Consider the following 65435-nt stretch of genomic DNA (forward strand, 5'->3'; position numbering starts at 1 on the left):
GCATTTGGCCAAGTAGCATTCAAATGCTGAACCAAATACCCTTAAATTTTTCCCAATGAGCTTTGGGGGCTCAAAGCCCTTTTGTAGGTTAGCCCAAAAAAAAAAAACAACTTCTTCTTTTGTTTTCTTGGTCTTGAACGAAACTTGAAGAAACTAAACGCTGAAAACGCCCCATATGTTGCCTTGTGAGTTGACTAGGAGAAGCATGAGGATGGCTGCCGCCAACCACGGTGGGCGGTGGAGGCGTGACCGGCCATCGTTGGTGACATAGCCCACGACGGAGGGGTACTATCTGGGGCGGCTCCCTCTCTTATTCGACATCATAGTTTTCTCTTTCTTTATTATTTTTTATTTATTATTTATTTTTTATTTTTTAATATTTCTTTAGCTAATAACCTTTTTAAGCTTAACTGGGTTAGAAGTGAGTTTGTCTTTAGACCCACTAAGATTCATATCTAGTTGGGTTTTGCCTCTCATATTGGAAACCCACTTTAATGCGTTTTGAAATTTTCAGACAACCCATATTTGACGTAGCTCATTGAATTTGAGTTAAAAAAAAATTGATATTGAACCCAATTTGTCAGCACTATATATATTTAAAAACAATACATGACGCTAGCCCACATTAGTACTATAAGACAACATTTATGCCCCTAAACTCTTAAGGACAATCTGACATTACAATTTTTCTTCTCCTCTTTCTCACCTCACTCTCACATACATTTGAGAAATTATTGAGTAAACTTTAAACGTGTACTAAATCAAATTGGAACTGATGATTCACCATTTTTAATGGTCCAAATTTAGTTTAGTAAAATATATCAAGCTCATGGATAATTGCTCCACACTTTAACATCCCAAAGATAACTAAACATAATTTCTCAACCTCGCTGGCCTGTACGCTCTTCTGCCTGTTGCACGCACATATGCTCATTTAACAGAGAGCCGAACTTATTATGGAGGACAGGACCACAAATTTTAGGAGCAAAACGTGTTCCCCATGGGACAACTTTTTTGTTGTTGTTTTGTCCAGTTACGTGGAAGCCCTAAAATTTTCAATGTTTTGTTAAGGATGAAAATGGACAAGAATATAAGCTGATTTTTTTAAATATTTTGCTGATTTAAGAATTGGCAATGTTTAATTGTGATGAACTCTCCAATGGATATCCATCAATGCATGTTACATCGTGGACTTATGCCAGATATTAAGCAATCCATTAGGGTTCTGGAGTTTTGTTGAAAATGGAAAGTAAGAACTAATTATTCATATTACAAAAACCGAATTGAAAAAACCTAGATATATGCCCATTTCCTTCATTTGTTCTCTTTTTGGTTTCTTTACATTAAAAAATTAAAAATTTACATGAGATGAAATAGTTTTAACCAATTTAGGATTTTTTTTTTTCGAAACCGAAGTATGCACATCATAATTCCGAATGAGTGAAGCGACTTATAAATTAGATATCTGACTATGCTTTTTGATGTATTAGAGTTCTTGTGCTTTTTATGCAGATGTGTTCGCATACTTCAATGATAAGGGAAAAGGTTTTGTTATGAAACTAGAGGGAAACATCAAGGGTATGATGGAATTATACGAAGCGTCACAAGTGAGCACGGAAGGAGAGGATATACTCGACGAAGCCGAATGCTTAAGTAGCAAGTGTCTCAATGCATTGTTGGCATGTGATCTTGATCATGAACAAGTGAGAATGATAGAAAGTACATTACAATATCCATATCGCAAGAGCTTCGCAAGATTGCTAGCTCCTCAAAGTTTTGTAAATGATATGCCAAGCACGAACTCATGGATGGAAGACTTGCTGGAAGTGGCCAACAGAAAGCGAAGAATTGATCAATTTGTACACCAGAAGGAGATTCACCAAATTAATAAGTAACTAATTAACTACTTACGCAAAGTTATGCTCAATTGAAGGACTATAAATGACCAACATATGATAATAGGCAAAATCTTAATAAGTGGCCCTAATACAAGTAAATCAATGCATAAATAAGATGCTATATTTAAACTTATATATTTAAGGAGTTGGTATTTAGGTTCAGATTAATATCAAACTCACAAATCACAGTTTGAGGCATGACTTAAACCAGTTTCACCAAAAACCATAAGGAAAATGAAGGACTCTATATCTCCATTTTCTCAAATCTCTATGTCATGAGATCAATAGAATTTTCAAAAGTAAAATTTGTTTCATTTAAATGAGTATACTATTATGTAATGTTGCTTTAGTTTTTCCTCATGCGTATCCTATATTCCAGGTGGTGGAAAGAGTTGGGATTGGGAGAGGAGATGAAGTTTGCTAGAGACCAGCCACTAAAATGGTACATGTAGTCCATGGCAATTCTCACAGATCCAAGCTTGGCTAAGCTTAGGGTTGAGCTCATTAAGCCCATCTCTCTCGTGTACATTATTGATGACATATTTGATGTCCATGGCGCAGTTGACGAACTAATTCTCTTTACAGAAGTCATTAATAGGTATACAGTTGAAGATATCCCTTTTTACCTATTATGTGCAACTATTACATCCCAAAAAAAAAAAAAAAAACTACATTCCACAATTATGTTATGTTGACAATTTAAATATTTCTTGCAATTTTTTCCTTTAGATGGGATAATGCGTGTGCTAAGCAGCTTCCAGAGTACATGAAAAAATGCTTCAAGGTTCTCAATGATATTGCCAATGATTTTGGCAAAATCATCTTCGAGAAGCATGGATGGAACCCCACAAGATTCTTGAAACAGATGGTATAAATATAAAATTATTATTAATAAGAACCTCTATTCGCAACAATGTTGCTATCTCCCATCTCAACTCTAAATGAACGCGACTTAATTGGAGATTCACAGCACTGAACCAAAACTCAACCTTGATCATATCCTCGTCCCCTTTTCCACTCTTTGTCTCAGCACCCTCCAATATTTTGGTCATCATTTTGAAGTTTGTGTTCACTTCTTCATATTAAAGCCACAAAAACCAATTGCCGGCTTATCATCGTCGAGTTTCATTCAATCTTTTATAGAATTCCTTATAATGCCATACACGGAAATATCACCAATTGGATTAAGCTGCAACCGTCCGTCCGTCCCTCCCGCCCTCTCCCATACACACTCACACACAAATCTTTTCTTTTTTTTTGGCATTATAACATTGACCTCACTTGTAATTCTGGATTTCCATGATGCAGGATAATTCTGGGATCAAACATGAAGAAAAAGTAAAGAGCATTATAGGTTTTCTGAATAATGTGGTGAGTGAGCCCGTAAAAAGTTTGATCATTGTCGACATGATTCAGCAGTTAGGAATCAAATCCCTATTCCAAGAACAGATCAAAGCCATTCTACAGTGGCAATACACATATTTTACCTCTTTGAATCATGGCAAAGATGATGTCTATGAGATTGCTCTCTGATTTCGACTTCTTCGGCAAGAAGGTTATTATGTGCCTGCAGGTTTGTTACCCATGAGTTTCAAGTCGATTGCGATAGCAAAATAAAATGTTGCTGTTGAACCGTAACAACAGAAGACATATATTTGTTTTTGTTTTGACTAGTCAAGTGGAAGCCCCAAATATATATATATATATATATATATATATATATTGTGAAGGATGAAAATGGAAAAGAATATAAGCTGATCTTTTGAATTTTTTGTTGACTTAAGAATTGGAAATGTTTAATTGAGATGACCTTTCCAATGGGTATCTATCAATGCATATTACATGCGAGAACTTATGCCAAATATTAAGCAAGTCATTAATTTTCTAAAGTTATTTTTAAAATGGAAAGTAAGAACTTGGAGGGAATCTTGTCTAATCTAATCATTCATATTACAGAAACCAAAATGATAAAACCTAGATTTTTCAGTTGATTTGTCCATTTCTTCCATTTTTTCTCCTTTTAATTTTCTTTACATTAAAAAATTAAAAATTTAACATATGATGAAATATTTTGACCAATTTAGTACTCTTTTTTCTCATATCATAATTTTGAATGATGCAACTTATAAATTATATAGCAGACTATACTTTTCGATGTACTACTATCCCTATGCTTTTTATGCAGATGTGTTCGAATACTTCAAGGATAAGGGAAAAGGTTTTATTATGAAGCTGGAAGGAAACGTTAAGGGAATGATGGAATTATATGAAGCATCACAAATGAGCATAGAAGGAGAGGATATACTCGACAAAGCCGAATGCTTTAGCAGCAGGTGTCTCAACGAATTGTTGACATGTGATCTTGTGGCATCCTAAAATCTCGTGACAACATCTAGCGTACCATGAACCATGATTAGGTAATGGAAGTGCCGTTTGATTTTGTATTAGCCATTGAGTTAATGAATTTCAATTAATTTAAGGCCGAGCATTGTAAATGATGATTGTTGGGTGGAGATGTGTCTACAAGTGACCCAAGAATTTTGTGAAGATGCAAATTGATATAGAAATCTTATTCTTGGTGGTGCACTTTATAAGTAGAATTTTATTGATTTGAATTATAAAGTTTTGTGGGCTTATAAGTTGAAATTAGGTGTTTATTTAAATAAGGGTTAAATAAGAATAGGACTAGGAGAGGGTGGGCTGATTTTTAGGCCCAAAGACCATCCAACCAGCGCACGCCAGCCCCCTATTTGACCAGCCCATGAAGGCCCAAGACCGGCCTAGCATTGAAGCCTATAAGCCTTGCATGTAAATTGCCAAATGGCATGGAGGAGAAGCCAAGTGTGACTGGTGTGACTGCCTCCATTGGCTTCCTTGGCTAGCTTCATGCAATCAAATGATTGCAAATGATTGTAGGGGAAGAAAACTAAAGAGAGGGAGGCGGATTGATGAAGGGGAATCGACCGAGAGAGAGAGAGAGAGAGAGAGAGAGAGAGAGAGAGAGAGAGAGAGAGAGAGTGTGTGTGTGTGTGTGCGCGCGCGCGCGCGCGCGCGTGTGTGTGTGTGTGTCGTCTGAGAGAGAGGAAGAGGGAAAGAGAGGAAGCGAGCGTGCGAGAGGAAGGAGGAGGATCGTCCGCCTAGCTTGCCGCCGTCTGTTCGCCGCTTTGCCCGCCATCTTTGTTGCTGTTTGTGCTTGAGTTTAAGGCAAGTAGAGTCCTAAAACCTACCATTTGTATTGCTGTGATGTGTGTGTAGAAGATGGTGAATGTTGGTTGCGGTAGATGTCATGAAAAGTTGAAGTTACGGGGAGAAATTCGTTGGTCTAGCATGCTGTTTCTGGAAAGACCAGTCCGACCATCCATGCGATTGTGTGCTGCATGCGACTTTTTAGTTGGAATCTTGTTTCGATTTCTTCATAAAAGTTGTAGAGAACACCTTCAGAAACAATATACTGAAATTTGAGGCAAAACTAACAAGTATTGGTTAGTGAAATGATTTTTCTTTGGAGAAATTAGATCTGGAATTTGTTGATCTGGAATTTGTTGTGCTGACCTTTGGACATTTCGTGGTCTGTAAAGTAACTTTCTTGTAAAAATATCACTTTGATCTCTTAATGAAAGTTGTAATGTACTTCCTGAGGTAGAACATGTCGAAAATTTAGAGGAAATGAACAAAAATAGGTCAGTGAAATCGTTGTTCTTTGCAGACACTGGATCTGGGGAAAAACGCTACCTTGACCTAGTATGATTTCGTGATTTTTATAAAATCATACAGTTAAAATTTGTATCGTGTTTCCTTAATGAAAGTTGTAGGTAATATCTAAGGAATAACATACTGAACATTTAGAAGAAATGAACATATGTAGGTCAGTGAAATGAGTTTCGTTTGGAAGATGGATAATCTGGGAAAAGATGACACTGAGAACAGGGAGAGAGAATTGTCTATATCTATTAACCTAGAACGATTTGGGTTTTCATTTCTTCATGACATATTTACCTCTAGGACTTATCTATAATATATCAAAATTTCATAATTTTTGGAGTTCATTTGGATATTTAATTTAAATTTCTTCCGAAACTGTGCAAGTTGAAATATTGAAGTTTTGAAAATTGTGATGCATGGACCGTGCAGTTTTGTGTGAGGTTCTTTTGGTATGATGTTATTCATGAGATATCTGCCTTTAGGTCTCGTCTATAATGTGTCAAGTTTCAGAATTTATTAATGTCATTTACTAATTTTTCTGGAGTTTTAATTAGAGGAATGCATCTGATTTATTCGAAAAATTGATGTGTTTTGAAAAATAAATGAAATTATCCATGTGACGAAATACTTTGAGTGGTTGATTTTGCTGCATATGTGATGGCATATGGCACGTTATATGGCATGAAAAGTTGATTGAGACCCTTGATATTGTTGCATCAAATGCCATGTTGAAATTGAGATACATGTATAAATGTAAATTGAGATAGTAACAAGACCGTCGGAGGTGTGGCCAACGATGCCTCGGGAGTTTTGAGATGCCTGGAATGTGGGGGTGCTGGAAGCCTCGGAGGTGTGTGCCGGGGGGATACCTCGTGATGCCAGTTGGGGTATGAGATGCCCGAAATGTGGGGGTGTCAGATGCCGGGAGTGTGTGTGCCAGATGTCCTTGGGAGTTTCGAGATGCCTAGCATGTGGAGGTGCGGAAGCCTCGGAGGTGTGTGCCGGGGGGATACCTCGTGATGCCAGTTGAGGTACGAGATGCCTAGAATGTGGGGGTGCCGGATGCCCGGAGGTGTGTGCTGGAGGTTCCTTGTGATGCCAGATTGGACACGAGCGATAATTGTGGGATGCAAACATTGGTCCCTTGGAAGAAATTGATGTGATCTAATTTAAATATAAAGATTGGAAATTGAATCATGCGCATGGATGTGAACATATGGCATGGTGATATATGCATAAATGCTTGATGATAAGTGCGTGGTGTGATCGGCACATATGGCATAGTGGTATATGCATGAATGCTTGATGATAAATGCATGATGGATGTGTACATATGGCAAGGTGGTATATGCATGAATGCTTGATGATAAGTGCATGGTGGTATATGCACATATGGCATTGTGATATATGCATTGCTACAAGGTAAGTTATGCTTGGATGCATGAATGATATGTGCTTTGTTTATGATGCCTTGATTGTTTTGTTTGATGCATTGAGTAGTTTGGTGGATCTTTACTACTAAGTGGTTGTACTCACCCCTTTTGGGAATTAACATTTCAGATTAGAAAGATGCCTTTGTTGCCGGTTGCACGCGGTACCTACTATTGTTTACCTACTGATGTGGATGTGGAGTGTATTGAGCATGTCTGTGTTGATGCTCCCGGTTTAGTTTTTGTTCAAGTCCGTGTCCTGGTGACGTATGATGTGGGTCGAGCTGATGGCCCGGTTATCCAAGAGTTTTTATCTGTTCATGTTCGACATGATGGAGCGATGTTAGGGATGTTACCACCACCGCCACCCGATGCACCAAATTGGGTATGATGGCGTGTATAGCTGTTGGGAGCTGACACTTTTAGAGACAGCCAACGTTTGTTTGATGGAAGGTTGTACATGTTCGATGTAGGGTCGAGTCCTCTTTTGGGTGGTAGCCAAGTATAGTTAAGAATCTTGGCCTTTTTGTTGTATCGACCTTGATGTCCATCATGAAAATATAAATAAGAGTGAATCGGCTTTATCTTTTCTTATGGTGCGTAGTTGGTGTGCATTGCATTATGGTTATTGGAGGGAGAAATTGTGAGACTTGTTTATGCTTCCGCTAATAAGCTGCGTTGGGATCGTTTTCAAAAAAAAAAAAAAATCTCTAGTCATAGTTATATGAGATCAAGTAATTAAGAGAGAGTACCTGTGGCAACCTCAGGCGAGTCGGGGGTGCCACAAATCTTGATCCCGAACAAGTGAGAATGATAGAAAGTACATTGTGATATCCATATCACAAGAGCTTCACAAGATTGCTAGCTCCTCTAAGTTTTGTAAACGATATGCCTAGCTTGAACTCATGGATCAAAGACTTATTAGAAGTGGCAAATAGAGAGAGAAGAATTGTTCAATCTATGCACCAAAAGGAGAATCACAAATTAATACGTGAGTAACTAATCAATTATTTATGCAAATTTATGCTCAATTGAAGGACGATAGATGATTAACATATAACAAATATGGTCTTTTGACAGTTGGCCCTATTCAAGTCTATCGATGCAGAAATAAGATGCTATATTTATATTTATACACCTATGAAGTTGGCATTTAGGTTTGGACTAATACCAAACTCACAAATCACAGTTTGAGGCATGACTTAAACCAATTTCACTAAAAACTATTTGGAAAATGATAGACCCTAGATCTCCATTTTCTCTAATCTCTATATATGTGAGATCTATGGAATCTTTAAATGAAGAATTTGTTTCATATATATGAGTATACTATTATGTACTCTAGATATAGTATTTCCTCATACGTTTCCTGTATTTCAGGTGGTGGAAAGAGTCTGGATTGGAGAGGAGATGAAGTTTGCTAGAGACCAGCCACTAAAATGGTACTTGTGGTCCATAGCAATTCTCATAGATCCAAGCTTGTCTGAGCTTAGGGTTGAGCTTGTTAAGCCCGTCTCTCTCGTGTACATTATTGATGACATATTTGATGTCCATGGCAAGGTTGATGAGCTAGTTCTCTTTACAAGAGTCATTAAAAGGTATACATATATAGATATCTCATTTTACCTATTATTCGCAACTATTACATAGAAAAGAAAATTGTACATTAGACATTTATATTATGCTGCCAATTTAAATTTTTCTTGCATTCTTTTCCCTTCAGATGCAATGATGCATGTGCTAAGCAGCTTCCAGAGTACATGAAAAAATGCGTCAAGGTTCTCGGTGATATTACAAATGATTTGGCAACATCATTTTTGAGAAGCATGGATGGAACCCCACAGGATTCTTGAAATAGATGGTATTGATATAAAATTATTATTGATAAGAACCTCTGTCCCTAGCCATGTTGCTAACTCCTATTTCAACTCTAAATGAGCATCACCTAATTTGAGATTCACAGCACTGAACTAAAACTCAACCTTCATCATATCCTCATCCCTTTGTCAACTCTTTCTCTCACCACCCTCCAATATTTGGTCATCACTTTGATGACCCAGACCCTAAGGGTGGGTAGCATGGTTGGGATGGAAAGGGAGGTGGTGCTGGCTGGTGACTAGGACCTAAAAGCGGCGAGGTTAAGTGCATGTCTTTTGTCTCACATTGCCAAGGAGAGGAGTACTGGGCTGGTTGATAAGGCTTGAGTTTTTCACTCAGTGTAATATGTTTTAAAGCCATGAGAGCCATCAACCCAAAGTGGACAATGTAATATAGTGTAGCCCTTGGATCCTTACAATCATCGTTGAGTTTCATTCAATCTTTTCTAGAATTCCTTATAATGCCATGCACGGAGATCTTACCTCTGATAGGAATAAGCTGCAACGCTCTCTCTACCCCAACCCCCCAACCCCCCAACCCACCCCCCCCCCTCCCCCCTCCTTCCCCACAAATCTTGGCGAGATCGAGGGGTTTCTGTCAGGATCTTGTAGCCGTGGCCTGGCTTCTTAGAAAGGTCAGTGCAGCATTAAGCTCCCTAACTGGCAGAGAGGGACAGAGAGAACTCCTAGTGATTCGTCATTTACGACTACTAGGAAAGCTCAATAAGCACACGATTTTGATTTATGATTTCTTGTAGATATATCCTTTATCAGTCGGATAACATTTGAAGTTGCAGTGGGCGAATTTGTGCAATGCATTCCTGGTGGAGTTTCAGTGGAACGCTTCTGGGAAAATGCCGAAGGCAGATGATTACTTGAAGAATGGGATTATCACTTCGGGTGTGCCCTTGGTTCTAGCTCACCTGTTCTTTCTAATGGGCCAAAACATTGCCAACCAAAAGTATGGAATCAAAGAAAGAAGAGGTGCCGCTGCCAAATACAATATTCTTAGTCGCTGAAATTCTTCGCCTTTGGGATGACCTCGGATGTGCCCAGGTAAACTACTTATGTTTCGTGCCGGGCAACATTTGGGTTTTAATCAATTTTTGATCATTTCTGTCGTTATTTTATTGATTTAATTGTTTTACTTGGGGGGATTCGATTCCTTGAAGGATGAGAATCAAAATGGCTACGACGGGTCATATGTGGAGTGTTATTTGAGAGAAAATCAAGGCTCTTCGTACCAAAGCGCGAGGGAGCATGTGATGGAGTTGATATCGAAATCGTGGAAGCTGCTCAACAAAGAGTGCCTCTCTCCATGTCCGTTCTCCTGCGCCTTTCCTTGAAGCTTGCGTGAATGCTGCTAAAATGGTTTCATTGATGTACAACTATGAAGACAAGCATGGTCTTGGACTCCTACAAGACCATATGAAGTCGTTGACCTGTGATCACGAGACACTTTAGCATCATTTTTCATGTTTTCTTCTTTCATGCTTGTTGAAACACTTCCATCTACTGTACTGCAGTTCACCTTCGTTTGCATCAAAGTTGCCTTCCTTTTTCTAAGTTGTCTTGTGTTCTGGATAGACATTATTTTTAGTGTTTTCCCCCGATAAGTGGCAACGATATTTGTTTGCATAACCAAATGAAAAAAAAAAAAATGTGAATTTAACGTGTAGGAAAATTTATGCGTGCAAAACATCATAAAATGTAAGAAGATCCTAAAATTTGAAAAGTAGTATGGCATATGTTCATTAAACTATTTAAAATGATAACATCAAAATATTTGGGGGTAAGTGCAATGAAATTCCCAAAACTTGTTATGAATGTGTAATTGAGTTATCAAGCTTTTAATAAGTACAATTAAATCCCAAAAATTATTAAGAAACTGTAATTGGGTCTTAAAACTTTCAAAAGTGTAGAAGTTTTAAGAAATTTTTAGGACTATATTACACTTTTTATTAGTTTTAGGATTCGATCGTATTTTCGTGACAAGTGTTAGAATTTGTTTGAATTTTTTAAAAGTTTTAAGATTCAATTGCATTTTCATGATAAATTTTAGAATTTAATTGTACCTTTTGAAAAATTTTGAACTCAATTGTATATTCGTGACAAGTTTAAGATTTCCAATATACTAATCACAAGAATCTATGACACCTTGTGAACTGAATACTAAAAAATAATCTTTCTTTTTTTGCTAATGCTATTTTCATTCTCTTATTAGCTCTTGACACTCTCACCACATTGAATTTTTCCTTTTTTGGTAAAACCACATTGAATTGACTATACTATCTATTACAAATTTCACTCTTGCTTTAAGGCTATTTCTTACAATTTTTTCCTTCTTTGGCCTTTGTTTCAATTATTACGAGACAAAACTACTCATATCCTTTTCAAAACGCTATCTAGATGGTTTTGAGTTCAAATGGCTTTTTTGGCTCACCCCTAATTAAAACTATGCTTTTTTAAAAACGAATGGTATATGAGACCGCCACTGCTTGCGTAATTTTTTTTTAACACTAAATGTGTATGCTTTATTTATTCTTTAACAATTTATGACATTATTGATTCATGACCGCCTGTGTAAAACCTTTTTTTTTTTTTAACGCTGCCTATGTATGCTATATTTATTCTTTAACAATTTTTGACATTATTGATTCATGACAAAATCTCATAAGCATTGTAAGAACTTCTTAGATATTACATTTTATATACTTACGGTGATTTGAACTCCGTAAGCCTTTGAAGAACATAACTCTTTTAAAAAAATTAGAATAATTTAATATCTATTACGTTTTTCATTGAATGATGATGAAAAAACATTGTAAACCATAGAGATTTAAGATACTTAATATTTTCGACCTCTATCAAATACATTATTATAATGAAAAAGGAAAAAAATTCCCTCGCTGTTGCGAGCTCTCTTTACCTCATGGTAGCGTCTTCCTTCCCATAAACCCTAGATCTACTTTTTAGCATTCCTTTCCTCGTCTTCTTTTACACTTTTGTTTTATCAAAATAGAAAAAACCCAAAAAGTTCCTTCGATCTTGATTCCGCTGAGTATGGCGAGTCTTGGTCACTCTTATAGATCAGGAGACTGGAGTTCCGTTTTGGAGAAGGCAGTGTCTTCCATGATCGATCCAGAGGGTGGAGGGCTTTGTTCACTCGTCTAGAAAAGTAGCTCGGAGTTCTGATTTGGCGAAGGTAGCGGGTTCCATAACCGATTAAGGTAGAGTCCCGTCTTTATCTTTCAATATGGGGCTTGGACTCAAGGATGTCAGAAATACGGTGATGAGTGTAAGTGATTTGTGCGGCTGGGGTACATAGGGCTGCATCAGGCTGTCTGGACTACTGTTTGTCGTAGCGGAAGATGATGTTGGAACATGATCGAGGAGAATCTCTGAATCCAGAAGGGGGCAGTCAATATCGCTAACTTATTTGTCTGGCAACCAATATTTTGAGTAGTAATCGTAAAAGAGGAGAGGTGGAAGTAAGATCTTACCCAGTTTTGTTGAAGTCAAACATGCCCTGCATTGCACACCTATGTAGTCTCGAGTATCTTTTTTCTTAATTTTGGCCGTACAGGTTAGAAATCATGGATAGTAAGGAGGAAAACAAGAAGCGGGTAGCAACTTTATGTAAAAAACTAGGCCATCTGTGGTCAGAAGTAGACGTGGTTGAAGTGTGTTCAGAAATACCTTTACAGAAAAGAGATGAATGCAATAGAACTGTTCTGAGTAAACTTTACTCTAAACCTAATGTAAATTATCTAGCATTTCTCTCTATTATGAAGAAGGCATGGAAAACAGATGCTATCTCATGTGTACAAAAAGAACCAGGGCTCTTTACCTTTGTTTTTCAATCAAAGGAGGAGAAGGAGAAGGTTTTGAAGTCTGCTCCATGGTCTTACTCTAGCAATCTGCTTGTCCTTAAACAATGTGATCCTGTAATTCCAGAACATTGTTATGACTTTTCTAGAGCAACCTTCTTGGTAAGAATAGGGGGCATCCCCCCGAGATGGAGAGTCGAACCTGTATATCATGATCTGGGCAGAAAGATAGGCCAGGTCCAGGAAATTCAGTTGGAATCTATGGGAAATGTTCAAAAAAAAGAAGGAAGAGTCAGAGTGGAAATTGATTTATTTAATCATTTAAAATCAGGGGCTATTCTGGATATTGGTACTAAATGGTTGTTGGTTGAATTTAAATATGAGAGATTGCCTCATTACTGCTATTCATGTGGCAGAATTGGTCACTATGCATCAGATTGTCCTGAAATCCCTTATGTAGAATCACCATGGGCAGCAAACAAAATCGGGCCCTACGGACCCTGGTTGAAAACAGAAGCAAGTGAACATAGCCCTTATTTGGAAGTTTTTTATGGAAACATTGACGAAGAACTCATAATCGAGGAAACTATACCTGTGGAACCTTCTATAGCTAATGAGGCAATCCCAACAGCAAGAGAGAAGGATCAAGACATGCAAATAATAGCCTATAGTAAAAAGAGAGCAGCAGTTTCAATGGAACCTGTGACCATGGATGCAATTATAACTACTCAGAAGGCCTCCAAGGAGTCTGGAAAGCAGATTATAGGCACAGAAGACCCTATCCAAACTTCTTTGAAGATAGGCAAAAGCAGCAAGAAAAGTATGAAGGTACAGAAAGCAAAAAAACAAAAGTGTATACCTGACCAAACTCCTCTCCTCATAGATGACTCGGATCTGATGAACACTCCAGTAAAGTTGCTCCAAGATGGTGCAGAATGGGCTCTGGTGGCTAACCCTAATAAGCCACCCAAGACGAAATGAAGTTAATAAGCTAGAATTGTCAAGGGTTGGGCAATCCCCTGACAATTCAGGAACTTAGAGCTCTAAATGCTCTTGAACAGCCCAGTTTAATTTTCCTTATGGAGACAAAAAAAAATAAAGCAACGATGGTGGAAGGTATATGCAAAAGATTACAGTTCCAGCATTTATTTCTAGAAAATCCCACAGGCATAGCAGGGGGATTGGCTTTGATGTGGAATGACTCCGTAACATTGCAGGTGAAAGATAGTTCTAAACAGTATATAAATGTGGAATGTACTGAAGTAAGTAGAAATATGATGATGCAAATTACCTTTGTTCATGCTTCCACGAATTTTGGAGAAAGGCAACAGCTATGGCAACTCTTAAAGGCACTTAAACCCAAGAATTCAACTCCATGGATATGCATGGGGGATTTCAATGAGATCTTATATATATGGGAAAAAGGTGGGGAAGAGAGAAGCAGATAATACCAGAATTGCAACTTTTCGACACATGTTGAATGAGACATCCTTGATGGATATGGATAGTCATGGCTGCGCATTCACCTGGGCAAATAAAAGAGAAGGGGAGGAGTTAGCAAAAAAAAAAGGCTTGGCAGGATGCTTTGTACATTGGAATGGCACATAACTTCTCCTGAAGCAGAAATCCATGTGTTACCAGCAATAGGATCAGATCACAGTCCTCTTGTCCTTCGATTATATCAGGAACCTAGGAAAAAGAAAGAGAGATTTTAAGATGGAGGCTTACTGGATTGAAAATGAGGAATATCATGACCTTATTTTTCAAATATGGAATCAGCCCTCTATTACTACGCTTACCTTTTCGGAGAAACTCAGGGAGACTACTATAGAATTAATTAGGCGGAGTCAAGAGAAGTATGCCCATGCACCCAGAAGCCTAAAGAACTAAATCAGACTCTTATTGAGATTACAAAACAACCAGATCAGCACAGTACTCAGAAGCAAGTTCAAAGCATAATACACCAAATTGATACACTAAGGAAGGAAGAAGAACAATACTGGGGATTGAGATCTCGAGTGAAATGGCTACAATGGGGAGATAAAAACACTCGCTTCTTTCATGCGACTACAGTCCAAAGGAGACACAGAAATAATATAACAATGCTGCAACTAGAAGACAACAGATGGTGCCATGATCCAGAAGTACTCAAAACTCACATTCAAGCTTTCTACAGCAATCTATACAAAATAGAAGGGCACAGACATTACCAGCCATTCCTGAACCAATGTCATTCTCCTATTAATGAAAGAATTAATGCAGAGCTGGAGGCAAACCCCATGGTGGAGGAAGTGCAAGCAACAGTGTTTCAGCTGGGTGCTTTGAAAGCCCCAGGCCCAGACGGGTTCAATGGCCTGTTTTACCAGAATTCATGAGAAGTATTAAAATCTGATATGTTCCGGCTACTGCAGAATTTCTTCAGCACAGGTATAATGGACCCGCTACTTAATCGAACTCATATAGCATTGATCCCTAAAGTGAAAAATCCAAAATCCATCAGTCAGTTCAGACCAATCAGTTTATGTAACTTCAGCTATAAAATTATTTCCAAAATACTAGCAAACAGATCAAAGAAGTGGCTGCCAGAGATAATAGAACCAGGGCAAAGTGCATTTGTACAGGATAGACAGATCCAAGATAAAATCCTAATCGTGCAAGAAGTGATGCAAAAAGCAATAGAAGATGGTAGCCTTCAAGGAATACAGCTGACTAGAACATGTCCCAGACTATCTCACCTGTTATTCTCAGATGATGCTATCTTCTTCCTAGAAGGTACTCTAATGGAGTGCCAGAACCTAACACTTACACTGAATCAATATTGTCATGCAACAGGGCAAGCTATAAACTTAAATAAGTAAGGGGTGTCTTTCAGCAAGCATTGTCCTGTAACCTTACGGAGGAACTTGGCTCAGGAACTGCAAATACTTGTTATCGAAAAGACATGTAAATATTTGGGGATTCCTACAGAATGGGGGCAATCGAAAAAGGATATATTTGCATGGATATTAACTCAAGTAAATTTAAAATTGGAGGGATGGAAGGAAAAACTACTTACTAAAGTAGGAAAGGAAGTGTTGATCAAGAGTGTAGTGCAGGCCATCCCATCCTATGCAATGGCGATTTTTAAATTGCCAGTGTCCATATGCAGAGCAATTGAAAGGAGAATAGCGTCATTCTGGTGGCAGAAATGAGATAGTAAACGAGGGGTGCACTGGAAAAATTGGGATGCTCTAAAAAGAAGGAAGGATGAAGGAGGTTGGTTTTAAAGACCTAATTACTTACAATGATGCGATGCTTGGTTAACAGGCATGCCGCTTACACCATCTGGCGATATCTGGACTGCTCAGAATGGCCAGAGAGCGTTATGGGGTTGGCGGAGCCTCTGAAGGGTCGAGACATAATCAAAGACGATATAAGATGGGCAATTGGGGATGGGAAATCCATTAAAATCAAACAAGATAAATGGTTACAGGGGATCATTGAGGGCCAACCAAAACAACAAGAACCTACCATGGTAGCTGATTTTATCAAGGATACTACACGAGAATGGAATCAGCCTCTGATAGAACAGCTGTTTGAGGAAAATATAGCCAACAAAATTTTAGCCATCCCCTTGAGCACGAACCCTAAACCTGATCACATACTGTGGACAAGAAATAGAGCAGTATCATTCTCTGTAAAAAGCAGATATAATAGGGCGTATTTATCAGCTACAAGGAGAAATCAATACCAGGCCTCTTGTTCATATCTGCCTCCACACAACCTATGGACATAGATCTAGAGTCTCACAATACTGCCGAAGATCAGAACCTTCCTTTGGAGTATCTGTCAAAACGCAATTCTGACAAGGGAGAATCTATACAAAAGAAAAGTCATCCCAGATCCTTTATCCAGATTTGTCACACACAGGTCGAAACCACATAACATATTTTCTTATTTTGTCGATGGACAAAACAAATCTGGGAGGATCAGAGGTTGCATGGCATAAATCTCTAGAGAAACATAAAGCGAATAGATCAATGGCTGGTGGAGGTTTTTCAAGAAAAAAGGGAAGTACCTGTACGAGTGTTCATCGGGCTGGTTCTTTAGCAGTTCTGGAAGGCTAGGAACTCATGAATCTTTAGGGGAAAACACCCACAGCCTCCAGAAATCATCGAGCTCGCACAGAACCAGAGTATTACTATGACGCGGGAGATGAAAAACCAAAAGAACAAAAGTCAAGATGAGATCTTACCAGTGTGTTGGAACCCCTCAAAAAATCGAGAGATGAAAATGAATGTAGATGCGTCATGGATGTCAGGAGAGTTCCTTGGATCTATAGCAGGAATCGCACGGGATGAATCTGGATCTATAGTCGAAGGGTTCGTGGCTGAAGTTAGGGTTTCCTCGGCCTCTCAAGCGGAAGCCGAAGCACTTCTCCACGGGATACGCTACCTGAAGGAGATAAGTTCGAAGCGTGTGGGGGAGACGAAAAGTCAGATGGTTCGGTGGATATGTAAGAGCGACAGCTCATCGATAGTAGATTTTGTGCTGGGCCGGGCCAAGACTCCTTGGAACTTGCGTGAAGTAATCAAACGCTGCCAACAAGAATTATCCCAGTGCAATTATATCATTGTCGGATCCTGCCCCGAGATGCAAACCACGCAGCCGTCTAGTTGGCACATCAACATCGAGAAAGGAAATTGCCCGTGAATTGGATGTACTCTCTCCCTCTATCTCTTGTGGATATTTTATATTTGGACTGTAAGCTGTCGTTGCTTTCTAAGACTAAGTAATATAATGCATATATATGCTTTTCGACCAAAAAAAAAAATACATTATAATGAAAACTGCTGAGGCTATGTAAAACATCGTGAAATATTGAAATTAAAATATCAAAGTGTTGGCAACATTTTGCAACGCATCGGCAACCTTTTGGAAAACATTGCTTCTAGTGATATTAAATGTGTCGTGCATGCGGACTTAAGCCGCATTAGTTTTGCTTTGAGTGGATGTCAAGCCCTTTCGCCAAAGACTGCCGTTAGCTAAGTGACTGTCATCGCCACAAATGTTGTTAGCAGAAGCTGAGCGGAGTTTTGGCGAGTTATGCCTAGTTTGTGCCACTCCAGGAGTCGCCTTGTCTAGGGTTGCGTGACCCAAGCGCAGCGATGCTGCGGTCGTACGACCTCGGCAAGGGGATGCCGTGAAGCTAAAAGTGCCGAGGTGTTCAAACTGGAGTTTCCAGATATGCAATTTGGGGTGATTTAGATCTACAACGTTAGACCTTTGCAGTGGAGCTTCATTAGCGACCGTCTCATAGACCATCCGGTGGAGATTCATCGTCAACCTACATCTGCGACTTGGAGAAGATGAATGAGGGCAAAATCAGAAATGAAAATATTGATGAGGGCAATTTTGGAACAAATTTTTTTTATTAACCTTAGGAGAGTGGCCTCTTGTAAATGCTGAAAGCCCTACTTTGCCTTGGGCTTTCAATTTTACCAAGGCAAGTGTTTTCGCAAAGCCTATTTGCAAAGTTGAACCTCTATGTATGCTTCATTGCGGTCAACGTCCGAAACATCATGTCAAAACGCTCTTAATTTCAGATGTACAATTATTGCAGCCCATAAGATGCTGTTCATGATAGCTAGGTAGTAAACTTTTATTTCTCTTTTCATGTGCACAACATTTAGGTACAGAATAATTCAACATGACTAGTAAATGCAAAACTTGTAAAACGCACTTAGGTCTAATCAATTGTCACCTTCCGAAAACGAGTTCGGAAATTTTTATTGGGGGACTTGATATCATTTGTTAAACAGTAAATGAAGTTTCTAAGTTTCAATTCTACTTTGTAAAATACCTGCAAAGCGCACATTTACATTTCAAAATACCTTTATGTCGTCATGACATATTCTTCCTAAAAGTCGGGTTACGTTAAATGTTGAAGCCCTAATCTTAAACCCGGCAATTGAAAAAGCCAAAGCTTTACAACATAGAAGAAAAGGCACTTTTCAAGTATAGGAATGCAGAATCACTGGGATTCGCCCAGTGGCCACCCTTCTAACATGGAAGGGGAAGGTGAGGGATTCAAATCTCCATCTTCTCAGGGAGGGATGGGGTGGGGATGTGTAAGTTTCAGGAATGGGTTTCGACTCCCACGCCCTGCAAGAGGCAGGGTAAAAGTCTGAGAGTAAGTGTAGAGTAGGAATAAAGTAGGACTGACCAAAAAAAAAAAAGTATAGGAATGCAGAAACATTCGAAATACACAACCTGCCCATTCTTTTTCTAAACAACCTATATCCGAATCAATGGAAATGAAAGGCGGTTGGGAAAGACAGTAAAAACTTGTGTCCCATATAAGATTAAAATAAAAATATTGATCATTTGTGGCAAGTAACATTAACATTCATGAGATAGTACGGATTTTTTTTTTTTTTAGATATCTCCTTTGAATTTGGCAATGTTTTTGGCTTGTAATTAAAGCGGGATCAATGCGAACTAATTTTCTGAATTGATGTTCAATGTTCCCCGCATGAACTTAATGGATGCTTCCCTATGGGGTGACGTCCACAACATTACATTCAGAAAGCTCGTACTGTAATAATTTATGGTGCCCTTCAAGAAAATAAACGTTCATGGTAGTTCAAATAATTGCCGGCCATCAGATGTTGTAAATCAAAGTAAGGTGTCAAATTATTTTCCTTCTAACAATATGCACAATTATTTACATAGCAGGCCACATTTTCGTCCATATGTGATGCGAGGACAGTTTTTCCAAGTAATTTTTTGATTATGGATCAAAAACCATGGACGGAAATTGTCAGTTTCACATCCTAAATTCACATCTAGAAAATACACATCCAAAATTTAGGAAGTGATTGGTCCTCTATTTTAACATAAAGAATAAAACCTTTAGCCAAAGCTAGTCATTTAACGAAAACATATTGACTGAATAAAACCTTTATTGAATAAAAGTTATAATAAAATATTGTCTATCATGAATTAACCAAAACTATACAATCATAAACCTGGATCTAATAAACTTATTCAATTAGTCTAATATAAAGTCCCACACTAACTCCTAATCACTTTTCACGTGCATGCAATTAAACTCCTCACGTTCAAAATCTCAAATGGTAGATAAATAAGTAGGCAAAGTCACGGCTCAATAAACGACAATCACCATTCCCATGGAATTAAGCCATGGACAAAGAAATTAATAAAAAAAAATGTATGCGATAGCATGCATCATGAAAGTGACTCCAACCCATATTTTCAAATTCACGAGTCATGTAATATGCATCATCACATAAATCATGTATTATAGCCAGCCATATGTCAAATTTAACTGCTTATGCTGAATGCTCTACAACCACACTTTGCCAGGTGACACGACTTGAAAACTATATGGCTATGACTGGACCCTAAAAATCACATCCGCCGTGGTTAAGCTCTGTAACAGAACTAAACTATGCACATGTATCTTGTGTCTTCTCTAAATCACGGCCGAATTATGCACAGAAGTGATAGGGAAGGCAAAAACTTTGGTACTTCGGCCCTTGCGACAATTCCAAGAATCACTCAGCAGTTTTTGTTGAATAACCTCAACCTCGTAAGTGCAATGGGACCAGGATGTATCTTGTGTCTTCTCTAAATCACGGCCGAATTATGCACAGAAGTGATAGGGAAGGCAAAAACTTTGGTACTTCGGCCCTTGCGACAATTCCAAGAATCACTCAGCAGTTTTTGTTGAATAACCTTAACCTCGTACGTGCAATGGGACCAGGGAACCTTTCACTTTCAGGTCTGACGTATACTGGTACTCTATAATTGTAAAAGATATGCCTTCTGAGTCTTTCATGGAAGAAAGAATTTGGCACAGCAGATTCCATACACAAAGCTCGATAAGGCTTTATTTGGTAACCATCCAAATAATATTTGATTATGATTTTTTGTTCTCGAGAACAGTTTGGGAACATAATTGCTTTTGGTAAAAAATTTGTTCCCAAAAAAAAATTTCTAATTTTTTTTCCCAGAAGTAGATTTAAAACAGAATCAAGAATAAAAAAATAAAATAAAACAAAATAAAGAAAAAATATTTTAAAATTAAAATAAATTGATTTGAAATAGAATAAATGAGCACGGTACCAAACACAATTTTATTCCAGAATAAAAAAAATTGGACAGTTACCAAATAGCTTAAAATGCTTAGATATTGTTATTGGGAACAGAATAAAAAATATAATTTATGATCGGAATCTGTTTTCGGGAACAGAATCGTTATCAAACGCATCCTAAGTATCCGGCTGCAATTTTCCTTTATACAACAAGACTGAATATTACGTATTTAACAAACATGTGAAACGTCTAGCAGGGTCGCTTCTGTTTTTAAAACCATTTCATATCCGTCGGGTCTGCTTTTCATGTCATTTAATCCACATTCACATCGCGTGATGACAGCGGGAGAGAGATGGCCTAAGAACTTTGCGACAGAACTTGAACGGTGTCCACATATAGTAAGAACCAAAGGACAAAGAAAACGTTATCCACATTTAATAAAAGTACACATTTTCAATTGATACTAGGAATTTAGGGTCGGCAAAAGGTGGGTCCAGCTTGGAATGGCGTGAACATAGGACAGCCTCCTCTTGTTTGAACTTGCTAAAAATAGTTATAGCTTTTCACGACTACAATTAAATTGTTTTCAATTTCAAATCAAAGCTTCTTAAATTATGTATATATATATATATATATATATATATATCTAGAGACACTTGAAGATCCATCAAATCTTTAATTAATCACATCTATGCTTAATTGATTGTAATTGATACAATATATATATATATATATAATATATATATATATTAAGTGGGAAGGAATGACTAGTGTCGGCGACCCTTTGGTTAAAGGGTTACTATAAGAGTTTTACTTTTGCGATTGAGATGTTCTGTTCTTAGCTATAACTATTGTTTAATTTTGAAGTGAACAAATCAAGATTGCATGATCTTATGCAACTTGGAATACAATTGGAATTATTAAATGCCCGGTGCACATGTCAAACATATGCCAAAACGAACCTGAATTTCCTTAGATCAATGAGTGATTAGGGGATAGGAACTTGTGATCAAGGCACCTTTAAATCACATGGGAGTAAGTCTTTTCCAATTTAGAGAACTATCTTGATGGTAACTATAATTGGTACTATAAATAAGAATTGGATAGAAATAAGGTTTTCTTACCTTGGATAACCACTTGTGCAATCTACAAATATCGCTTGTAGGCTTCATTATCATTAACCACCTGTACAATCTACAACTATCTCTTATATAAAACTTACTCAATTCTATTTTGGCTATTTCACCTCGGTGTCCAAGCTAGCTCTGTTTGAAGAAGAGTTTTTTCCTCCACCAGGTGCCTGTAGGTCTATTTCTCATGTGTTTCAAGTTGATTGCAATTGCGAAACACAATGTTGGCTTTGATACACGACAACAGAAGACAAGTTCCTTTTTGTTTTGACAAGTTAAAAGGAAGCCCCTCATTTTCCATTTTTTTTGTTAAGGATGAAAATGGAGAAGAATATAAGCTGATTTTTTTTGTTGACTTAAGGATTGTAAGTGTTTAATTGAGATGAACTAAGGATAAGCGTGGTTCTAGGGTAAAATATGGAATCTGAGAATTGGACCAACAAGAACCTATAGGTTCTAGATTCAGGTTCCAAGGTATACATGATAGGTTTGAGGTTCCAAAAAAGAAGGAACCTATTTTGATAGGTAGGTTTCGAGTTCTTAGTTGGAGAAATTTAGAACCTAGAACCTGTAATTTAGAACATGGAACAAGTTCTAATGTTTTCTTGGTTCGTGTTTTCATGAATCTTGCAATATTCCATGCCATTTAATGATAAATGTATAATTTAGAAATACTAATTTGAGCTTCCATTTTAAAATTGAGACTTTTGCTTTATTAATGTTCATATTTTCTGTATGTCTTTATGATTAGTGAATTATAATAGTAAGTGATTGTTATAAAATGTTTTAATTCACCGTAGTCATTCAATTAATAATATAGGTGTAATCTAAATTGAACTTAGAACTAACTCTAGAACCTGTGACAGAGTGGGTTTTAGGTTCTAAGATATATAGGGTAGGTTCTAAGTTCCAAAAATAAGTAACATGTTCGGTTCCAAATTTCACATGGAATTTGTACAAAACCTTAAACCCTTTACACCTAATGTCTACCAAGACGATGTCAAGTTACTCTACCAAATCCACCGCCTTTTGGATGATGTATCACCAGTTTCTATTGCTCATTTTGAAATTTCGCCATCAATTTTCCTACATCTTTGGCTAGTGTAAAATTCTTCCAATTATGTCTATGATTGGTGAGTCACAAATTATGAACATAATTTACATGCAAAATTAACTAAATATTAATGTAGATCATGTGCATGGTCATCGTGCTTAAAGTTTAGCGCGGGAACGATGGCTAGCTCACGCCACTAGCTTAAGAAGATGTTCTGATCCACGCAATCCGGCATATTTCTAAGTGATGGGACGCTCCCACGTTCCCGTCCTTGTGCACGTCCACACAAAATCGGACACATGTTTGCCCTTTCGAAGATTTTAAGAGTCTCTCTCATAAAGTGTGGTCCAGCTTATTTGGCCGTGATTGCGGCCTGGGGACCGTCCAATTTGTTGATTTTTGTTTCCTTTATTTATTCCTATATTCAGTCTTGTAATAAAATGAGCGCATAGACATAATACGAGAAGAGGCATTGTTAGCTTATACACCGATGGATTGAATAATGCTAGGTTAATGTTAAGAGTCTATTTGAAATCATTAAACTACACGGTCATGAGACCACGCATTCAATTAAGTATCTAACACAATCGTCATGTTGTTCTCATTTAGGATTTCTATTCCTTGTGTACTTATTTAATATACTTACAATGAGTCTTATCAGCATTTGCTTGGTTATTTATTAGCAAGGCAATGTCATATTCTAGTGTAGTTGCGGTTTTGGAAAAAATTCCAAATAAGTACATAAAGTGTTGTCATTTTCTTAAATAATGATATATAAAGGATCCTGTTTTAAAAAAGAGTTTGAAGTATTATCATTTTTTCAAATAAGTATTTGAAGTGGGTTTTGTTTCATATAATGACCTGAACTGGCCATATTAATCTCAAGAAAGAGCTTGACTTCATTGACTCGTCAAGGGCATTTTTTTTTTTTATGTTCTCATTTTTCTATTTCTTCTTTCCTTTCTTTTTTTTTTCTTTTCATACAAAAGACATATTCAAAAAAAAAAAAAAAGCCCAGGCCCACCTATGGTCACCGCCCTTGCCAAGAAAAGGTGTTTACTATGGCTAGGGGGGTCATTGGCCCCTCCGGAAGGGCCGATGACCGGAACCAAGAGAGGGTTGTGACCCTCTGCCAGAGTAGGTTTAGTGGGTGGAAGAGGAGGAGGGATCTAGATGAAAGGAGGTTGCAATTTGGATTTCTTGTCAACGTAGGAGTTGTAGAGCATGATTCAAGGTGTGATCGCTCATTGCAAGAACTCCATATTGCAGAACAACTACAAGGTCATGGTCAACAATTAAATCTGAAACCTTCTAAGAACCTGAAGATGAAGTAGATGATAGATTGGTCGAATGCTTGCTTCATCATTTTCATGTGAGTGCCCAAATTTGGGAGAGGGTTACTGCTCTCTCTTAGTTTTGGTGAAGGTCACCGGGCCTCACCGAGGTGCTAGTGAACTTGTTGGCCATAGCCAATGCCTTGACCCAGTGATAGGGCGGCGGCCACAGGTAGGAGGACTGGGGCTAGCCCTCCTGCTTGTATTTTCTTTTTCTTTTTCTTTGTTAAAGTTTTACCTTTTTTTCTTTTTTATGAAAAAAATCAGAAAAAAAGGACAAAGGAAAGGATAGAAAATACAAAAAGTAAAGAACAAAATACTCTTGACCAACGCTTAGATTGAGTTTTACATTTTGATTGCCATAGCGAAATACAATGTTGGTGTTGATACATAAGAATAGAAGACAATTTGTTTTTTGTTTTGACTAGCCAAGTGGAAGCCCAGCCCCAACTTTTCCAAGTTTCTTTTTTCGCTAAGGATGAAAATGGAAAACAATATACGCTTCTCCCTTCTTGGGCAACTGGATACTGTTCCTTCTGCAATCCGAGTTGCTGATTCCAGGGGTGTTGCCCGTTCGTTTGGGCCAATTTTTTGGGGGAAAGGGGCGCCTCTTGCCTCTCTTTCAACCCCCCGGCATTGTCTCCTGGTACGTCTCCTCTCCTCGTTTCGCATGGCTATCTATGGCTAGGGTTCCGCCCGCCTGCTTGCTGCTGTGATTCGTTAGTTGAGATAGAATCGGAGTCAATGAGGGCTCGAAATGAGGAGAAAGGGACAAGTTCCCATGGTGGGCCTCCCATTCTATCTAAGGAACCTTCGTTGTTGACTGTTATGGGAGGAAATTCGAGTTTGGACACCATGTCTGGTCCGAACAAAGCGCGAGTTCCTCACCCAAATGGTGGGGCGCGACCTGTCCAGCGAGGAAGGTCCCGCTCAGCTAAGCCTTAGGGCAGGGATGCCTCTAAGAATCCATCAGGGAAATCGTGGGTTGCGGTGGCAAGAACCGTGGCCAAGGGCTATGATCTGGTGTATACCCCACCGAATATGGTTAACAATAGACCTGTGATTGAGATCACTGATCAAGATCTGGAATCTGCAGATCCCAAGATGTTTGAATGTTTAATGGGCTACTTCATTGGTCGCCGAATGCCTTTTAAGGTAGTTGAGGAGGCTATGAAGAAAGTGTGGGGGCCGAACCTTGTTGAAGTCATGTCAAATGGCAAAGGTCCTTTTATGTTTTGCATTCCTGATAGGGAATTGCGCCAAAGTGTGCTTGAAAGTGGTCGGATAACGGTTGCTAGAATACCACTTGTCCTGCAGCAATGGTCCCCTGGTCTTGAGCTGAGAAGGGAGATCCACCGTACGGTTCCTGTTTGGGTTAGACTATCAAATATTCCCTTTTCGTGCTGGTCCGCTCACTTCATCGGGAGGGTTGCAAGTGCGCTTGACAAACCCCCCTTATGTGGATAAGAGAACAGAGCAGGTGAGCAGCCTTACCTTTGCTAGGGTCTGCATCGAAATTACTGCTAATCAACCTGATTGTAAAATGATTGAGACAACCCATAATGGTACGAAGTGTGAAATAGGAGTGGAGTTTGAGTGGCGACCCACTGCCTGTGCTGGATGTGGCATTTTTAGCCACAATTGTGCAACGGCTAGTAGGCCTGGTAGACTTGGAACAGAACGCGCTGATGCTGGTCGTCCTTCAGAGGAGTCTGAACCTCTTAGCAAGGCCGCAAGTGGGAGCATCTCTCAGCAAACCAGACCACCTTCGAAGGCGTCTGAGGATCAAAGGGGAATGTCTTCGAGTATACCTTTGGTCCCTCTTCTAGAATCTCCGATTGATGCAGGACAGAATAGGAGCTCCTCTGGTGGTTCCTTTCCTCTCGTTTAGCTAGTTATGGATCTGGAGGAACCTCTTCCATCGCACCAAAGTGACCTTGCTCAACATGGGAATCATGTCAAAGACAAAGAGAAGGAGCAGAAGCCGCGGAATCTGAATGCTTCGCTAATACCATTCTCGGAGGAGGGGCTGTCTCGCAACCTGAAGGAAGCTGTGCCTGGCCAAAAGCCTCCTAAAGTCCCTACTAAACCACTTGGAAAAATCACTCAGGCTTCTGACTTGGCACCGGATTCCGTAATGCCGTCTGGAGACCAGTAAGATGATACTAGCAATTCATCTAATGAAGACGGTGGCCACACGCCTAGACCCGCTCCTTTGAGTGGTCCTTCGGAACCTACTGGGGTTGGTTTGAGCCAAGATCAGCTTCTCCTTTTGCTGCCTAACCCGCTAGGACCTTCGCCTGCGGAGGACTCAAAACCAAATAGAGGTAGGCGTAGGAACGCCAAGCGGAAATAATTCTTCCTTTTGCTTCTATGTTTTTTGGCTTTTGGAATGTTAGAGGTATTATGAACCCTGTCAGAAGGGTGGAGATTAGGAAGTTTGCTGTTGCTAATAAGCTTTGCCTTATGGGGCTTTTTGAAACTAAAGTCCCTGAGCCTTTATTTGGTTCCATTTCTTCCAACATTTTGAGAGGCTGGAATTGGATTGCGAACTATGATTTTGCTCCTCGCAGTAGAGTCTAGATTGGATGGGATCCAGCTACCGTCAGTTTTGAGTTGATCTCTTCAAATGACCAAGCCATCCATGAGTGCGTGAAGGGGTTATCTTCTAATTTTACTTGTTGTGTTTCTGCTATTTATGGAGAGCATTCCTTTGTGTGGAGGAGGCCTCTTTGGTCTGATCTTATCCATTGTGATGATCTTTTTCAAGACTATGCCTGGATAGTAGCGGGAGATTTCAATGCAATCAAGGACCCTTCTGATCGCGTTGGTAGCTCTAATGCCTGGATCCCCTGTTTTGATGAATTCAAGCTTTGTCTGGACCAAACGGAACTTGAGCATCTTAGGTACTCTGGCCTTCGTTTTACCTGGTCGACTTCGGCGGGTGCGAATAGGAAGATGCGAAAAATTGACAGAGTTCTTGTCAACTCTAAATGGAGAATGGACTTTTCATACTCGGAGGCGTCTTTTCTCAATCCTGAAATTTCTGACCATACTCCTATGGTTGTCAGGGTTGTGGATCCGCGTCCAAGGAGGAAGCCGTTTAAGTACTTTGATTTCTGGGTTGATCACCCGGATTTCCATTCTACGGTTTTGCAGGTGTGGGATAGTCAAGTTTGGGGAGTTCCCATGTTTAAATTAGTCTCGAAGCTGAAATTGTTGAAATCTCGCCTCATGGATCTTAATCTGGAGGCTTTCTCGGATATTTCTCTAAGAAATCTTGAAGCGAGAGAAGCCTTGCGTTCTACTCAGCATCTCCTTCAGTTGGATCCTAAAAATATTCCACTAGCTGAACTTGAAAGAGGGCAGCGCCGTGCTTTTATAGACCTTCGTGGTCAAGAAGAATCGTTCTATAAGCAAAAATCAAGAATTAGATGGCTGAAGGAAGGAGATCGCAACACGAGATTCTTCCACAACTGTGTTAAAGCTAGACATCTCAATAACCGTATCCTCTCTGTCAAAGACACTGCAGGTACGGTGATCTCGGATCCTGATTTGGTGCCCCAAGTTTTTCTATCTTTCTTTTCTGATCTACTTGCTCCTCGAGTTGGCTTAGCTAAGCCTGATCTTCAAGAGCTTATTTCTCTCATTCGAAAGCCACTATCCGATAGCCAGGTATGTTCCCTAGCTTTTCCCGTCTCTGATTTGGAAGTTAAGAAGACCTTGTTCTCGCTTGCAAAGGGAAAAGCCCCCGATCCAGATGGTTTTACAGCAGAATTCTTTAAAAGTAACTGGGATATCGTGGGCTCTTTAGTTACAGAGGCTGTGAAAGATTTCTTCTCAGTAGGTTGTCTTCTTAAAGAAGTTAATGCAACTATCCTAACTTTAATTCCCAAGGTGCCGAATGCTTGTGAAGTAAACGACTTCAGACCGATTGCTTGCTGCAACACTATCTATAAACTTATCACCAAGATCTTGGCCAATAGAATTGCGCCTGTACTTCAGGATATTGTTAGTCCGTCCCAGAATGCGTTTGTGAAGGGTAGAAGGATAAGGGATAATATCTTATTGGCTCAAGAGCTGTTTGCAGGCTTCCACTTAGACCCATACCTCCAAAGATGTGCAGTCAAAGTGGATTTTCGCAAGGCCTATGACACTATGGACTGGGATTTCCTAGAGCTTACCATTACTGCCTTCTGGTTTCCTCCATGGATTATTCGCCGGATTATGGCTTGTGTACGCACACCTCGATTCTCTATCTCTATTAATGGGGAGCTTCATGGCTTCTTCCCAGGAGGCAGAGGCCTTAGGCAGGGCAACCCAATGTCACCTTATCTATTTACATTGATCATGGAAATCTTCTTGGGAATTTTGAACCAAAGGTCTTCGGCTAAAGAGTTCAAATGTTATTGGAGATGTAAGTCTCCCAAGCTCACTCATCTGTTTTTTGCAGACGATGTGTTCCTTTTTCGCCAAGCATATTGGAAATCGGCTATGATCCTTAAAAGAAGCCTCGACATTTTCTCTTCATGGAGTGGTCTTCTCCCCAACAAAAATAAGAGCGACATCTTTCTTTCGGGAGGCGATCCTGCTTTGTGCAATAGAATCCTCCTAGCATTTGGCTTTCAGGAAGATAAACTTCCGATTAGATATCTTGGAGTGTCAATCATCTCAAAGAGGTTGACTAAGGCTGACTGTACTCAGTTAATTGACCGCATTACCGCGCGAGCCCGCTCCTGGTCCCACAAGTTCCTCTCTTTTGCTGAAAGACTTCAGCTCATTATGTCAGTGCTTCACGCTATTCAGTCTTTTTGGGCTAGTGTCTTCACTTTGCCCTCTTTGGTTATTTTGGGGATTGAAAGCATTCTTCGTAGATTTCTTTGGAAAGGAACCTCCTTAGATAAGGGAGGTGTAAAAGTCTCATGGGCGGATGTTTGTTTGCCTAAGGAGGAAGGGGGCCTGGGTATTCAGTCTATCAAGGACTGTAACAAAGCCTCAATGCTGAAATTTATTTGGATCCTCTTTATGGATAAGAAATCTTTGTGGTGCCGTTGGATACACTCCAACTTTTTAAAGAAACATAACTTCTGGGTTGCCCCTCAGCCTTCGATTTGTGCTTGGAGTTGGAAGAAGATCCTTCATCTTCGGGGCTGTTGTAGACAATCCTTCGGTTGGGAGGTCGGTGACGGCTGGTCTACTTCATTGTGGTTCGATAGCTGGTTGCCTTGTGGCCCTCTTCATCTACAAGTTCCTCAATCTTTTTTGTTGGACCTCGACGTTCCTGCAAAGGTGACTGTGGCTTCTTTATATTCTTATGCTGGTAGATCCTGTAAAGTTCGGTTAGAGAATTGTGGCTTCTCGCTTCCTCCTCTTTCGGTTGATAGCGATCGTTTTGTGTGGCGTCATAATTCTTCGGGGGCCTTCTCCGTAGCTTCTGCTTGGAACATCATCAGAGCTTCTAAAGCCAAAGTACCTTGGACTTCTTTTGTGTGGGATAAGGATGTAGCCCCTCGGTTTCAATTCCTTTTGTGGCTTATTACTAAAAACCGCTTGCCAATGCAGTCACTTCTCCTCTCATATGGAAGGATTGATTACTCGGCTTGCACTTTTTGTAATACTCAACTGGACTCTGATATAGCTAGTATAAACACCTAGAGGGGGGGTGAATAGGTGCACAAACAATTTATTGAGATACGGAGGCGATTCTTGGCAAACGATATAATGGAAATTCTCTCTTGATTAACAAAATGAAATACGATCGAGGTAGAGAGAGTGAGGAAGAGAAAATTGAACACAGGATTTATAGTGGTTCGGCTTATTCCAAGCCTACGTCCACTCTTCCGTACTGACAGCCCACCGGCTGGATTTCACTATGATCAAAAGAGAAGTTACAGCACAGCTTTGCCTTGATTCCACAGTGTAGATGTTCTATCACACCTCCTCAAGGATTCTCACAAATATAGACTCTCTTTTGTATACAAGTATTCGCTCAAAGGAATTGTCTAAACAAAAAAGAGCTTCAGACTTTGGAAATTTTCTATCACGCACACCTCGAACAACTAAGACTGTCTTCCTTATATACTCCTTTATGCCATCATACCCGTTGGCACTTACCAAAGGAATTCCTCCAATCTACCCGTTGGACGGAATCAATTAGGAAGATTGTTCGAGCTATTAAAGGAACATGTTGATAGCCCATCAATCATGTTCGCCCATACAATCAGGATCTCGATTTCCATAAGTAGAACCTTCCAATAATATTTAGACAATCATCGAATCTTCAATCATCAAATCAATCTTGATCAATCAAAGGATTCTGTTGCGTCTTTTCCAGCCACGAGATCTTCTCCAGTTGATAAGGTTGAATCCTTAACGAGACATCCAGTTCTGGATAACCTTTCTTCAACGGATTAGAGACTGTCAATGAGGATAGACTTTGAGTCTTGAGTCTGGCTGTCTGGAGGTCTTCAGACTTTAAATAACAGAGTCTGCAAGCCTTCAGACTAGACTGATAGAAATGTTTTGTCAACTTCAAAACACTTCAAGAAGATTTATCCAACAATCTCCCCCTTTTTGATTGTGAGAAAACTTTCCTGCAGATTTGGATAACTTTGACCTGCAAAACATTCCTCAAACACATATGCATATCTTATAGAGATAAATGGCTAAATAACACTAGAATCTGCAACCACAGAAAATAGGTTAGTCTAGTATGAGATAAAGCCATCCATAAGATATCAATACTAGTTAATAGAAGCAGTCAAGTCCAAATCTAGTTCAGTTCTCATCCAGACACAAAATAAAGTCAAACAGAGTTTTAAACAACAAAACAATCCAACAAACAGTTAAAATTGAAAATTTAATCAAATCTTGCATCTCTCCCCCTTTTTGTCATCATTAAAAAGGATGAGATGAAGTTAAGATTGCTTGGGAACGCGGACAAGCTGGAAATCTTCCATAGACTGAACGATGCCTTTCAGCCTTTTGAAGTCTTCCTTCAGTTGTGCAATCTCCTCACTCTTGGCATTGGCCTGATTCTGAACAGAGAGGGCTTGCATTTTATCATTCAATGAACATGAAGAAGCTTGACTTTCATTCTTCAAGCTTTGAACTTCGCATCCCAAGGCATAAATTTGACCTCTCATTTCCAAGAGAATATCCATGATTCTGCGAAAATCTGCTCCATTATCAGTCTGAGTACTTGCTTCGGCTCGATCTGATGGAGTAAATGCAGACGATGGTAGATCAGCATAATCTCGCAGGTTTGGCGATGAAACTTCATGACCTTCCTCTGGAAATTGAGATGCATAAACATCCTCTAGGTCTGCAGGTGAGCGATTGACTCCTTCACTTGCATCAGGATATGAAGACTTCACTCCTTTCTCCTGATCTCCCCCTGTTTCCATGCCTACAGGTGGAGAGGAGATTTCCTCAGGTTCTCCTTCTTCTCTTCTTTCTTCTTCAGGTCTTTCTTCCTCTACTTCTTTTTCAGCTTCTCTTTCTTCTTCTTCCTTATCCTCTGCTTCTTTCGTCATTTGTTCCGATTCTTTTTGAGGAACAGCACGACTTAGATTCTTCAAAGCCAATGCAGAGATGGTGATGTCTTCCTCATCATCTTCATCCTCAACGAGGAGAGCTCTTCTTCTTTTGGATGGAGCAACCATGGGTTCCTTCCCTTTTCTCTTAGATGCAGAAGAGATTGGATGAGATTTGGCATGAGTCTTCTCCTTGAATTTCTCCAACTCCTTGCTTAGTTCCTTCAAACGCATTTTGGTCACCATTTTTAGTCCTACCACCATATGATCGCATGGTCGAACACAAAAGATTTGTGGAGGCTGAATATTCAAGTGTCTGAATAACTTTGTAACAAGGTTTGGGTAAGGAAGTTGATCTCTGTCCTTCATCACTGCTCTATACATGTGAAACATAATAGTATGAGGGAGAGAAAACTTTTTTCCACAGAGGATAGCATACATCAACTTTGCCTCTGAACTTGAAACATCAGTTTTGGAAGTCGATTTCGGTCGAAGGCAGTTAATCACAATCTTGTGAAGCAAGATGTTGAATGCACTCATTCTTAAGTAAGTGATTTTCTCATCTGTTCTCCTGTCCTTCACCAGTTCCAATGTGGCCCAAGCAATGGAAACTTTGATTGGTTGATATCTGCCTCTCTCAACTTCTAACACATCTGCCAGCATATTCATATCCACAACATAGTCTTGGTCTTTAACGCTGAAAGAGAATCTATTCGCATCCAAAAAGCTAAGATTTGAATAGAAATATGCAGTTAATCCAGCATAGGCCTCAGTAGAGTCAAAGCAGAACTTTTCAAGTTGAAGATAATTGAACTTTTCCCTCAAGTTCACATTCACAGCATCCAGAAAATCAAAATCCACACTCCTAGGGTTTATTACCCCACGCTTCAACAATTTCAAGTACAAATCCTTTTGTTCCTTTGATCTGAACAAATCTCCCATTTTTCCTTGAATTTTAGCTGCAATATCCATTTTCGGTTGAAATAGGCTGTACAAATTGTTATCATCATTCCCATCTACAGGATTCGGCCCCCAGTCACGAGGATCACTTGGGATATTCGCAAGGGATTCCTCAGCCACCCCTTTATGAGCAATTCCCAAACTTTCCATTTTTCGCAGAAAGATATATTCGTTCCTATATCCTTTGTCTTTAAGAAAGTCATCAACATAGTTCAAAGGAGTATGAATTCCTTTTAAGGCATGATATAGCTTGTAAATAAAAGCGGGCTTTTGAACTCTTACTGGGTCTGCATCCTCGATGATTTCTTCCTGTTGTTGATGATCAACGCCTTGAGGACTAGATGGAGGAGAATGACGCTGCTGAGAATATTGTGGGCTCGCTTGCTGTTCTGGAGTCACTTCTTCTTCAGTAATATCGAAGTGCGTAGGCCCCTCACTCATTTGCCGTGGTCCCCTGCTTGCGATTCTCGAAGACTTTCTTGAAGATGACATCTTTATCAGTTTTTTGGAAGATTCCTTGCTTGACTTTCCCAGGAAAGATGACAACTTTTTGAAGATTGAACAAAGAAACCAAACGGGAATGGAGCATCGATGCTTTCTAGGGTTTTTGAGAGTAAAGTGAAGAGTAATCGACAGTGCCCGATCGGTTAAAAAGAAAGATAAACGAACCGTCACAAAGGAAATAAAAAGATGCCTTTTCAAAATAACTGTCTTTTTCCGCAAAAATAGTCATTTCAAAATTAACTTCCTTTTTGAAAATGAAACGATGCAATAATTACGTCGTTTAAATATATCAACAATTAAAACACAGTCTGACGATCGTACCTTTTCAATATGAGATTGAGAAGAGAAAGACTTACAGTCTGACGGTCGTACCAAGACTATCTTTCAGATAAAGTCGTGTAAGTCTGAGTATGAAAGTCTTTAGACTTTGATATCCTCATACCTCAAAATGTTGAGTCTGGAACGTATAGATTCAAATTGATTTTTCTCCAAAGGCTTTGTGAATATGTCCGCCAGTTGGTTCTTTGAGTCAACAAATTGAATTGAAACATCTCCATTTTGAACATGGTCTCTAATAAAGTGATGTCGAATCTCTATGTGCTTTGCTCTTGAGTGGAGAATTGGATTTTTGGTGAGGTTGATAGCGCTGGTGTTGTCGCAATTAAACCCGTACATGAGTCTTCAATTTCAAAGTCTCTTAGCTATTGTTTTATCCATAGAATTTGCGAACAGCAGCTTCCAAGAGCTACATACTCTGCTTCTGTTGTTGAAAGAGACACAGTGCTTTGTTTCCTTGAAAACCAAGACACTATCTTGCTTCCAAGCAACTGGCAAGTTCCCGAGGTGCTCTTTCTATCAGCTCTGCAACCGGCTAGATCTACGTCTGAATATCCCATAAGATTAAAGTCTCCCTTCTTAGGATACCAAAGACCGATGCTTGAAGTTGATGAAACATATTTAATAATACACTTCGCAGCATTCAAATGAGATTCTTTTGGGTCTGATTGAAATTTGGCACAAATGCAAACACTAAACAAAATGTCAGGTCTAGAAGCAGTAAGATAAAGAAGAGATCCGATGATACTCCTGTACATCTTTTGATCGACTTTCTTCCCTTCTTCATCTTTGTCTATCTTCAAGGAACTTGACATTGGTATGTCAGCCTTTTTGCAATTGTTCAGACCGAACTTTTTGACTAGATCATTTGCATACTTTTCTTGATGAATAAAAGTTCATTCCTCCAATTGTTTTATTTGAAGTCCAAGAAAGAATGTTAATTCTCCCATCATACTCATTTCAAACTCATCCTGCATAGACTTAGAAAATTTATTGCACAGACTTTCATTAGAGGATCCAAAAATAATATCATCCACATATATTTGAACAAGCAGAAAACTTTTGCTTTCTTTTTTAATAAAAAGAGTAGTGTCCACTTTACCTTTAACAAATCCATTTTGAATTAAAAATTTACTTAATATGTCGTACCATGCCTGAGGTGCTTGCTTTAAACCATACAAAGCCTTTTTCAGTCTGAAGACTGAGTCTGGCTTCTTTGGGTCTTCAAACCCTGGTGGTTGTTCCACATAAACTTCCTCATGGATAAATCCATTTAGGAAGGCGCTTTTGACGTCCATTTGGAATAACCTGAAATTCTTATAACAAGCAAACGCAAGTAATAGTCGAATAGCTTCTAACCTTGCTACTGGAGCGTAAGTCTCATCATAGTCTATTCCTTCTTCTTGCGTATATCCCTTGGCCACGAGTCTTGCTTTGTTTCGTACGACTTTTCCTTTCTCATTCATCTTGTTTCTGAACACCCATTTAGCTTCAATAACAGTTTTACCTTTTGATTTGGATGTCAATTCCCAGACATCATTAATGTTGAACTGTCTGAGTTCTTCTTGCATAGCTTCAATCCAGCTTTCATCAAATAAAGCTTCTTCTATGCTCTTTGGTTCAATTTCAGAAACGAGAGCCACAGCACTAGACTCTTCTCGCCTTTTGGATCTGGTGCGAATTCCTTCATTAACTTCGCCGATAATAAGATCTTTGGGATGACTGGACTTATGCTTCCAGTTACTTGTTGATTTGTCTGGTTGATGATCTTTTTCTTTGATTGGATCTTCACAAACAATCTGATGCTGATTTTCCAGAGTCTGAGATGCTTCTGGATTTGTAAGCTTTGAAAGGTCTGGAACAGGTTCAGACTCTTCTTGATGAGTCTGACTTGATTCATCTTGTGTTGAGTCTTGAAATTTGACATTCATTGACTCCTCCACAGACTGGCTCTTCTTGTTATAGACTATGTATGCTTTGCTTGATGTAGAATATCCAAGGAAGATACCTTCATCTGATCTTTCTTCAAACTTACCAACTCGATCTTTTGCATTTTTTAATATAAAACATTTGCAACCAAATACATGAAAGTATGAAACAATAGGCTTCTTATCTTTGAATATCTCATAAGGGGTTTTATCTAGAATAGGTCTTAAGAAGACTCTATTGATGATATAGCATGATGTTGAAATAGCTTCAGCCCAAAATCGTGAAGAAATCTTACTTTCAATTAGAAGAGTTCTAGCCATTTCTTGAAGAGATATGTTCTTTCTTTCCACAACTCCATTTTGCTGAGGAGTATATGGAGAGGAAAACACATGCTTTAATCCAGATTCATCACAAAATTTTGTACAATCTTGATTTTCAAATTCACCGCCATGATCTGTTCTTATGTTGGAGAAATCTTTCCAGAATATTTTGAAGCTGACAAAACATTTCTATCAGTCTAAGTCTGGATATCGATAGTTAAAGTCTCAAGATTTTATAGTCTCAAGACTTTGTTATCTCAAGACTCAAGACTCAAGACTCAAGACTCAAGACTCAAAATTATTCTCACTGACAGTCTTTCTAATCCAGTGTTGAAGGAAATCCAAAGTCGAGGTTTATGATTGAGGATTTGATCCTATCCTCTGGAATAGATTCTTTGGTTGGATAATCATTTCGGATTCTTTAATTCTTATCTAAGATCGATTGAAGATCCGATGGTCGACGAAATAATCTTGGATTATTCTATTCTTGGAAACCGAGATCCTGATTGTATGGGCGAACAGGATTGATGGGCTATCATCAGATTCCTTAAATAGCTCGGATGATCTTCTTGATTGATTCCGTCCAACGGGTAGATTGGAGGAATTCCTTTGGTAAGTGCCAACGGCTATGATGGCATGAAGGAGTATAAAAGGAAGACGTTCTAGTTGTTTTAAGTGTGTGAACGATAGAAAAATTCCAGAGTCTGAAGATCTTTGATTGTTAGTTGAGACTGAGCGAAATTGTATACTGAGAGTGTTTATACTTGGTGACACCTTGAGTGAGTGTGGTAGATCATCTACACCTAGAAATCAAGGAAGATCAACACTGTAACAACTCTTTGATCATAGTGGAATCCAGCCAATCGGCTGTCAGTGCAGAAGAGTGGACGTAGGCTTGAATCAAGCCGAACCACTATTAACTGAGTGTTCAATTCTCTATTTCCCTTACTCAGTCTTGCGATTGAATTTTTAACTGTTAAAAATTCTCTAATTGTTTAAATATCGTGCAAGCTTCGAGAAATTTTTTGTGTATACCTATTCACCCCCCTCTAGGTACTCGTACTAGCTATCTCATCTTATACTAGAGATAACACATCCTTTTTCATTTTGAACCTTTTTAGCAAATTTTTCAAAATACGATAAGGTTTTGGACTTACTTGCAAGGAAATATACCCAAGTAAAATGGGAGTAATCATCCACAATTACTAAGCAATATTTCTTACCCCCAATACTCTGAGTTCTGGTTGGTCCGAAGAGATCCATATGCAGCAACTGTAGTACATGATTAGTAGAGACATGATTTATTGGCTTAAATGAATTTCTTACCTGCTTTCCCAGAATACATGGAGTGCATGGATCAGTCTTTTGGTATGGCAATTTGGGTAGACCTCGAACAAGCTGCTTTGATGAGATTTTGGCTAATTGCTTCATGTTGACATGACCAAGCTTTTTGTGCCATAAGCTTGCTTCGTCTTGAATTGAGATAAGACATTGCGAGTCATTTGGTTTCACATCTAGAAGATAGATATTTTGTGACATCCCGATTTTCCAATCCTATTTTTAATAAATTGAGACGGGCATTTCGTTGGCACACATATAGTTCTTTTCCTTGGGTCGGCCACTCATGTGAAAACTAGTCTATCGAGTGAAGTCGTTAAGAAATTCTAATGCATCAGACTCGAGAATTTGGCCAGGAAGCGACCTTTCGACCGAGCTAATCTGCAAGGGTCATTACGACACAAATAAAAATCGATTAGAGACTGGAGATAGGTCGACTCGACAAAGGCATGTGATCGAGTGTGGGTGATATCACCGGATCGCATAATCCTTGTCGATCGACACTTTGTTAGGGAAATCCCTTATGATGTTTTGAAGAAAAAAAAATAAATCAAAGGCTACTAACGTGTTTGATAGTTGAGTAATAGACCATGCAGATGTTAGAACATGTAAAGGATATTATCAAAGTCTGAAGACTGCTAGACTCAAGACTCAAAGTCTGAAGACTGCTAGACTGAAGACTCATAGTCTGAAGACTGCCAGACTCAAGACTCAAAGTCTGAAGACTGCCAGACTCAAGACTCAAAGTCTAAAGACTGCCAGACTTTAGTATCAAGTCTGTTCTACATCAGAAGTCTGTTCACTCTGACAAATTCCAGACTGAATCCGATGAGGAAATCAAGGTCACAAAGAATCTTCCATATGGATTTTGGAAAACTCGATCAGAAAACCATGAAGATTTTATTCTATCTTCTGGAGGGGGAGAAAGCAAATCCAAAAGAAAAGGAAAAGAATCGTGATCATCTCAAAAAGGCAACAAATTGAGGGGGAGCTTTGATCAATTATGGAAAAATCTTTTTTGATTGATCGTGATCTTATTATGGATGGAAGGAAAGGTATTTGTATCAGAATTTATTCTACAAAATCCGGTTAGTGCATCTCTTATTACCTTTTGTCATTAACAAATCTCATATTGATATTATCATTTTATTATGACAAAAATGGTACGTGAATTTTATGATGCATCCGTGATTTTTATTGGATATTTGCTGATATGATCGAAGTGAGCTATATTGCATATCTTTAATATTCGACTTACTTTATAAAAGCTGATTTTTGGAAATTGTGATTCATGCAAGATATTTGTTATCATTCTCTACGTGAATCCATTATCGCTTTTTGATTATGACAAAAAGGGGGAGAAGATATGAATATGCATATGTGCTGATTGGTTGATATTATCTATGGCATAATATTGAGCTGTGATTATTTTTCTACCTATTGTTATGCTCAATCTATTTGTTATCTTCTGATATCCTTTGATTTAAATTAATAAAAGCGTGTTTACAAATCTGCATATTCAGAGATTGTTTTGTCATCATCAAAAAGGGGGAGATTGTTAGGGAAATCCCTTATGATGTTTTGAAGATGACAAAATAAATCAAAGGCTACTAACATGTTTGATGGTTGAGTAATAGACCATGCAGATGTTAGAACATGTAAAGGATATTATCAAAGTCTGAAGACTGCTAGACTCAAGACTCAAAGTTTGAAGACTGCCAGACTCAAGACTCAAAGTCTGAAGACTGCCAGACTCAAGACTCAAAGTCTGAAGACTGCCAGACTTTAGTATCAAGTCTGTTCTACATCAGAAATCTGTTCACTCTGACAAATTCCAGACTGAACGTGAAAGCTGAACCAGAAGACAGACTCTATGTTGAAGCTGAACTGGGTACAGACCCAGATTGTAAAGTCTACAGACTCAGATTTTAAAGTCTACAGACCCAGATTTTAAAGTCTACAGACCCAGATTGTAAAGTCTGTGGCTATCAGACTTTACATCCAGACTCGACAGAACATAACTCAAGCCCAATCATATAACGGCTAGTGATCTGGTTTGGATCCCACATCAAGATTGATTTGATTGATTCAATCTAATTGATTGACAATTGGATCTTGAAGACAAGATCTTTCTATGCGAAGAAGCTTTACTTATGGAAACCAAGATTTCGTTTGTATGGGCGATCGGAATCAATTTGGGATTCTACCTTTGTCACTCAATGGCTACCAAATCTTCTAAGATACAGAGCTATCCAATGGGTCTATTGGAAGACGATTCTCTGGGATACTGTCCAACGGGTAGTTTGGAAGTGGAGGAGTATTTAAGGAGATGAAGGACCGATGAGCAAGTAAGAGACGGAGCGTAGAATTTATAATTCCAAAGTCTGAGCGACTTTCGATTATATACTTGTCTCTTGAGAGCTTAAATGTTTGTAATCGTGAGAGAAATACCAAAAGAGTGACTTAGTGAGATAGTGTGATCTACTACTAAGTGTTTGCACTCGAAGTTGTAATCTCTTGTTGATTGCATAGTGGAATCCAGCCAAGAAGGCTGTTATCATGGGAGAGTGGACGTAGGCTTGGATTAAGCCGAACCACTATAAATCTTGTGTTCTTATTCTCTTCCCTAACTCCTTTATTTTATTCATACTAGCACTCTCACACTTGACCGACTTTTCTATCGATTGGGTACTCTGTGTTCGTATTTGAAACCTTGAGATTACCCCGACAACCGAAAGTCGTCAATGTTTCAAAGATGTACATTGTGGCTTGAGATGATCAACCATAGGTCGAATGCATGAAAATTTCTAAAGGCTACCCGGTAGGTTGGGCCTCGCTAGTATCGTGCCAAAGTGAAATTAACCGTGGAATTGAGGTCGAATTCAGAAATTGGAAGTCTGGGTGTGTCACAAATCATTTTAGGATCATTGACTAATCTTCGGAAGATTTTTCATGTAATCAGAGTTTTTCAGCAATTAAATCAGAAAATGGTTAATTTGGCTCGAGAAATTAGTAGACCCGCATTTGGTCGCGCTTTTGGGACTTAAGTTGGTTCTATGGACAAGTGAAGATGTTAATTGAAGTGTGGTGACATTGGATTAATTTTATGGACTTCAATTTGATTCAATTGGAAGGGAATCAAGTGGAATTGGAGAATTGATGTACAAAGTTTCATGCCCCGGCGGAAAAAGAAAATGGACCCATTGAAGATTGTTGTGGGAAGGGATTTGAAGTTAGTGGAGCATGACATCACTGATGATGTCATGGTGGGCCAATTTGTTAGATTAAAGAAAGGCAAAAAGAAAAGAAAAAAAGCCCCCGCTTCTTCTCTCTCCTCCCTCTCTTCTTCCTCTCTCCCCCGTCGCCTCTCTCCTCCATGGTTGGTGTGTGAAGACTAGAAAAATTGCAGAGGAAGAAGCCGAAGCAGCCCCTCGCCGTCCACCTCCTTTGCCGCTCGTCGCCCGTCACCGGAGCTCGCCGCTCGCTGCCGTCGCGCCGCTGCTCTTCCCTCGTTCGCCGTCGTCCCCGCTCGTCTTCACGTTTGGGAGGCTGTCCGACCAGCCTAGGTCACGAATCAGCCACCGTGAGCCGCCATGCGCCCCCGCCTTAGCCCGTCGGAGCTTCGCCTTGCCTCCGCCGCCCTTGGCCTCCCGAACCGACGCCGGATCTGCTCCCTCTTGGCCCCAATCAGCAACCCAGAAAATGGGTATGGCAGCCCATGTTTGGCCCATTTTGGCCGCCTTCCCGAGCCTGGATGCTCGACCCGCCTTGAGGAAAGTCGATCCTCTCGTCGTCCTCGTCGTTTTGGTCCGCTCGGCTCGTCATTTGAGTGAGTTTAACTCACTAAACCTCGCTTAGAGGGTTAATTATGCTTTAGGTGTGCTTAGTTTATGTTAAGTGTGATTAGGTGGTTAGTTTATTTTATTTAAGTGTGGATTATATTAATGTGTTTAATTAGCTTAAAGTGTGATTAAATTAAGGTTAAGTGAATGTATACATTAATATAAACATTGATGTGACATAAAGGAATTTACTTTTGATTTATTTAAATATTCCGAAATCATTAAATAATTTAATAATATATTATTATTCGAAATTATTAAAATATTATCATTTAATTATTTTCGGAATAAATTTAATTATTTATTAAATTCCGAAAATTTTGTCGGGACCCTAGATTCTCAGAATTTCGTGCCGGTCGCTGCTGTATAGTCGGATTTTGAAATTGATAATTGGATATTATGAATTGATTGTGGATCGTGAAAGATAGGGATATTATTATTTAATTAATTTTCGGAATAAATTTAATAATTTAATAAATTCTGAAAATTATTTTGGAACTTTATTTTCTCAGAATTTTGTGCTGATCGCTGCTGTGCATTTAGAATTTGAATTTGATAAATGGGTGTGGCAAATTGAGTGTTGATTGTGATAAATATGGATTTTATTCATAAAAACCCAAGTGTTGGGTTTTGATGCAAAAAATTGGATTTTAATAATTATATTAAATAGTGGGATTTGAAAAAGTGAGATATTGGTCTTTTGATTCGAAATTAGCGTGTCCCCACACACGTGAGTAATTTCTGGAATATTTTTAATATGAAGAAAAATGGCCGGGATCACTATTTTAAGTGGAAGCGTTGAGTGAAATGCAAAGTGTCATGGGGCCGAGTATGATTTGGCTGTGTGATAATTAAGAGGAACCGTCCTGGGCTGTTGAGCCAGACTTGCCCCTATATGGGATGCCCACGCGGTGGTTGCGGGTCGCAGTAGATTCTGGGCCCATGCTCCTTCGGGAATGCCGTCGACGTATTGACGAAGCCGCGCTCCATGGGGGGAGGCGATGCCTGGCATTAGTGTCAGTAGATAGCCGAACTGCGAGTAGGCTATGCCTTGTGTGGCAGTGAATAACAATTGGAATGCATGTTGAGTGAATTTGATGTGTCGGATTATGGGACGGAATTGTGTGGCATGGAATGGGACGTGTCATAACGATTTAGTCTTATAATCAGGACCCCGCGGTTGTTAGTTATATGAAAGTGAATGTGTTCCGGTTGTTTAAGTTCTTATTACTGCATATGATTGAGTGATATGAATTGTGCTAACCTGCAGGAAGGAATTGAGGCGAGGTAAGTTCTCTATGTGATGTGGCTAGGCCACCCGGGGCGTATTTTCTTTCTAATAGGGGTTTAGGGGGTTGAACTTACTGAGACATTGTCTCATCCCGGTTGTGGGATTAAAAATTCAGGTCCCTAGATGGCGGTCGTGGAGGACCCGAAGCCTTAAGTCTGGAAAGGTGGAGATTGAAGTATCGGTGAACGTGTCCTGCTAGTTGGTTTTAGGATAGTCCCCTTTTGTCGAGCCGGTCTATTTAGTAGACAGTCCAGTGTTGTATTTAAACCTAAGTGTTTGTAAATGAGTGTTTGGTATTACGATTGATTGCTTGCTTTTCTATCCCAAGTTAAATGTTGTCAGGGGATTTGTTTCGCTTCCGCATGCGTAATTAAATGAATGGGTCGGCGACGTATCCTGGGATGTCGCATATTTGATCGACCGCGGTGGGATGTGCGCGCGCTCGGGGTTCGGGGCGTGACATATTTCCATGTCTTCGACCCATGAGAGACTGAGTAGAGTCTTTACTGATTCCAGAACATGTTCCTTCTTGAAAGAAGATCTTGAAACTAGTATCACACAATTGACTAATGCTGAGAAGATTGTAATTGAGTCCTTCTACTAAGGAAACATTACTTATTGTGAGAGTTCCAACTTTCGCAGTTCCAAATCCCACAATACTTCCTTTGCTGTTTCCTCCAAATGAAACTTTTCCACCATTTACTTGAGCAAGCTTTATAAAACAATTTGAATCTCCTGTCATGTGTCTTGAACATCCACTGTCAAGATACCACCTTACCTTTTTCTTGACGGAGACCTGCATTTAAAATAAAGTCTCAAGCTTTCTTTGGTACCCAAACTTTATTGGGTCCTTTGGTGTTAGTAAGATAAACAGTATTAGCCCATACTTTCTTAACAGGTTTCCAAACCATAGGACATTCTTTTTCAAGGTGATCCAGACTGTTGCACTTTGAACATCTGAGAGCATTTCTTCCTACAGGTTTTACAAAACTTTGTTGAAATAATTTTTGTAAGCTTCTCTCGAGGGTCTTTTCTTAATTCTTTCTTTTACTTTAGGAAAATCAATCAAGGGAATTGTTTCTGCTGACATACCTAGACCGGACTTATTGAAGTAAGGTCTTTGAGCTGAAAGAATTTTTTCAAGTTTTTCAAACCCTATTGAAAATTTCTTTGAAGTATTTGATAAGTCAGTTTTTAAAAGAGCATTTTCTTTTAAAAGATTATCTTCATTTTCTTTAAGAGTGGAAACAGTCAGGTTTAAACTTTTAACTCTTTCTTCTAAAATGTTTTCCTTTTGTTTTAGAGCTGAGTTTTCTTTTTTAAGTTCGGAAATTCTTTTAAGAGAAGTCTTAAGACTAAAACACAGTTCATCAATGTATTTAGAAACTTTGACAGGAATTTTAACATTACTTGCCTCAAATTCATTGTCTGAGTCTGATCCAGGAGTCTGAGTCTGATTGTGCCATAAGACATAGATTGGCATATTCATCATCACTTTCTTCACACTCTGTATCACTCCAGGTTTCCTCTTTGAGAGCTTTTCGAAATTTTTCAGCTTTTCCTCTCTTCTTCTTCAGAAGAGGACAGTTGGGTTTGATGTGTCCCTTTTTCTTACATTCAAAGCAGACTACATCTTTGTTCGGTTCCTCATCATCAACAGACTTGGTCTGCTGTCTTTGAAAGCTTTGTTTCTTTGAGTTGAACCTTCTTCCTTTTCTATTCAGTTTTCTGAATCTTCTTATCATGAGAGCAAGCTCCTCATCGTCCATATCATCTTCAGAATCTGTATCATCAGAATCATCATTTGATTTTAATGCAATGGATTTCTTACCTTTTAGATTTTCGTCTTCATTGATCCGTTCCACTTCATAAGACTGAAGAGTTCCAATCAGCTCATCTATAGATAGTGGCATAATTCTTTGCGTCTCTCTTATCAAAGTCTTTATGTGATTCCAATCCTTAGAGAGTCCACGCAGTAGCTTGTTTACCTTCATGGGATCAGAAATTGGTTGACCTTGATTTTCAAGACCATTCACAATATCTGTAAAACGACTAAACATGTCAGTTATAGATTCTCCTGGTTTCATTCTGAAGGCTTCGTATTGACCGAGAAGAATATTGATTCTTGTTTCCTTCACTCGGTCTGTTCCTTCATAGGTGATATGCAATCTGTCCCAAACTTCTTTTGTTGTAACACAAGAAGATATTCTATTATATTCAGTTGGTGACAAAGCACAATATAAAGAGTAAATTGCTTTTGCATCGAGTGCTTGTCTCTTGTTTATCTCTTCCTGAGTCATTCCGCTGGTCTCAACAGTTTCTTTCCCTCTTTCAGAGACTGATGCAGCTGTAGGAATAATTCCTTTTTCTACAACATCCCATTCCAGAGGATCCTTTGATCGTAGGAAATCTTTCATCTTGTTTTTCCAAATGTTGTAATCATTTCCATCAAAGTATGGTGGTCTGGTATTGCTTTGCCCTTCCATTAGCCCTGGTGCTAGCATACTAGCCATGGATCTTTAACTCTGAAGTAAAACACTTCAAATAAAGTGAGTACACGGGCTCTGATGCCAATTGAGATAGCTAGTATAAACACCTAGAGGGGGGTGAATAGGTGCACAAACAATTTATTGAGATACGGAAGCGATTCTTGGCAAACGATATAATGGAAATTCTCTCTTGATTAACAAAATAAAATACGATCGAGGTAGAGAGAGCGAGGAAGAGAAAATTGAACACAGGATTTATAGTGGTTCGGCTTATTCCAAGCCTACGTCCACTCTTCCGCACTGACAGCCCACCAGCTAGATTTCACTATGATCAAAAGAGAAGTTACAGCACAGCTTTGCTTTGATTCCACAGTGTAGATGTTCTATCACACCTCCTCAAGGATTCTCACAAATATAGACTCTCTTTTGTATACAAGTATTCACTCAAAGGAATTGTCTAAACAAAAAAGAGCTTCAGACTTTGGAATTTTTCTATCACGCACACCTCGAACAACTAAGATTGTCTTCCTTATATACTCCTTTATGACATGATACCCGTTGGCACTTACCAAAGGAATTCCTCCAATCTACCCGTTGGACGGAATCAATTAGAAAGATTGTTCGAGCTATTAAAGGAACATGTTGATAGCCCATCAATCCTGTTCGCCCATACAATCAGGATCTCGGTTTCCATAAGTAGAACCTTCCAATAATATTTAGACAATCATCGAATCTTCAATCATCAAATCAATCTTGATCAATCAAAGGATTCTGTTGCGTCTTTTCCAGCCACGAGATCTTCTCCAGTTGATAAGGTTGAATCCTTAACGAGACATCCAGTTCTGGATAACCTTTCTTCAACGGATTAGAGACTGTCAATGAGGATAGACTTTGAGTCTTGAGTCTGGCTGTCCGGAGGTCTTCAGACTTTAAATAACAGAGTCTGCAAGCCTTCAGACTAGACTGATAGAAATGTTTTGTCAACTTCAAAACACTTCAAGAAGATTTCTCCAACAGACTCGACCAACCATTTGTACTTTGATTGCAATATTTCAAATACCATTATCTACTTTTGGGCAACTAAGTGCAATTTGCCGTGGAGGAACGGCACTTGGGCGGAAAACCTTGCTTGGGCTATGAAATTCCTTGCTGGTAAGGACTTCTCTCATAGTCTTTCTCGCTATTCCTTTGGAGCTCTTTGCTATCTAATTTGGAAGAAGAGAAATGCTATGATTTTCCGAGGGGAATCTCTTGATATTCCCGCTTTGAAGAACCATTTGATAAAGATGGTTAAAGATAAAGCAATTACCTACAAGGATGTCCCTGACAATCCAAGGAATCGGCGTCTTCAGAGGGGTTGGAATCTTGACCCTATTATCTTCACGTAACCCTTTGGGTTTTTATCATTTGATCTTGCTCGGTCGTCTCTGGTGCGGATGTTCAAGCTCTCGGATTCCCAGGCGTCCACGGAGGTCTGGTGGCTAAATCTGGTGGTCGTGTTGTGTCTGTTGTTTGCGCTCTTTCTGGCCTTGCCTCTTGAGGCTTTTGCGCGGTCCCTTCCACTCTCTTGTTCGCATTGAGAGTGTAAGTTTTGGTGCCATTTGTGTACATTGGTCCTTAGCTTTTCAATATATTCTTACCTTTACCAAAAACAAAAAAATGGAAAACAATATAAGCTGATTTTTTTTAAATTTTTTTTTTTTGTTGAGATAGGAATTGGAAATGTTCAATCGAGATGACAACAATATCAACCAAGTCATTGTCAAGTTACCCTATCAAATCCACCACCTCTAGGTGACGTATCATCACTTTCTATTGCTCATTTTGAACATTTGTCATCAATTTTCCTACATCTTTGGCCAGTGGAATATTCTTCCAGTCATATTTATGATTTGTGAGTCAAAAGTTGTGGGACATGATTTACGTACAAGCTTAACTAAATATCAACGTGGATCATGTTTGTACCTTTGACCTGTCAATTGGCGCAGGAATTGACTGAAAAGACCGCCGGTCAACATGTGCATCGTTATCGTACTTAAAGTTTAGACTGAGAACAGTGCCCACACGCCACCAGTTTAAGAAGATGTTCGGATCCACACAATCCGGGATATTTTCTAGCGACGGGACGCTCTCACGTTGCCGTTCTTTGTGCAAGTCCACACAAAATAGCATACGTAATTTTGCCCCATAGAAGATTTTAAGAAACTCTCACGAAGTGTGGTCCAACTTATTTGATCCTGATTACGACTCGGGGAGTTGAGTTTTGTTTCCTGTTTTTTATCCTATATTCAACCCGGTAATAATATGGATTGAATGATGTTAGGTTTATTGTAACAATCTATTTGAAATAATTAATTATCTAATACAATTGTCACGTCATTCTCTTTTAGTATTTCTATTCTTTGTATATTTATTCAATATAACCTACAATTAGTCTTACAGGAATTTGCTTAGTTATTTATTATCACGGCAATGTCATGTTCCAATGTATCTATGATTTTGAGAGAAATTTCAAATAAGGATATGAAGTGTACTCAATTTTTTTTTTTAAGAAAAAGGGGGGGGGGTTTGGAGTGGATGTTATTTTAAATAAGAGTACGAAGTGTCATCATTTTCTTAAATAATGACTTGAAATGAGTTTTATTTCAAATAATGGTCTGAAGTGGCCATTTTAGTTTCAAAGAATGGCCCGACCTTATCAAGGGCATTTTCATTTATTAGTTTTTTTTTCTTTCCTTTTTCTATTTCTTATTTCATTTTTTTTGTTTTTTTTATTTTCATAAAAGACAAATTTAAAAAAGAAAAAAAATTAAACCTTAAAATAATAAAACACAAAAAAAAAAAAAAAATCCAAGCCTGCCTATGGTCACCACCCCTTCTCGAGACAAGGTGTTGGCTATGGCCAGTAGGGTCGCCAGTGCCTCGACAAGGGTCGACTTGCCCATTAGAGGTGAGGTCTTGCTAGTCCTCGCTAGAATTAGTAGAGGGTTGCAACCCTATGGCAGAGCAGAATCGGTGGCGGAGGAGGAGGGGTCCGAACGGGAGGAGGTTGCCACTCGAAGGTTTCATCAATGGAGGAGTTGTAGAGAATAATTCAAGGTGTGATCGCTCATTGCAAGAACTCCATGTTGGAAAACAACTACAAGGTCATAGTTAGCAATGAAATCTGAAACCCCCAAGAACCTGAAGACGAAGAATATGAGTCCCACCACAAAACTACTCGAATGCTTGCTTCACCATTTTCATGTGGGTAGCTAAGTTTGGGAGAGGGTTGCGGCTCTCTCTTGATTCTAGCGAGGGTCCGGAGGTACCTAAGTTTGATGTGATGATGGAGCGATGGCCATAGGCAAGAGGGCCGGGGCTAGCCCTCCTGCTTGTATTTTTTTCTTTTTCTTTGTTAAAGTTTTACATTTTTATTTTTATTTTTTGAGTTTGTCTTTTTTTTATGAAAAGAAAAAAATCAGGAAAAGAAAAAAAGAAAAAAGAAAAGGAAAGTAAATAAAAAAGGAAGAACAAAATACCCTTGACCAATGAGTGAGGTCAGGCCCTTATTTGAAACCTCTCTCTTCAACCATGAAAAGGCTAAGAATGTCCTTGTATTTCATCTACTATAATGTTCTTCTACTTTTGATTCTTCTTCTATGCCGGCATCAATTCGAAATTGAAGTAGTTGGTGAATTCCTCGATTGTAGTTCATGAGTGGGATTCGTTTTGCTCCATGAATAACTTATTTACTTCCTTTCTATCGTCTTGCCTTTTCGTTTCTCACTTTGATTTCTTGTACCGTCCACAATGAGGGCTAATTCCATAAAAAAGCACGAACTTTAGGTGTTGTCCCAAATCTGGTCCGAACTTTATTTTGTCTATAAAAAAAGCACGAACTTTATGTGTTATCCCAAATCTGGCCCGAACTTTATTTTGTCTAAAAAAAAGCACGAACTTTAAGTATTGTCTCAAATTTGGCCTGAAATTTATTTTGTCTAAAAAAATGCACAAATTTTCACTTGTGTCCCAAATTTGGCCATCCGTTAACCCTCATTCCACAGTTATCCGACATGGCATTTCCACGTCAGCAATAATATCCAACATAGCAAAGCGATGCTGCATTCGAGTATTTTGAGGAAGTGTTAAATTTAAGTTTGCCTTCCAATGAGGTGAACTTTACAGATGATTTTCATGGGAAAAATAATTCAGCAGCTTCAGTTCCAGGGGACGAGGCACATAGCTAGGGCCATTAGATCAATTAACAATTGGCAAACTGTTTGCAATGTCAGAAGTTGGGTTGAAAGCAGAAGATTACATTGCCTTAAAGCGATATATTAAAAGAGTGTGCATCTTGTAGTTAAATAGAGATGTGAAGCCTATTTGTAATAGAATTACTTTATTTTGTCTCAAATAAAGTTTGGGCCAGATTTGGGACAACACCTAAAGTTCGTGCTTTTTTTTTTAGACAAAATAAAGTTCGGGCCAGATTTGGAACAACCCCTAAAGTTCGTGCTTTTTTTTTAGACAAAATAAAGCTTGGGCCAGATTTGGGATAACACCTAAAGTTCGTGTTTTTTTATGGAATTGACCCTCCACAATGATGATGCAAGTTTTTTTTAGAGTTTCGTCATTATATTCCATCTATTTTCCAGATTCGAGGTGGTCATTACTCGCTTCCTAGTTTTTTTTCAAATCATTGGTCACTGAAGAAACTAAATGATGAAAACGCCCCATATGTTGCCTTGTGAGTTGACTAGGAGAAGCATGAGGATGGCTGCCGCCGACCACGGTGGGCAGCGGAGGCGTGACCGGCCATCATTGGTGACACAGCCCACGACGGAGGGGTACTATCTAGGGTGGCTCCCTCTCTTGTTCGACATCATATTTTCTCTTTCTTTATTATTTATTATTATTTTTTAAATACTTATTTAGCTAATAACCTTTTTAAGCTTAACTGGGTTAGAAGTGAGTTTGTCTTTAGACCCACTAAGATTCATATCTAGTTGGGTTTTGCCTCTGATATTGGAAACCCACTTTAATCCGTTTTGAAATTTTCAGACAACCCATATTTGACGTAGCTCATTGAATTCGAGTTAAGAAATTGATCTTGAACCCAATTTGTCAGCTCTATATATATTTAAAAACAATACATGACGCTAGCCCGCATTAGTACTATAAGACAACATTTATGCCCCTCAACTCTTAAGGACAATCTGACATTACAATTTTTCTTCTCCTCTTTCTCACCTCGCTCTCACATACATTTGAGAAATTATTGAGTAAAATTTAAACGTGTACTAAATCAAATTCGAACTGATGATTCGCCATTTTTAATGGTCCAAATTTAGTTTAGTAAAATAGATCAAGCTCATAGATAATTCCTCCACACATTATCCCAAAGATGACTAAACATAATTTCTCACCCTCGCTGGCCCGTACGCTCTTCTGCTTGTTGCACGCACATACGCTCATTTCACAGAGAGCCGAACTTATTATGGAGGACAGGACCACAAATTTTAGGAGCAAACGTGTTCCCCATAGGACAAAGTTTTGAGAGTTCAAGTTCAAGTATGTGTTCTTACCTCGTGTATCACGTAAAATGTGAGCTAAATCTGAAACAGTGGAATAAAATCCGAGTACGTGGTCTTCCTTGTTTGCCGAAAAAGCCCTTCATGTCCTTTTCTTTTAGACATTGCGATCAGTGCGCTTTTAATTTCTTGAAGACCATTGACACTCGAAACCTCTCCGAAATGTATATGCATTGATGTATGCTTTCAACGACGATGTTTCCTCCAATCGGGTTTTGAGAACGACAATTGTACGCACCCAAGTTTCTCGCCCATAACAAAGATTTCAACTGCAGAAACTTATGAAAGATGTGTGCAGAACATTCCCTATCAATATATTTTAGGCACTTTCTGTTTTTCACTATAAATAGGCCATCTAAAGCAAATCAACCTCCTATCATTCTTAACAATCTTCGCACTTCTACTCTCCCCGTGATTAGGACAGGGAAAGGGTCGGCCACCGATTCCAGCTTCATAATGGATCGACCTAACCAAATGCAATCATCGAGCATTGCCAAGGAGCAAACTTATCCGGTAAATCCACTGATCCTAGCCTTTTCTTTTCAACTTTCCATTTCCTTCCTTAGCTCTTGCGAAAAAAAAAAAAAAAAAATCGCAGACGTAGTGTTTTCCTCCGAGCATTATTTCGTAGGGCATACCTATATGCCATAACCTATTTGGATTCTTCATTGGCCTATTGGTGATAGAAAGAGGAGAAAAATAAAACCAAAATAGGATAACAAGGAAGTTTATTTACCGAATATACGCAGGGAAACAAGAATGTTTTCTTTCAAGGCTCAGTAGAAAGGAATCTGTAATATAAAAAAAACCCAACTTATTAACTCCCATTAAGATTTTATCATTTGAAACAATTTCAACTGGACCGGCCTGTAAGGTCATATATCACCTTGTGCATATGAGCATACCAAGCTTTAATAGCATAAAATTAATGTCCACATAAAGCCTTATCAATCTCATACTAAATTACTATATATTACTATGAAAAATTATTGTCTTTGCTCTTTTGAACTCTTGCTCATTTAATATTTTTTGCTTCATTACAATAATTCTTTGTTAAATTACATGAGAAAAAATATCGCCAATTTAGTTCATTCTTGCTTAATTTTTTTTCTTCTTTTTTTTTTTCATTATAACATCGACCTCACTTGTAACTCTGGATTTCCATGATGTAGGATGATTCCGGGATCAAACATGACCAAAAAATAAAGAGCGTTATAGATTTTCTGAATAAAGTGGTGAATGAGCCCGTAGAAAGTTTGATCAATGTCGACATGATTCAGCGACTAGGAGTCAAATCCCTATTCCGAGAACAGATTAAAGCCATTCTAACGTGGCAATACACACATTTTAGCTCTTTGAATCATGGCAAAGATGATGTCTATGAGATCGCTCTCCGGTTTCGACTTCTAAGGCAAGAGGGTTATCGTGCGCCTGCAGGTTTGTTCTATGAGTTTCAAGTCGATTGCAATAGCGAAATACAGTGTTGCTATCTATACATAACAAAAGAAGACAACTTTTTTGTTGTTGTTTTGTCTAGTTACGTGGAAGCCCTAAAATTTCCAATAGTTTGTTAAGGATGAAAATGGACAAGAATATAAGCTGATTTTTTTTTTTTTATAAATATTTTGCTGATTTAAGAATTGGAAATGTTTAATTGTGATGAACTCTCCAATGGATATCCATCAATGCATGTTACATCGTGGACTTATGCCAGATATTAAGCAATGCATTAGTGTTCTGAAGTTTTGTTCAAAATGGAAAGTAAGAACTAATTATTCATATTACAAAAATCGAATTGAAAAAACCTAGATATATGCCCATTTCCTTCATTTGTTCTCTTTTTTAGTTACATTAAAAAATTAAAAATTTACATGAGATGAAATAATGTTAACCAATTTAGCATTTTTTTCGAAACCAAAGTATGCACATCATAATTTTGAATGAGTGAAGCGACTTATAAATTAGATATTAGACTATGCTTTTTGATGTATTAGAGTCCTTGTGTTTTTTATGTAGATGTGTTCGAATACTTCAACGAAAAGGGAAAAGGTTTTGTTATGAAACTGGAGGGAAACATCAAGGGTATGATGGAATTATACGAAGCATCACAAATGAGCACGGAAGGAGAGGATATACTCGACGAAGCCGAATGCTTTAGCAACAAGTGTCTCAATGCATTGTTGACGTGTGATCTTGATAATGAACAAGCGAGAATGATAGAAAGTACATTGCAATATCCATATCGCAAGAGCTTCACAAGATTGCTAGCTCCTCAAAGTTTTGTAAACGATATGCCAAGCGCGAACTCGTGGATGGAAGACTTGCTAGAAGTGGCAAACAGAAAGCGAAGAATTGATCAATATGTGCACCAGAAGGAGATTCACCAAATTAATAAGTGAGTAACTAATTAACTACTTACACAAAGTTATGCTCAATTGAAGGACTATAGATGACCAACATATAATAGTAGGCGAAATCTTAATAGCTGGCCCTAATACAAGTATATCAATGCATAAATAAGAGGCTATATTTAAACTTATGTATTTAAGGAGTTGGCATTTAGGTTCAGACTAATATCAAACTGACAAATCACAGTTTGAGACATGACTTAAACCAGTTTCACCAAAAACTATAAGGAAAATGATGGACTCTATATCTCCATTTTCTCAAATCTCTATGTCATGAGATCAATAGAATTTTCAAATGAATCATTTGTTTCATTTAAATGAGTATACTATTATGTACCTTTGCTTTAGTTTTCCTCATGCATATCCTATATTTCAGGTGGTGGAAAGAGTTGGGATTGGGAGAGAAGATGGAGTTTGCTAGAGACCAGCCACTAAAATGGTACATGTGGTCCATGGCAATTCTCACAGATCCAAGCTTGTCTGAGCTTAGGGTTGAGCCCAGTAAGCCCATCTCTCTCGTGTACATTATTGACGACATATTTGATGTCCATGGCACGGTTGACGAACTAATTCTCTTTACAGAACTCATTAAAAGGTATACAATCGAAAATATCCCTTTTTACCTATTATGTTGCAACTATTACATCAAATAAAATAAAAAAACTACATTCCATATTTATATTATGTTGACAATTTAAATATTTCTTGCAATTGTTTTTCCTTCTGATAGGATAATGCGTGTGCCAAGCAGCTTCCAGAGTGCATGAAAATATGCTTCAAGGTTCTCAATGATACTGCAAATGATTTTGGCAAAATCATCTTTGAGAAGCATGGATGGAACCCCACGAGATTCTTGAAACAGATGGTATAAATATAAAATTATTATTGATAAGAACCTATGTTGTTGCTAACTCCTATCTCAACTCTAAATGAACGTGACTTAATTGGAGATTCGTTGCACTGAACCAAAACTCAACCTTGACCATATCCTCGGCCCTTTTTCCACTCTTTGTCTCACCACCCTCCAATATTTTGGTCATCATTTTGAAGTTTGTGTTCACTTCTTCAAATTAAAGCCACAAAAACCAATTGCCGGCTTCATCATCGTCGAGTTTCATTCACTCTTTTATAGAATTCCTTATAATGCCATACACGGAGATCTTATCACTGATAGGGTTAAGCTGCAACCGTCCCTCCCTCCCTCCCTCCCGCCCTCTCCCATACACACTCACACACAAATCTTGGCGAGATCTAGGCGTTTCTGTCAAGATCTTGTAGCCGTGCCCTGGCTTCCTAGCAATAAAATTGAGCTCAGTGCAGCATTGAGTTCCCTTACTCTCTGAGAGAGAGAGAGAGAGAGAGAGAGAGAGAGAGAGAGAGAGAGATTTCCTAGTGATTTGTCATTTATGGTCATTTATGACTACTACGAAAGCTCAATAAGCTCAAGCTTTTGATTTATGACTACATTTTAGATGATCCTTGGTCAGTCAGATAACATTTGATCATGCAGTGGGCGAATTTGTGCAATGCATTCCTGGTGGAGTTTCAGTGGAACGCTTCTGGGAAATTGCCAAAGGCAGATGATTACTTGCAGAATTCGATTATCACTTCGGGTGTGCCCTTGGTGCTAACTCACCTGTTCTTTCTAATGGGCCAAAACATTGCCAACCAAAGTATTGATTCAAAGAAAGAAGAGGTGCAGCTGCCAAATATAATATTCTTAATCGCTGAAATTCTTCGCCTTTGGGATGACCTCGGCTGTGCCCAGGTAAACTAGTTCATGGTTCGTGCTGGGCAATATTCGGGTTTTATTCCATTTTTTATTTGCGTTTTGTCATTATTTTATTGATATGATTTTTTTACTCGGGGGGATTCGATTCCATGAAGGACGAGAATCAAAATGGCTACGACGGGTCATACGTGGATTGCTATTTGGGGGAAAATCAAGGCTCTTCGTACCAAAGCGCAAGGGAGCATGTGATGAAGTTGATATCGAAATTGTGGAAGCTGCTCAACAAAGAGTGCCTCTCTCCATGTCCGTCCTCTGCGCCTTTCCTTGAAGCTTGCGTGAATGCTGCTAAGATGGTTTCACTGATGTACAACTATGAAGACAAACGTGGTCTTGGACTCCTACAAGACCATATGAAGTCGTTGACCTGTGATCACGAGACAATTTAGCATCATTTTTCGTGTTTTCATCTCTCATGCTTGATTACTTCGGTATAATGTACTACGGTCACCTTAAATTGCAATAAACTTGCCTTCTTTTTCTAAGCAGTATTGTTTTCCAGCTATATATTGTTTTAAGTGCTTTTCCATCATAAGTGGCAATAATATTTGTTGGCATATCCAAATGAAAAAAAAAAAATGTGAATTTAACATGAGCAGAAAAATTCATTACTATTTCAAACATACTACATTGGCACATGGTTTGTTTTATTCGTGCAAAACATCATAAAAAGTAAGGAGGTACCAAAATTTAAAATAAAGTATGGCATGTGTTTATATTTAAAGTAAGAACATCCGCAATATTTATGATGCGTTGTCAACAGAACACTAAAAAATCTAACTTAAAACTATCTTATGTGCATCTATACATTTTCTGAAGTTTGAACATTACTGCACTTTGACAAAATGTCGTAAGGCTTTAATATGAAAAAGGAAAAAAGAAGGAAGAAAAAAAAAAAAAAAAAGAGCATATTCTGCCGATGTAAAGAAAATTTTTCACAAGCGTTCCCATGCATCATTGACTTAAGAATTATAACTATGCATTCTCTCTAATGAAATGTTGTATGAGGCTGCTTGTGTAAAACTTTTTTTTTCACACTAACGCTGCGTACGAAGTTATCCTTTAAGTATTTATGACATTTTCTATCGGTTTATGACACCATAGCGTGAGCATTTGTAGTAATTTGTTAAATATTATAATATATATTTATCGTTTGAACCATGTTATGACAAAATATCTCAAGCCTTAGAAAAAACATAAATTTTCTTTAGAAATTAGGATACTTAAATATCTGTGACATTGTTCATTGAGTTATGAGAGAAAAACTTTGTAAACTAAAGAAATTTAAGATACCTAAATATTTCCGACCATTATGAAATACATTACGACGAAAAGGTAGTAAATATTTGTGAATATTTATACACTACTGCAAAGCACAAATTGATAATGTAAAATACCGTTAAATCATCATAGATGTATTGGGTCGAATTAAATACCGTTAAATCATCATGAAAAACCCGATGGACCTGATTAGTCTGATTCGAATAGGACCAACCCGTTCCATGTCTTGGATTAGGCTCAGTGGTAAAAGGTGGCCTTCCTCCTGGCCCATTATTTTCTAGAGAGCCCATAGCAGTTTGGATAGGTTGGACTTGGACGGGAATCCACTGGACATACAATACTGTGAATAATTGCCTTGAATTGGGCTGAGGAGGGCGTTGAATGGAGCCCAATCCTCCTTCATTAGGCTGTATGTGGCCCTGTTCATCAGTCTAGTTTTCTTTCTCCTTAACTTGTCGAGGATCCGAAGGTAAGTTTTCGAAACCTTGATTGTTGGGGAAAAAAAAAACCTTCTGATTCATTGGACATTCCCAACTTTGAGGTTTGATTTCTCGGCATAATTTCTCAATTGGTTCTAACCAAAAAAATAAAAACTTTCACAAGTTTTGTGTGTGAAAAGAAACGAAGAAGGAAGAGAGTGTGATTTTCAGAGTGATGCGAAAGTAGGTTGAGAAAGAACCCTGTGATACCAGTTGAAAATATTAAGGCATGGAAAGGAGCTGAGAATTGGGAAGAAGATAGATATTACTTTCTTACTCATAACATTATACAATCACAGCCCTATATATAATACATATGGTCAACCTAATTAAGGAGAAAAATATTCTAAAGACGTAGAGAATAAAAAAATCAGATTCTCAACTATAAAATATTCTAGTTTCCCATTGATGAATCAATTAAAAAAAAAAATCAAGTGCAACAGTCTTCAAAAATTTATGCTCGTGAAGGCCGAGCAAGAAGGTTGGTCCTCAATTACAAGTGCTGCATTGCTTTGTCTTGTGGTTCTCTCCCCGATTTGCCTGCAAAAACTCTGGCTGATGAAGTTCGCTCTCAAGTTGCATTTTCTTTAAGTGTATCATGGAGCGTCTTGCTCATTTCTTGAGTCCTGTGAAGTTTATTTAAGTGGAAGAGTCTGGTCAAGTTTAGGGGTCTTTGATTATTGGTGTGTAATGTCAGTCCAAGGTGATATTTTGATGGTTTTCTATTTGTGCTCTTAGTTGTTTTGTCTTCTAATGTTAACTGAATTGATTGTCGATACTGAAGCATGGTGGTGGGGTAAAGGGGTGAGCGGTATGTGCAATAGTGACAAAGCACCTGAATTAGAAATACAATGGGAAAAGTACCAAAAAAGTCATAAATCTATTGCATTGGCACCAATTCAGTCATAAACTTTTTAATTGGACCAATTCAATCCTAAACCTTTTAATATTGGTACCAATTCAGTCCATCCAACCAATTTTGGCCAGTCGGCGCTGACGTGGCAATTTTTATGATTTTTTCGAATTTTTAATTAATTTTATTAATTTTTTTCCTTTTTTTTCCGTTTTCTTCTTCGCTGTTACTAGGGAGCCTCCGGTGAGGCTCGCCAGCCACTGGGCGAGGGCCGTGAAGCCCTCGCCTACCACCGGCAAGGGTCGCGGCCCTCGCTCGGCCTCTCTCGAGCCGCCGGCGAGGCGGCTTCACCCGGATTTAGGCGAGGCCAACCTCGCCTGCGGCTGGCAAGGCCATGGCGGCCATCGCCAGGGCGGAGGCGAGGGCCGCGAAGCCCTTGCCAGCCGCCGGTGAGGGTCGCGGCCCTCGCTCGGCCTCGCCCAAGGTTGCGGGCGAGGCCAGCCTCGGAAGAAGGAGAGGAGGGTGTTGGGGCAGCGGGCTAGGGTTTCGGAGGCGAAGATCGGGCGGAGGAGCGGTAGCGTGAGTCGCGGGAGGTGGGGGACCAGGGCCTTGAATTGGGATGTCGTGGAGGTGAGGGCGGTGGTGCCGAGATCAAGAAGCTCTGGGGTCGACAACAGAGGAGGTGTCGGGGACTCAGCGGCAAGGCCGGGGCGAGGCCGAGCGAGGATCGCGACCCTCGCCAACGGCTGTCGAGGGCTTCGCGGCCCTCACCTCCGCCCTAGCGATGGCCGCCATGGCCTCGCCAGCCGCAGGCGAGGCTGGCCTTGCCCAGATCTGGGTGAAGCCGCCGGTGAGGCGACTTTGGGAGAGGCCGGGCGAGGGCTTCGCGGCCCTCGCCCAGTGGCCAGTGAGCCTCATCGGAGGCTCACCGGCAACCACGAAGAAGAAAGTAGAAAAGAAAAGGAAAAAAGAAAAGAAAAAATTAATAAAATTAATAAAAAAAATCATTAAAAAAATTCGAAAAAAATCATAAAAATTGCCACATCAGCGTCCGGCCATAGACCGACATCCACGTCAGCACCGGCCGATCAAAATTGGCCGGATTGACTGAATTTGTACCAATATTAAAAGGTTTAGGACTAAATTGGTCCAATTGAAAAGTTTAGGACTGAATTGGTACCAATGCAATAAGTTTATGACTTTTTTTGTTACTTTTCCTGAAATCAAATGACATGCAAATTTTGGATTCCCAATCTTTGCAGAGGGTCAATAGCTAAATCCCCTACTTTTAGGAAGAAAAATAGGAGTTACTTCTCCCACTTCTGAGCCAAATGCTATGCTCCGGGGCTCGCCGTTTCGAATTTATGGTCCATGTCGAAAATTCACCATTTTAAACCAAGATTCTCTCGGCTCATTCTTTCCTTTTGAACAGGAAGAGTAATCGCTTTCTCTCTCCCTCTTATTAATTCAAATTTGGGGTCCCTGGCCTTCACTCTCAGATTTTGCTGCGCCAACATTAGTTGCTGCTCTAACACTTTGGATGTCTAGTTTTCGCTCTTAGATTTTGGGTCTCACTCTTAGATTTTGGCCTTCTCCCACGCTCACCTTCTCTGGTCTTCACTCTCCCTTTAATTAATAAAAATTTGGGGTCGCTACGCTTTAGACTTTGCTGATGAAACGACTTGAGGAGCTTTGATTTTTAACGCCCTAGGTTTTGTGAATTTTAGCTCCTCTTTTACGTTTTTTGAGTGTGTCTCGAGGACGCTCATGGGAAGAATTTGATGAAAAATTTAAAGCAGTAGGAAAAGAATAAAAAAAAAGATTTCATTAAGATAAAAATAAAATGGGTTTAACATGAGATTAGTGTGGAATTGATAATGGAAATTGGACTTGGTGTAGGCCAATTAGAATTGGGTTAATGTCATGAAAAACCCCAAATTGATATACACGTGACAAATTTATCTTAAAACTAATATTTTATTCATAAAAACCCTAAACTAATAAATTTGTGATAGATTTGTGACAAATTTATCCCGCGGTATTTTCCGTTAAATTTTACTATTAAATCGCTGAATTTGGTGACATATGACAAATGTTGACTGTACCAATTTGGGATTTTTCCCTTTTTAATAGTTTATAGTTTTTGGTGGTATTAATATAATTTCACGGAAATTAATAGAAGATAAATTTGTTGCAAATGCATTAATTTTAGGTTTTTTGTGATAAAAAAATTAATTTAGGATTAATTTGTCATTAATATGTCAGTTTAAGACTTTTGGTGATAAAAAATTACTTTAAGGTAAATTTGTGACCATTGTATTGATTTGAAGTTTTTCTTAGTATTAATTCATTAGAATTAGGGTAAACAATGAGTTTAATGAGTTATACTGTAACTGGGCTTAAATTTGCTTAACGAGCTTGGGCTTAGCTTAGTTTGATAAATGTGAGTTTACTTCAACTTAGAAAATTTGGGTTTGCTTAGTTAATTTGATTATCTTTTTTGGTCGATTAAACCTTTGAACATCACCCACATGAGTTTCCATGATCATAACATAACAGAGACCAGAGGAGATGGGGAGGTTTAAAAATCCATTTTGGACTTAAGGAATTGGTACGATGGGTCTTAGCCACCCCATTTGCGACCTGGTTGGCATTTCTGGGGCAATTGACTAAGGATACCCCCTTTTGTTGTGCCATGACTTTTCAGTAGTCTTCCACCACCGTGCACACGATCCAGAGGCTTTCTTCTTCGCCCAAAACCCACCTCACGCCCACTTGGTTGTTAGATTCCACTTCCACACATAGACCAGAAGCCACTATGCAGATCACTTTCCTTTTCCTTTTGACTTGGAAGCTACAATAGAGAAGAGAGCCCTTCGCATAAAGCGAGGGATTTCCGCCACACTAGCTAATGGGGCTTAAAAATCCTCGCGAACCCAAAGATCAAGAGTCTGTCGTAGTTCCAGAGGACTCCCGCAGCTGCAACCTTGCGTGTTTCCCGCAGCTGCAGCCTCCAGCCGGTCACCGAACCTCGACGGCCACTTCACCATTGGTCGCGAGGGCAACCTCGAGCTAGCTTGGCACTGGGCGACAAGGCTCACCCTTACGACCACTAGTGAGGTGGCCCTCAAGGTCGACCTCAACCTCGTCGGCCGTCACCTCTAGCCAATTGTCGACCGTTGACCAACCGGAGGAAGGAGGAGGATAAGGGGAAATAAAAAGAAAATAAAAATATGTAAATATATCAAAATATTATTAAAAATTATCTACATCAGCTGGTCGACATCTAGTCAGCAAAATCCAGCCAAAATTGACTGGAAATGACTGAACTAACACAAAGTAGGACTAAATTGGTACAAATACAAAAGGTTTAAGATTTTTTTAACACTTCTCCCTAGCAAATGCCAAGCATGTAAAATGTGCTTAGGTCTAATCAATTGTCACATTATGTATACGATAAATCCTTGTTGTGTTTTTGATATCGTATGTTGAACATTGTTTTTGACCGGGAGGGGTCAAAATGAAGTTCAAATTGTTTTATTCTACAATGCAAAATACCTTCAAAGCGCACGTTCACATTACAAAATTCCTTTAAATCATTATAGACGTGATCTTTCTAAAAGTCGGGTCAAATTAAGTGTGGAGCTCTAATCTTAAACCCAGCTGTCGCAAAGGCTAAAGCTTCAAAACATAGAAGAAAATGCACTATCCAAGTATAGGTTTTTTTAGAAAAAATTGAAGTGCACAGCCTTTCCATTTTTTTCTACACAACCAACATCCGAATCAATGAAGATGAAAGGGAGCTGTGAACGACAGAGTAAAAAACTTGCGTCCCATATCTTGATAAATTTGTGGCAAGTAAACGTTAACGTTCATAAGATAGTACGGACCTTCGATCTTTCTTAGATATATCCTTTGAATTTAGCAATGGTTTTGGCTTGCAGTTAAAGCAGAATCAACACAACTAATTGTTTGAATTGATTTTCAATGTTTTCCGCATCAACTTGATGGATGCTTCCCTAAGGGGTGACGTCCATAGTATTACATTCAAAAAGCTCTTATTGGAGTAACTGAGGGTCCCCTTCAAATAAAAGTCAAGTGTAGTTAGCGGCCCATCAGATGTTGGTCATGACCTTAAGATAATTTTGCTTAGTTAATCATAACCTAAGACTAAATAACTCTTTGGTTGGCTATTTAGGCTCTGCTTGGTAACTTACCCAATAGTGATAATTTCTATTATTTTGTTTTCGGGAGTAGATTTGAAATAGAAATTTGTTTGGTAAATTTTTTTTCCTGGGAACAAATTTCTATTTTTTTGTTCCCGGAAGTAAATTTAGAATAGAATCGAGAAGTAAAAAAATGTTGATTCTTTGTTTCCAAGAACAATTCTAGAATCATTTAACCTATTGTATCTCTTGTCTTTTCTTTTTTCATGTTCTTCTTCCCTCTTTCTTCTTCTTCAACTGCCACCACCACCACCATTGCCATCCACCGTTGTCGGTCTCCAACGAGCTCGTTGGAGGCTCGCCAGGCTGAGGTGAGGTCTAGTAAGGTGGGCCTCGCCTGGTCGGGTGAGGCTCGGCCCGGCCATGGCTAGGTGAGGATGTGGCATCCCAAAATTCATAATGATCTCTAGTTACATTAAAGTCTATGAATAGGTGATGGAAGTACCATCAAGTTATTTTATGGCCATTTAATCCATAATTTGCAATAAGATTTATGGCCAAGCTTTTAATGGACAAGTATTTGATAGGAAAGAAAATCCTATCATTGGCCATGTGTTTTATAAATTGGAATTTATGGATTTATGATTTCAAGTTTTATGGCCATATGAAAATCGTAATTTAGTATTTATATAAATGAGGATTTAAGGTAAATTATTAAAAGTGAAATGGACTTATCTTGGGCTATTTAAGTTTGGGCTTTAGGCCCAAGTGAGATGGGCCTAAAGTGGGCCATAAGCCCGGCCCATGAAGCCCATTGGGCCGTCGGTGCATGAAGGGGGAGGAGGAGCAGCCACATGGCCTCCAAGTGTCTTCAACCAAGGAGACACTTGTCTCCTTCTTAGGGACAAGTGTCCCCCATGCAAAGAGGGGGTACATGCAATATATAAGCCATCCAAAAAGAGAGAGAGAAAGGGAGAGAGAGAGAGAGAGTGGCATTCGGCCAAGCCAAGTGAGAGAGAGTGAGTTGCGAGAGAGAAGAGGGAGGCCGAGGAGGAGGAGCTCGCCCGTCGCCGCCTGCACACCGTCCATCCGTCGCCAGTGTGCCGTTCGTGTGTCGATGTCCGCTTGGTTGTAGAGGCAAGTTGGAGTCCTTTGCTGCTCTTGCATGTGTGCCTTGCATGTATGATTTGTTTATGGTAGGTTTCGGATCATAGGGAAGGCAAAAATCGGAGCTAGAATGTGGCTGTTCTTGACTTTGCATGCTGATTTCGTGAGATCCGCCTGAACCAGCATCTTGTGAGGGCTTGCATGTATGTTTCAAATTGGATTTTGACTTCGATTTATTCATGAAAGTTGTAGATAACATCTTGAACTACAACATACTAAAATTTCGTGGAAAATGATGGATATTTGAGGGGTCAAACTCTCATCTTACGGAGATGTCAGATCTGGAATGTTTTCGCATGAATCCGCTCGAGTCAGAATGTTGCGAGAGCTTGCATGCATGTTTAGAGTTCTGTTTTGGCTTTGGTTTATTCATGAAAGTTGTATCTAACATCTTAAAATATAACATACTAAAATTTGGTGGAAATTAATGGAGATTCAAGGGGTTAAAGTCTCATCCTACGGAGACCCCAGATCTGGAAAGATTTCACTGACCTCTTGATGAATTTGTGGTTGCATGTTGACTTGTACTAAGAATATCTCTTCGATTTATTCATGAAAGTTGTAGGGGACATCTTAAAATACAACATACTCAAATTTGAAGTGAAATGAACAAGTATAACCTAGTAAATCGACTAGATCTTGAAGACGGTGATTCTAGTGATGTATTCCGAGACACCCGAGACTTCAAGGACATAGATGATGACTATAATCTGGTTATTTGACCTAGATCTCTTCATGAAACTTGTAGAGGATACCTTGATGTATAACATATCCAAATTTCAGAGGAAACGAAAGAGAATAGGTAGGTGAAATCTCAATATTTCGGAGATGTGTACACTGGACGATGCGGTAGTGGATCCAGAAGCTTCATGAGACTGTATAAAATAATATAAAAATAATCTGGATTGGAGTTCTGCATGAAAGTTGTAGGAAAATGTCTTAGCTATAACTCTGTAAAATTTCGTAATTTTTGGAGGCCATATGAATATTTTAATCGAATTTCTTTGGAAACCGTGCATTCTGGTTTCATCCGAAAATTGTATGATGTTTTGTGAAAATTGGGAAATTGTGTGAAATGCTATTTGGCCATGAATTTTGTATGAAATTATTATCCTATTGGCTTGTTTAATACTTGCTGTGATTTTTATAATTTTGGGAGTTTGTTGACATTAAATTTATGGAAATGACAAAAGTTGGAATTTAAATAAATAAATAAATAAATAATAAAATAAAATGGATTATTTTATTGGCCATAAATTCCATTAAATTTATCTTGTTGCATGTATGATAAAGTCTTGGTGTATGTATGACATTGAATCGAGATGCATATGATAAAGTCTTGGTATATGTATGACATTGAGTTGTGATGCATGTGAGAATCCTATGCCAAGTATGACTTGCTTGATGTTACGTCATATGCCATGTTAAATTGAGATCAAAATAATGATAAATGTGGATAATGATAAGTGAGGAAGTGGTTGTGGTGGAGGATGAGGCCAGAATGTATAGAGATGCATTGCCAGATTCCCCGGGAGTGTCGGGATGCCCGGTAGTATACGGTACGTAATTCCAAAGGAGGGGGGGATCCTGGTGGTATGTCGGTACATAATTCTGGAAGCCTTGTCGGAGGTCTTTGCCCGAAAGGAATGCCTCGCGATGCCAGGATTGGGGTGCGGGATGCCCGGCCAGGGAGTGTAAATGCCGGAAGCCCTGTCGGAGGTTTCTGCCCGAAGGGAATGCCTCATGATGCCAGTTGGGATGCGAGATGCCCGGAATGTGGGGGGCGGATGCCCGGTGGCCTGGGACGCTGAATGCCGGATGCCTCTGAGGTCTTTGCCCAAGGGGATGATGAAATTGATGATTTGAGGAATGGGTGATGTGATGATCAAATTGAAAGCTAAAATTGGAAATTAAACCATGGCATGATATGCATGATGATGATGATGATGATGATGATGATATGTGATGTGAAATAATGATGATCACCCATGATATGATATGCATGATGATATGCATGATAATGATGATGATATGTGATGTGAAATAATGATGATCACCCATGATATGATATGCATGATGATATGTGATGTGAAATAATGATGATCACCCATGATATGATATGCATGATGATATGCATGGTGATGATAATGATGATGATATATGATATGGCTCGATGACATGTGTAATGTGATGATGTCATGATGATGATGACATGTTTGATATGATGATGATACACATGAATGTGTTATAAATTGATATGATGATGCATGATAGTTTGCGCATGGCTTTAAGGTAAGTAATGCCTGCAATGCATGTATAACTTGTATGATGCATTGAGTGGTTATTGGATTCATTTACCTGCTGAGTGGTTGTACTCACCCCTTCTGGGGACCAACATTTCAGATTAGTAGATGGTTTGAGCGGTTGGATATGACCGCGAGGAGAAGGATAGCAAAGGAGGGAACCTTTGGACGCCGACACTGGATGATGGACCTTAAGCATGCGATTGTGGGAAGAGATGTCGGTCATCTTTTGAAGTATAGCCATGTATAGAAAACTATGGCATTTCGATGTACCGACTAAAGATGTCCATCTGCTTTATGTAAATAAAAGTGTACGGCTTTAACTTATATAAGATGTTTAGTAGGTGTGCATCGTTTTCTAAATATAGGGAAGGGAGTTTGCTAGATGTGCTTCCGTATATGAATTGCGCAAGGGACCTATCAAAAAAAAATGTGTAAACCCCCATGGTTGTATGGACCCGCTGCAATTGAAATGGTATCAGAGTGACATATTATTAAAAAAGTAAATGGTAAGCAA

General features: G+C 39.0%; 2 protein-coding genes and 1 pseudogene across 2 annotated transcripts; 2 read left to right on the forward strand and 1 right to left on the reverse strand.

The window, feature by feature from the left end:
• Positions 1 to 7007: 7007 nt before the first annotated feature.
• LOC139883684 ((3S,6E)-nerolidol synthase 1-like) lies at positions 7008 to 10371 on the forward strand (annotated as a pseudogene).
• Positions 10372 to 43831: 33460 nt separating this feature from the next.
• Positions 43832 to 44923, reverse strand: LOC139883685 (uncharacterized). The gene has a single exon (XM_071867826.1). It carries the CDS (start codon positions 44921 to 44923, stop codon positions 43832 to 43834), a length of 1092 nt encoding a protein of 363 aa, XP_071723927.1.
• Positions 44924 to 47761: 2838 nt separating this feature from the next.
• LOC139883686 ((3S,6E)-nerolidol synthase 1-like) lies at positions 47762 to 55058 on the forward strand. Its single transcript, XM_071867827.1, has 8 exons — positions 47762 to 47961; positions 50823 to 50985; positions 51645 to 51909; positions 52489 to 52867; positions 53257 to 53475; positions 54055 to 54199; positions 54391 to 54648; positions 54768 to 55058. Exons 1-8 carry the CDS (start codon positions 47762 to 47764, stop codon positions 55056 to 55058), a joined length of 1920 nt encoding a protein of 639 aa, XP_071723928.1.
• The last annotated feature ends 10377 nt before the right edge of the window (positions 55059 to 65435 follow it).

The sequence above is a fragment of the Rutidosis leptorrhynchoides genome, unplaced genomic scaffold (genome assembly GCF_046630445.1).
Source record: "Rutidosis leptorrhynchoides isolate AG116_Rl617_1_P2 unplaced genomic scaffold, CSIRO_AGI_Rlap_v1 contig435, whole genome shotgun sequence".
NCBI lineage: Eukaryota > Viridiplantae > Streptophyta > Magnoliopsida > Asterales > Asteraceae > Rutidosis > Rutidosis leptorrhynchoides.

Bases quoted from the DNA above. Each gene is read 5' to 3' on its own strand.
- LOC139883685 (XM_071867826.1), bottom strand. From the start codon at position 44,923: ATGGCTAGTATGCTAGCACCAGGGCTAATGGAAGGGCAAAGCAATACC.
- LOC139883686 (XM_071867827.1), top strand. From the start codon at position 47,762: ATGGTCACCACCCCTTCTCGAGACAAGGTGTTGGCTATGGCCAGTAGG. The intron at 50,986-51,644 runs GTAAATCCACTG...TCCATGATGTAG, and splicing joins CCAAGGAGCAAACTTATCCG to GATGATTCCGGGATCAAACA. The intron at 54,649-54,767 runs GTAAACTAGTTC...GATTCCATGAAG, and splicing joins ATGACCTCGGCTGTGCCCAG to GACGAGAATCAAAATGGCTA.